Here is a 61,890-nt window from a genome sequence, read left to right as displayed (position 1 = left end):
TCATTTATAAATTTTTAACAACATTTTTCTATATTTATAAATTTTTTATAATTTTGTATACATATATATATATATATGTAAATCATGTATAATAAAAATTTTAAAATTTTTTATAATTTTTTTTTAAGTTTCCACTAATAAACTACGTATAATAAAACGTTTTTTAAAAAAATATATAAATATTTAACAACATTTTTCTTCATTTATAAATTTTTAACAACATTTTTCTATATTTATAAATTTTTTATAATTTTGTATACACATATATATATATATATATATATATATGTAAATCATGTATAATAAAAATTTTGAAATTTTTTATAATTTTTTTTTAAGTTTCCACTAATAAACTATGTTTGATGGGTTAATTTTTTTTTTTTAGGGCCGAGGATGAAGCCCGCCCCGCAGCCCGTCTTCGACGTAGTTCGGTGAGCGGTTCCCGTGCATCGGTATCGTCTCATGACTCGGTTCCCGCATATATTCCCGCTCCAGCTCCCTCTGCCCCTCACGCTGCTGCTCAATAGGATCCGGGGGTCATGCCGGTTCATCTATTGGTTCAACAACCAGGTCGAGAGCATCTCCCGTTTCTCCAACCCAACCCACTACGAGGCCATAGCACTTGGTTAGTATTTTTTTTATTTGTACCGTTATATTTTTTCCTTTAATTAACTTGCTAACTTGTATTTTTTTTAAAGGTTCACCAAGTCGAAAAATGGCATTAGCCGGAGCATCAACCAGATGATGTACTCCATGCTCCGTTTTGGATATCCAAAGTGGAGTGTGATCCCTTCCGACGAACGAGAGTTGTGGTTTCGTCAGTTTGCGGTATAGTAACTCTTCATTTTTTTAAAGTTTTTACATTTTTTACATATATTTACTTATTAAATTGTGTTTGTTTTGTAGCAAGAGTTCAACTGGCACTCCGATCTTACGGAAACAGTCCGTAAGAAATTCAACGAAAAGGCCATGGACTCTTACACAAAGCAGATAAACGCGTGGAAGACAGTTTGGCAGAAGAACAAGAAGCCACGGTTCATCAACGGGACGGTGTGGGAGCAGTTGATAGCTCATTGGGAGAAGGAAGACACTGCAGAGACGTCTTCTAGGAACTCCAGGAACCGGAAGAGCGATCGTGGCGGGAAAGGTATGTATGTGCACAACCTCGGCGCTTGCTCCATGTCTACTAAAGAGGATGAACTTGTAAGTTTTTTATTATTATTTATCTTTATATTTTTTAAATAAATATTTTATATATTTCTTGGCTAATAATGGCGGTTTTTTTAGATCGAAGCAAATGACGGTAATCCCGTTGATCGTCTCCAACTCATTAAGGTGGCTCACACTAACAAGACGACGGGTCAAATTCAGGACCCCGTGATCAAAGGTGTAGTTGATTTGGTGGAAGCTGAGATAGTTTCTCAATCTCAGCCTCTCTCTGATGACGGCGACTCCACGAGAGCTTCAACCAACCTGTCTCTATTGCAAATAAATGAGATGGTTGAAAAGGTAATTTTTTTTATTAATATATATTTTTTATAATGTCGATTACTTACTTGTCCCTATTTACTTACTTTAAATATTTTTGTAGGCGGTTCCTAAAAGGAAAGGAGGCCGTTTAGTTGGGTTGGCCCGTCGTGCTTCTTCGTATCCGGCATCTTCTTCGCAAGCTCCGTATGCCGATCCCATGATTCTCGAGGAGCTACATGACAAAGATGAACGGATTGGGGCATTGGAGGAGCAGAACACCACTATCCTTTCGGAGAATGCCACTATTCGTTCGGAGAATGCCACTATCCTTGCTGAGTTGGCATCCCAGAAGAAGTTCAACACCGAGATTATGCAGAAGCTAGATCGTTTGATGTCTTCGAGTTCATCTTAGTTTATTTCGGCTTTTTAAAACTTTCGGAATGTTTTTTTTTTCTATTTCGGTTTGTATGAATTTTAAACTTTATGAATGTTTTTTTCCTATTTCGGTTTTTATGAATTTAAATTTTATAATATTATTAGTTTTAAATTTCCGATTTTTTAAATTTATTAATATCAAAAAATATATAAAAATGCAAAATTAATTTGTAAAAAAAAATGGGTATATACCGACGGACAATGGTCGTCGGAATATACCGACGGACATATATCCGTCGGAATATACCGACAAACCACATTTCCGTCGGAATATACCGACGACCATTGTCCGTCGGTATATTCCGACGAACGTTGTCCGTCGGTAATATCCGACGAACGTGGTTCGTCGGTATATTCCGACGGATATATGTCCGTCGGTATATTCCGACGACCATTGTCCGTCGGAATAAACCGAGGAACACTCTACGTCGGAATTGTCCGACGAACGTTCTTCGTCGGTACGTTGTTTTCCGATGAACTCTGGTCTCGTGTATCCGCATCGTAATATCGTCGCAAGTTCGTCAGAATGACGTTTCTCGGTATTCGTCAGAAAGTCGTCGGAAGTTCTGACGAAATTCCGACGAATTTTTTTTTCCGACGAAACGATACCGACGGACGGGTTCGTCGGAAATTCGTCGGAATCGGTCTATTCCGACGAATTTCCGACGATTTCGGCCATCAGAATCCCCCTGTTTTCTTGTAGTGACAAAATATAAGCATGGAAAATAAACTTTCATCGAAATAAGATCTAACCCTAGGAAACTGATGTACTTGTATTGTTCAACAAAATACAGAAAAAAACTTACACAACCGGGATTTGGAGAGACCAAAATGCAGAAAAAGATAGATATTAGGGTTTGCAGAAAAAGCATCAATGAAGAGTCTTAGAGCATGATTATAGGGTTTCTTAAGAGGGATTTTTAAGTTATTGTAGGATTTAATTAAATCAAAACAAAATTAAAAGGCTGTTATCGATCCTTAAGAAAGGGTTTTGAGGACCGATTACTAAAGGGTTTTTTTACCCCACGTGTCAGCAAACCAGAGGAAACGCATTTATTTTTCTTTTTTCTTTTCTTTTGTTTTTCTCGTCTTCTCCGATTCTCCGCCAGACCAAGATCGTGTTTGACGCTCCGACGAAGATCGTGTCTGCAATCGCTGTGATTTGTGGTGTGGACTAAGTCGGCTTTGAGCAGGATCTATGGATCGTTTGAGAAGCCGTCGGAGAAGAAGAAGGGGTATGTGCTTCCCAGGGCTGATGGTGAAGATGGTGAAAACTGTCACCGTGAGAAGACTTGGAAGAAGAGGTTTTTCTGTGGGCATCTTACAGAAGCCAAATACTGACCAAAACTGGTATTTGGTAGTTTTTTCATTAGACAAACTCTGCTTCACGTTTTAGCTCTGTGATATTGTGCTTGCTATATACATGTTGTGACTGATTTTGATAAACCAGTGCGAGGCATGATGTATTACCGAAAGGCTTTGGAGCTCCAGGCCTTCCTTGATATGGCAAAGGATGAAGGTGCCTCACGAAACTTTGTTATGATTACTTCTAAAACCTGTGTATACATTTCTGAATCTGCTTCTTGTTCTGTTTAAGAATTAATGAAAGGGTACAAGGCTCTCGAGTTAACTAGCGAAGACGCCTCAAAGAGCGGAAAGTCACTCTGGGCTCAGTGTCAAGTCACTTCTTGTTCTCTCTGAACCACAGAGAGGAAAGCCTGTTTTGTTGGTGTCTCTTCTTGAGAGAGCTGCTGAAGTAGTGAAAAACTCGAATGATGGACTGTGGAGAGCCTCGTTTGATGAGTTTTTCACACTTCTTACCAAATATTGTAGGAGCAAGTATGAGACTATACATGGACAGAACCAGGAGAATGCAGCAGCTGAGGTGTTCGAGGCAGCTATAAAGAGGGAGATGCCTGCTGAGCTTTTGCGTGCGAGCCTGCGTCATACGAGTGAAGACCAGCAGAACTTTTTATTAAACTTTGGTCGTAAAGGTTTTTCTTCACCGCCTGTGAGCGAGTTGAAAACCGGTGCAAGGAGTAGCCAGGTGAACTCTGAGTCTGTCAGGGATTAACTTTAACATGGGAGGTCTGTGGATCAAGCATGGAGAACGTGTGAGTTGCTGGTGTAGGAATCTTTCACAAGCTTCAGGTGATGAATGTTGTTTTCTTTTCTTTTTTAGATTGTACGTTTTAGATCTCTTTAAACTTATGGTTGCGTGTGAAAGGATGGGGAAAGAAACATTGAAAGTGGGAGTTGGTCGGGAGAGCTGTGTTTTTGGTGCTCTGGTGATGGAGACTCCTATCTATGTGTAGGACTCTTTTAGGGTTTTAGGAGTTTGGAATGGAGACTAGTGTTTGTGACTCTGTACAGGCTGATGGTGAGTGGTGATGACGCAAGATGATGATGGGTTATGATGGTTTTGATGCGTGCGGGAGCTAACAGCTTCTTTATTGCAGAGAATGTGGTAAAGGTTTCACTTCTTCTAAAGCTCTTTGTGGTCACATGGCTTGTCACTTTGAGAGAGAGAAGAGGGTGTCATGTTCTCATTTTTTTCAGGTCAAGAAGAGTGCAAAGTCATCAGTCATCAGTCATCAGTCATCAGTCATCAGTCACGGACTTATGTAGTAATCACTTGTGTAGGTCAAGAAGAGTGTAAAGTCATCTTCTGTATATCAGTCACGGGCAATGCTTACGTACTAACTCTTGTAGTCTTGTATTCTTGCAAACTCTTGTAGTCATCAGTCAAGAGTTTTGTGAACTCTTGTAGTCTTGTGAACTCTTGTAGTCTTGTCTATATAAACTTTGTATACCAAACTTTTATTCACAACACAACACTCTTCTTCATTCATCACGCATCTTCTCTCATCACGCATCTTCTCTCAAGTTCCTTCTCAAGTTCTTTCTTGAAAACAAGTTTCATAAACAAGTTTATAAACAAGTTTCCTTCGACTTGTAAACAAGTTTTATAAAAAAATTTCATCTCATGGTTTCTTTTTCTCAAAACACTTTTGAGGGATCACTTGATGAAAATTTTGATCAATATTTTGATCAAACCTTTGAGAATTTTTCCATTCATTACCTTTGAGAATTTTTTCATTCAAGCTCGGATGTTTTTTTCCAATTTATTCTCGATTGTTGTACTAATCTTTGTTTTTATGTTTTTTTTAAAATCTATGTTTTAAATGTTATCTTTTAATATGTTTTATTTAATAAATAAATTTAATTTTAAAAAAGAAGTTTAATAATTTTTTTTTAAGTACCCTTAATTAAGAAACTCCCATTGCACCACTCAAAATGGAAGTTTCTTAACAAAAGTTCTTATGTTACATTTATTACTAAAAAAATCATTAAGAACCCCATTAGGGGTTTTAGGGATAATCATGCTCTTATATATAAAACAATTTTGTAGGCTTAGAGCATGATTTTCGCAAAAACCGTTACAGGTTTAAAAATTTTTTTTTTGTCTGATTTAAAAAAAAAAAATTAAAATCTAGCCAATCGCTGGCCGCCACGTGTCGGTAGGACCCGCGAACAGTACAAAAAACTCTCAACAAGCGATCTTTATTTGGTCGTTTATGTCAACGATTTTTAACATTTTTGCGGGGTTTACACACTAAGAAACTCCTTTATCTAGTGCGATAATCCTGGTCTTATGTCGTTTGAGTTGAACAATAGAGACTCTTAATACTTGTATATTTTATTGGGGCCATAATATATTTGTATCTTCGTACGAGAAAGCCCAACATCGATATGTTGGACTTTTTCATTTCTTAAATTTTTTTTTTAAAAAAATCTGAGAAAGGTCCATATATAATTTTCCTTTGGTAAGACAACATTAATCTATCTTTTCTTTTACAAATATGTACTGGATACTATTATCTCAGTCTATATGTTTAGAAAGTTATCTTAAGACTAACTAATATGTAATAAAATAAAATAAAATTAAAGAGTGTGAGCAATATATTTCCATGTAAGTATATTTAAAAATATTAACATTATAGTCCATATTATAAAAATAGAAAATCAATTTTTTTAAGTCCCCTTGAAATGCTTTAATAGTCACAACTCACAACAGTTCCATCGCAGTAAAATTTTAATTAAACACACTGGGAACCATGTAAAATACATTGTTATCTTCAAACAACAAAATACAATATATGGATAGAACAGTTTGTCCATACCATCATAATCATAGTGATATCATCATTATTTTCTTCACTATCATATCCATCAGCATTTGAAACATCCAAGTGTGCTTTGGAAATACATTAAATGATTGGTTGAGCAAAAAAAATATTGCAAAATCAGTTTTGCTAATGATAAGACTCTGAATAGTATGATTTTGAAAAAGACAACATAACTTGATTTGTCTTTAACCTCTTTGTATAAGCTATTCCTTTTTCTTTCTTTTTATCTGAAAAACTAACACTATAGAGGGTTATCATTTACACGAACAGGAGTAAATACTTATTCAACCATATTAAATACATAAAACACAACATTTTATAATATTTATTGGTCAACATTTTTTTATTACTATGGAATAGATGAATGAAGGGAAAAATCAATGTCCGTTTATTGTGTCTGCGGTGAATACATAAGGATGTAGATTGGTCACATCAGAGAGTACACTTCAAAAATTTCTATTCAAAGGCAAAGAAGTCGATGTTAAATGTCAATAATCTTATGATTGAGTATTTGCTGCTTCATTGTTCTTAGGTGTTCTCTTCCTCTTAGCAGCAGATCCTTGATGTTTGTACCGATTTGGTCGGAAACAAGTGAGAGAGACGAAACTCGTCGGTGGGTTAGTAACAAAGGCGTTTATTTAGATCGAGAAGAGGTTTGTCGTTACAAATGAGGAAACAGACGGTGAAAACAAGCCGATGAAACATAGTTCACCGGGAAAGTACAAGTCGGCGAGAATAAAGTAGAATAAGAACCCTAATTCTAGCCGCTAAGTGTGTGTAGTAAATTTCAGGTCTCTTTCCTGATGTCTCCTCGTCTTCTTATACAGCTGGTCTTCACTTCTCCTTACCCTAGGTCACCTTGTTTGATGCGCTTCAGCCCGTCGGGCCGAGTGATTAGGCCGTCAAGATGAGCCGCTAAGACGATCTACTTTTAGTCGTCTGCTTGAGTCGGCTAAAAGTAGTCCCAAGCCGAGCTGGTGTTTTGTCGTTCAGCTCGTAAAGCTGACCTCATACTCACTTCTGATGGGCCAGACCTGCTATCTGATGGGCCTTGTGGGGGAGATGGAATCCACCTCCTACAGTAAGTCCCCCCAGTTCACTTATGAATGGCGCAGCCATTCTCAGTGAATTTTTGAGTTAGGTTCAAAAGGTAGACGGTCTGGCGCCAGAATCAGTAAATCGCTAGCATGGTTGAGAATGTAGCGGACGTCTTAATTATGATGTTTTGTCATTTGTTACGATGCCTCTGTCCCGCCTTTCTTGAGTATCCTTAAATCGCTGTGCGTCGCCTCTTGGTTTTTAGGCCGACTGGATTGCTATCTGGTCTTAACCTGTCTTCTCGGTTTGGTTTGATTCGGTGCGAATTGAAACCGTTGGTCAAGTTTATACTGGACTCTGGTTTACGCTGAGAAGCGGAACAGTCGTGAGAAAAAGCGTAATGGATGGTTTTTCGAGGCCCATTTAGGCCTTTTTAGGCCTAATGATGATACCTTGGGGAAACACGCCCCCTCCTTTTCTATAATAGCTGACCCTTTCTCCTCCTCTCTACTTCTCTCTATAGATTTTGTCATAGATTAGAAGTTGGTTAGATCAGTTAGGAATTATGCCTCCGAAAGAAAAACTGTCCCGGGAACAGAAGGGGAAGGCTGTTGCCTCCGATTCGAGTTCCGACAAAGATGTAGACGTGATTCTTCGCGACACCATGATGGATACTGCAAGTCTTGATCTGACACCCCTAATCGTAGATGACCGGAAATGAAACGGTCGATGTTCTTCGATGGTCAATCCGAGATTGTCATAATAATTCTGATCGCCTTAGACCAACAACCAAAGAACACCAACACTCCTATCATATATCATTCTAGGCTTTTCAACCCGAAAAAGCAATACATGATAGTTAGTTCGTCCGAACAAGGACTAATATCATATGGAACCCGTATTTTATAAACATTCCTTATATATCATTCAAAAGAATCTTACAAAATCTGTTATAAATAAACCTCGAGGTTTTTGGTCAACAAATCTTATACATAAGAAATATCAAAACGACTTTGCAAGGATAATAAAACTACCGCTGACTAATGCTCTTCCTTCCTGTCTTAGAGTAAGGACTCCAACCTACTGGTTACCTGCATCACAAATGAGTCATGATTAACTGTCATGAGTAACTAGTTTACTCAGTGAGTCTAATCCCGCACCCCAAAATATATCAACAATATCTCGAGCAATCGACACCATTTGTATGCAGTAGAAACATATTCCATAAATAATAATTATATATATAAGGCCTATCCTTCCATCATTGTGAATCTAATCTTATACCTTGCTTCATATTCCCGTCTTTCATATCACTCATATAATCATACACATATATATATATATATATATATATATATATATATATATATATATATATATATATATATATATGCAAGACCCGAGAAACCACAAAGGCTAAACGATTTTAGCGAGTTAGCATCACCATCATCGCCGTCAGATATTACAAACATCTAACGCTGCATGCAGTTATACGGCCTCCAGGGTGCGACCCCATCATCGTGTCTTCATGACCTTGTTCCGTATCGCAGGACCAATTCACAGTAATAATCATTCATACATGAATATTTTGGAAGACATGTTTATAATAAGACTCACATGATTAATACTTCCATACTTAATTATATTATATATTATTACTTGAAAACAAGTACTAAGGTTCGGGAGTAAACCTCTATGAACATTCATGAATATTTAATAAGTGTTTACACTAAGTAAACACCTCACCAATTTAATATTGATCAAGAGACTTGCTTATCAATCAAGCGTAATCCGTAATTTCAATCAAGAAACACTCAGTCATAACTCATCAATCATCTATCTAGACTCACCTTTGAATCCATGAGACTGGCTAAGAAAGACTAGACTCGAGCTCACGCTAATCATACTCCGCTTCTGGATCACTCTGGATATAAAATAACCACAACAATCCGGCTGATCCAACCATTTTCCTTGACCATCTGAACTCAAAACAGAACGGGTTGAACTCAACTCAGTTCATAATATTTCAGTTTCAGTTCCGTTCATATCAGTTTGGTTCAAGACAAGTTCAGCTCTGGTCCTAACAATTCAGTTAAACTCAGACTGCATCAGTACATGACAAGTTCAGACCATAGATTCTCGGCTCTGATCAGTTTAAAACAAGACCAAATCAGTTTGGGTTATTTCAGACAGTTCACATACGTTCAGAAACTGGTTCTATGAGACAGATTCAATCATAAACCAACCAAGACTGAACCATATATGAACTTAGACCACTGATCATGACAGGTTAAACAAGACACAGCACTGAGTTCTCATCAAACTGATCTGAAACAGGAGAATGAACCTTACCAAAGTCAACCAAAGCTTTAGATGGTCTCGGCTGATCCTCTTCTTCAAATTGAATTCATGGCTGACATCAAACAGAGAGTTAAGGCACAGTTAAAACTCCAACAGAACAGCGCACAGCTTTAATCCAAACATAAAGCTTCACTAAAACTGATCTGATCAAACTGATCCGAACAACTGACTGAAGATCTTACCGGTTTAGTACTTCGAGATTGATAAGCTGTGAAGTGATCTCATGAATCTTATGGACCATCTATAAATTTTTCACACACCACAGTCACTGATTCAAGCCACAAGAGAGTTAGGAAGGGTCGCCCATGCTCAGATATCTCTTCACAATTTTTTCATGAATTTTTCTTACAGATTTTTTTTCTAAATTTTCTCTCTTTTTCTCTCAGGTTTTCTATGAAAATTATCTTGTTTTACTGCAGGTTATGGATTTCCAGAGGAGAGAAGATGGTGTTTTATAACATAAGAGGTTGCTTCACCTCACGGTTTCCCCTTTACACAAAACTACAGCTTTGTAAGGGCAGGTGACAACCTGCTTCGGTTCACCAAGCAGCACAAGCAGCTGAACCTTTCCTTCCAAAGAAGCAAGCTCCAAGCAGGTGTGCCTTGCACATGACCGATCATTAAACAAGCAGGTAGAGAAGAAGGTGCATGGCACAGGAATGGTCTAGCAAGCAAGCAAGCACACAACTTGGTGCAACTCACATGACTGATTTAGATTAACAAGCAGCTCTCCTTTCCCTCCTTTAAAGAAAGCTTTCTAGCCACATGGTTGATTTTATTTTTTTATTTTACTAAGGAAGCAAACTATCAGCTTGACTATCATTAGACGGGTCAGAAACCATTTATGAAGCTTGTCGATATTTCCCAACAGTTTTTGACTAAATATTTCTCTTCCTTATGGTTTTGTTCTTCTTTAGGATAAAATCATCCATCTCGGATAAAAATCGACCATAATAATTAACACTCGATCAAAACTATCCAGGGAAGGTATTTTGACGACAAGATAGTCTCGTTGAGACATTAATTCAATGGGTCGATTTTATTTTTAATTCTGGTCCAACCAACTCCAAACTGGTCGAGCGGGATTTCTCGACCAAAATTCTATCCGCTCGTGAGGGTCTTTACATTCTCCCCCCCCCTCAAAAGAATTCATCCCCAAATTCTCATAACATGGCTGTACACACTTTACTGAACACTGGAGATTCTGTAAAGAGTTTTGGATATAAGCTCTGAACTTATCTTCAGCTGCCCATATCAGAACAACTCATGGTCGACTCCCCCCAAATACTTGAACTTACAAAATTTCTCGATTCTCCAATCTTCTGATACGACGCTCACCTATCTACAAAGGACCTTTAGGATAGGCTAGATTGGGTTGTAAGTTTTCTGGTTTCAGTAGATCTATCATATAGGGTCTGATATACACTTATGCAACATCTACTTATAGATTTCCACATTCATATCTGAAAGAAGCTCTTGTCAGCAGAAACCCCTTCAAACTCTGATAAAAACTCAGTACTCTGTACAAATCAATATAACATATTGTCGATTTCTTAATTCCCCCAACAAATCCTTTCTTTTCTGAGCAGTCACTTTCAAGATAACCAAATTCTTTACTCTGCACAACTCTTGTCAACTGCGGTCTGCATACTTTTTCTAACAATCTTGTCTCTGTAGACTATCGCTTCTCAACCTTTTCTATCTGGCTTTCCCCCATAACAACAACATGAAATGTGGAACGTTAGGTGATGTGCCATATGTGAAGGTAACATCTCTAGTCTGGTTAATGTTAACTTGATTAACCGTGCAACAATCAAACAAGAACATGCACGATCAATCACACCAACATGATTCAGACCACGGGTGCTACTCTCAAATACACATACTCACCCATTCCAAGAATGATTTCCCTTGCAGTATTCTATACACTTCTGATCTATCTGAGACCCTCTTCATACTCTTCTAAACAACTTAATATCTCTGATGTTTCCCATGACCAAGTTTGGTTCTATTGCTTTCTGATTTCTTTCTTTTCTCCAGCAATTGAGGATTCAACAGGTTTCTCTATACCAAGCTTGATTCACCAACTGCGTATTCTTGTACGACGACTTCATACTTTATGTATTGGTACATCCTCTAATATCCTTACAACCTTGGCATTCCCATATGCCTTATGGTCATACTGATATATCATGGATTTTGTGGGAACCAAAATTCGCACTACCGATTTACGTTTAAATTAGAAAACTAGGAAAACCCTAATTTCCCAGAGGTCCCGGATCTCTGCGAGAGCCAACAACAAGTGACCAAATAGATGCGGAAATCATGAAAAGATAACAAACGAGTTTAGAGAAAACAGTAGATCTTATTTCGAATCCGCGTAAGAGCGTTGCGATCATTACAAGAGATCATAAAAGCTTTGACCGCAAAGGCTGTCAGCTAGTTACCTAGTTCCAGCGGCCTAAAAGCTCAAACCTAGATAACAAAAGACGAAAAAGATACAGAAAAGGTTTTTGATTGATTTCGGACTGAACCTTGTTAAAGGCTGCCTACGTACCCCTTTCGAGGATCAAGCCGAACGTAGTTCAATTGATAGAGCTGGACAAGAGATCGAACTGCCTGGGCGAGTCCGTCTAGTAATTGAGTGCCAGTCATAGAAACCGAACTTGTCGAAAATAAAGCCTAAAGTTTCTAAGTGCAGAGAATTCTGAGTCTAAAAAGTTGTCCCTGGTGCCTCTCGCCTAGGACTCCTTATATACCTGCTCCTAGGTCGGCTTACGCTTTTCCCCATCTGCCCTTAAGCCGTCATAGCTTAAAAATGGAGATATTCCATTTTTCCCGATCTTCATGATTATCTTCGGAAACTTCACATTTATCCGCGGAAACTTGACATTTATCTTGCCTTACGAACCAAGAATAAACCGTCATACAGCTTATGGGCTTTTGGTTAAGAAATCGTAAGTGGGCTTTGAGCTTCGTCTTAGGTCTCTTTGGGCCGTCTTTGGCTCGAAACGTTTATTACGGTTTCTTCGATAAAAGAAACTTCCCGCGGTTTTTATCGTAAAGTTTGACTGATGACTTCGCGTGACGGGAAACATAGAATAACTTAGCCACGGTCTACGGGAGATAGCATTTAAAGAGTAGACGAGAATGCATGGATTCGTGTCGTATCGACATTTTGGGAGAGCCCGATCGCTACGTAACGACCAAGCCGTGTACGTGCTCGGTCGATACGTAGCGACCGAGTTTGGCTCGAGCTTGGTCGCTACATAGCGACCGAGCCGCGTTCGTGCTTGGTCGCTACATAGCGACCGAGCTTGGCTCGACCTCGGTCGCTACGTAGCGACCGAGCCTTGGCTCGAGCTCGGTCGCTACGTAGCGACCAAGCTTGGCTTGTCCGTAGTCCGATTGCCATACACGAGCTTGCCCGTGGTCGGTTTGGATACGTTTCCGTTCCCTTGGACAATCGGTATTTGGTTCGATTTGAGATTTGAACAAGATTTTACCGCGAGGCTCTTCGTAAAAATTCTTTTTACGAAGTATAACTTTCGTGCAAAATGTTCATGCTGATTTTTACGGATTTTTGGATGTCAACTTCGTCATGACCGTTTTTGACCCCAACAGTTAGCCCCCCAGCCCGTTAGAATCGTGGATCGTTGATGAGATTCTAGCGTGCGATTGGGCGAGTTTGGCAAGATAGGCATGTTGGACGAAGTTCGTATCCGAAGATTCGTACACAAACATTGACGAAGAAAAACTTATGCATATAAAGAAAAGTTTTTTTTATTGGGGCTGCGCCTTATGAAGGATGCCTATGTACCCTTGTCGAAGGGATCAAGCCTTTTGTAGTTCGTATTGGAGTTAAGATGCTTACGATCTGTTTTCCAATGAGACATTTACGGTTTAGTTATGTGTCATGTAGAGATTATCAGGCATGTTGCTGTTCATTGCATTTTATATCGGACCTTTGTCGGCCTTGAAACTACCTTTGTTAGCTGTTTGCTTTGGCCAAGTGTGGCCGTATTTATGCTTTCGGGACTGAAAGCGTGCGGCTTCGAATCCCAGCTACTTTGCGACTTCTTTTGTTTTTAAATAAATAGTGTTTCGCGTTTTAAGAAGATGTTTGTATTCGTTCGATTGTAGAGGGAAGAGTATGAGTTGTCATCTCATATCTAACTCTTTGTAGATCGTTATATTCACTGTTCGTTTTAGATGAGAACGTACGAAAATTTTTCTTTTCGGAATTTCATGAACACTGGAATACAAGCGAAGAGACATATTTTGGGATCTCGTATCTTTTGATATCATGCCTAGAGATGTTAGAGACCAGTGCGCTGGGTTTAGGGCAAGACCTAGGCTTACTTCTGGTTTTAGGGGGTGCGACGACTTATTCGGCTTACGTATCCCGTTACAGTTTAAACCTAATTCCATACCGATTTAAAGTCTGCGATAGGTTCTCGGCTTATACGACTTGTATGGTTGGAACCGAGCATCTCTCCAAGGACAATTTCTAAGTCTCCTGGAAGTGCTGACCAAAATTTTGGATTTCTTTTATAGCGCTATTACCCTTGTGTTGGGTGTATGAGAGCTACCTCTACGAGATGGCTAAGTCTATTTAGGACTGTTAAGAGTTTGTTGTGATCAGCAACAAACTTATTGGTAGATATTACCGTTTTTGAATCTTCGCGAAGGATACGTGTTTTAAGAGGGTGTTAGTGCGTATGATTGTTTGGTCCACCAAGATGGTGTTTTTATCGAGGAAGGTATTTTTGTCGAAAAATGTTTCTTCAAGCGTCTGCGACGTCTCGAAATACTGAAGATTGGTTTCTCTTTCGTATGCCGCGTTTCGTGCTCGAAATGTTCGCGGGCTTGAAGATGTTGCAAGGGTTTAGTCTTAACCCTGCGTTTGAGAAACATTTTGGTTTGCCTATGGATGTTCGCGGCCAAAATTGGTGTTCCTGTTTGGATTTGATTTGCGATCGAGGAGTTAGGACCGAGGGGTCGCGTAAATTTGTCCCCGGAAAGAGGCATCCTCCTATACTGAGCTTTGTGAGGTGTTGGCCTTCCGAGATTTCTTTCGTGTATATTTGAGGATGTTTCGTATAGCTCTAGGAGCTCTGTTTCAAGTTTTCCTTACATGCCGCATTTTACGAGTAAAACACAGCAGGCTTAAAGTGAATCGTAGTATATGGAACTTGGTCGATTTTTGACAATTTTTGGTTGTTAGGACTGAGTTTTGTAATGATGAATTTACCGTATGATTAACGTTTCTGGGTCATACGATAATTGTTTGTGTAATCGTTATTTGGCGTTTCAAGACAAATTGCGGATCACCGTTTAGCCGTCAGGTTATTGGAGCGGTGGTCGCTCAATTGTTTTTTGCATGAATGCTGTGGTTAGCTTTATAGCCAAGGACGTTTTTGGTAAAGGATTAAACCATGGACTTTTCTGTTAACACCAAATCCGTGTTAGTTTACGATTTTTCCTTAAAGGAATGCCGAATTCTGGTTCGGGCTTTACGGGAAGGCGTAGTTAGCTGAGGGCTAAAGGGCGCCTGTCGAGATTGATAGGCCAAGTAAACCGAAGCTTTCATGTTTTAAGATGGCCCATGGGTGTAGAAAACGATCATTGCTTTAGGTTTCTGTTATACGATGAATATTTCGTTTAACGTTTCCTTTAGTCGTATGAAAATTGTTTCCTTTTTATCCGAGGGAGACGAAGCCTAAGAGTCTCGACCCAGAACCTGTGCAGAGTCAGTTTCGAGGTTATCTCCTGCGGGAAGTGAAACGTAGAAGCCAGCGCTCTACGATGATAGTAAATCGGATATGTCAAAGTAGCGATGTTTTCGAAGATTTTACGGGACGCGTTTCTGCTTTGATTTCGACCTTTGGTGAGATTTCCTTGGAATCACTCATGGAGTTTTACCAAGGGTCTTCCAGACTTTGGTTAATCGACGAGTTTTAGTTTGATATTGGTACAGGTTTTCTAAACGCATGATAGCGATAAGAGGTGCTGTATAGTTCTCGAGATTATGCTCGTGATGTTTTAGATATGTTGTTGGCTTTTAGACAAATCTTAGATTGTCGTTTGCCTATTAGGACGATTTTATTGAGGCATCCGATTGGCTAAGTGTTTTCTGCCTATCGCTACTTCCTCCTTTTTTTTTTTGAGGAATAGAATGACCGACAATCCTGGTCGGTTTGTAGACGACGCTAGGATTGCCACTTGGTGGTTTTCAGGTTGACAACTTGGAATACGTCGGTTTGCTAGGAACGAATCGATTTTAAGACGATGTGCGTGTCTCTAGTTCTTTTTTTTTGGGAAGCGAGCTAAGTATGCGTGGCAATCGTTTCTCGTTTTTGCGAGAGTTTAGATCGGTTAGCATGATCTGCCAGAGCAATTAAAGAGCAATAGGAAAAATTGTCTTTGACTTAGTTCACTAGACTATCCACCTAAGTTTTAAGTTCCCTAAAATTCTATGGCAGTCTCAAAAGCGTTTTATTGCGTAGTACCTTCCTACGAAAATTCCGAGTTTGATCTTGAAACAAGTCGGACATACCTTAGTGTTCTAAGATATGCAGTTTTGTCTCTTCTTAGTTTTGCTTGCTTATTTCCCTTTCCTCTTCTCGTGTATGTTCACCATTTTCGATTTTGGAGTTCATCTTTTGAAACTTGACATTTACCTTTCGAACTTGACTGTTATCTTCTCCATAGATACGATGTTAATTTTTATAAAAAGGTTCAACATAATCATATAGTTGAGGTGGCTAAGGTGTTAAGTTAACCGTTGCCGTTTTATACGATTAATTTGAATACATGCGAGAAAACAAGTCTTTGCGGTTTTTTTATCGTAAAGTTTCAATGGTCACTCCAATCAAGACGACACAAGAGACGTTTCGATAGATATTCGAAGGAGAACGCAAAGATGGAGGTAAGGGCGAGTAGGAGCAAGCCAAGGAGTTTAGACGAGTCTTACTTGTTTTGGTCGTAAAATCTCAACGGAAACTCCGGTTGAGACGAAAGGAAAAGCGTTTCACTGAGTATTCAAAAGAGAACACGAAGGAGGACCTTTCTGAGGCCTGACAGGTTGCTATGTAGCGAGTGGAGGTCTGACAGGTCGCTACGTAGCGAGTAGAAGCAAACCAAGAAGAGTTCTACTTGTTTTCGTCGTAAAATCTCAACGAAAACTCCGATTGAGACGAAACGAAAAGCGTTTCGATGAGGATTCAAAAGAGAACACAAAGGAGGACCTTTTTGAGGCCTGACAGGTCGCTATGTAGCGAGTGGAGGTCTGACAGGTCGCTATGTAGCGAGTGGAGAGTTCGGTCGCTACGTAGCGACCGAGTTTGGCTTGACGTAGCGACGGAGCTTGGCTGGAGCTCGGTCGCTGCGTAGCGACCGAGCTGTGTGCGTAGCTTGGCTGGAGCTCGGTCGCTACGTAGCGACCAAGCTGTGTGCGTGCTCGGTCGCTACGTAGCGACAGAGCTTGGCTTGTGCTCGGTCGCTACGTAGCGACCGAGCCGTGTGCGTGCTCGATCGCTACGTAGCGACCGAGCCGTGTGCGTGCTCGATCGCTACGTAGCGACCGAGCCGTGTGCGTGCTCGATCGCTACGTAGCGACCGAGTCGTGTGCGTGCTCGGTCGCTACGTAGCGACCGAGCTTGGCTAGAGCTCGATCGCTACGTAGCGACTGAGCTGTGTAATCGATTTGCTGCACTTCCTTTTTCCGCGATTAACCTAGGGGTTTTCTGCGGTTTTTGGGAGAACAAGTTTTACTTTTCCGAAAAGTTTTCGGAAAACATGTTTTGGTAAAACCCTTACGCATTGAGAATTCTTTAGCTCGGTAATGAGCCAAACTTACGGGGTTTGATAAAATTTATCGTTTCCCTTTATGTTTAGACAGAGAAATCGCGAGCTCGTTTCGTAGCACTTCCTGTGGAGAAAAGTCGCGGTTAAGTTTCGATTTTTTTTTTTTTTAGGCACTGTGGCGTTTGCGTAAGCGTTGGCCATAGGCGCAGTGGCGGCTGGGGTTGTCTTACCAGCGTTGTTGCGAACTGCGATTTTGTCTTTCAAATTTCCAGACATTGTTTTGATCAAGCGTTTTGCGGCTATGAGTTAGAGTAATCCGCACCCCTCCTCCTTCTAGCGCCAAACTGTGGGAACCGAAATTCGCACTGTCGATTTACGTTTAAATTAGGAATCTAGGAAAACCCTAATTTCTCAGAGGTCCCGGATCTCTGCGAGAGCCAACGACAAGTGACCAAATAGATGCAAAAATCATGAAAAGATAACAAACGAGTTTATAGAAAACAGTAGATCTTATTTCGAATCCGCGTAAGAGCGTTGCGATCATTACAAGAGATCATAAAATCTTTGACCGCAAAGGCTGTCAGCGAGTTACCTAGTTCTAGCGGCCTAAAAGCTCAAACATAGTTGAGTCGCAAAGTTGAGTCGCAACTCGATAACAAAAGACGAAAAAGATACAGAAAAGGTTTTTGATTGATTTCAGACTGAACCTTGTTAAAGGCTGCCTACGTACCCCTTTTGAGGATCAAGCCGAACGTAGTTCAATTGATAGAGCTGGACAAGAGATCGAACTTCCTAGGCAAGTCCGTCTAGTAATTGAGTGCCAGTCATAGAAACTGAACTTGGCGAAAATAAAGCCTAAAGTTTCTAAGTGCAGAGAATTCAGAGTCTGAAAAGTTGTTCCTGGTGCCTCTCGCCTAGGACTCCTTATATACTTGCTCCTAGGTCGGTTTACGCTTTTCCCCTTCTGCCCTTAAGCCGTCACAGCTTAAAAATGGAGAAATTCGTTTTTCCTGATCTTTGTGATTATCTGCGGAAACTTCACATTTATCCGCGAAAACTTGACATTTATCTTGCCTTACGAACCAAGCATAAACCGTCATACGGCTTATGGTTAAGAAATCGTAAGTGGGCTTCGAGCTTCGTCTTAGGTCTCTTTTGGCCATCTTTGGCTCGAAACGTTTATTACAGTTTCTTCGATAAAAGCAAACTTCCCGCGGTTTTTATCGTAAAGTTTGACTGATGACTTCGCGTGATGGGAAACATAGAATAACTTAGCCATGGTCTACGGGAGATAGCATTTAAAGAGTAGACGAGAATGCATGGATTCGTGTCGGATACATGTCCGTTCCCTTGGACAATCGGTATTTGGTTTGATTTGAGATTTGAACAAGATTTTACCGCGAGGCTCTTCGTAAAGAATCTTTTTACGAAGTATAACATTCGTGCAAAATGTTCATGCTGATTTTTACGGAGATTTGGATGTTAACTTCGTCATGACCGTTTTTGACCCCAACAGATTTTACCCACTTTTAGCCGTGGTATATAGGTGTTTGTAGATACATTATAGTTGTTTTGGAGTCTTTTAAGTATGTTTTCAGGTTTTGGTGTGATTTGGAGGAAAGTGGTGATTTTGGTGCATTTTGGAGATAAAATGATAAAGACCCGTAGGTGACCATCGACCAGGCTGGCGATCGATGATAGAAAATGATAATCGATCGACACACACTCTTTGTTGTCGATCGACAGCAAAGCGCGCAAAGGCAAGATTGGTTCCAGCCGACTTGAAGCCCAAGTCCCACAAGAATTACCAGATTACCCCTGACGAGTTTTAACCTAATATTTATGTGCTCTGCCATTGTTCTAAGCAACACATGCTTTCTACACTTTCATACTTTCACACAGCAAAATACTTAGAGTATTAGTTTTGGAGAGAAGATCCAAGAACTCCTTCAGAGCTTTGTGAATGGAACTCTAAGTTTTCTTACTCTATTCTATTATGTAGTTTTCTTACTTCTTTGTTATGAATTGCTTAGCTATGTTTGAGTAGTTCTCTTTGTTAGATTTAGGGTTCAGATATTCATGAGGGATTAGCCCAAAATATATAATTTCTAAGTATTAGGATATCCATCAATTAAACTGTTCTTAATGCCTGTGTTCTAGAATAGCTAACTAGCACTTTGCCTATAGATAATAGGGCGCAAGCGGAAGCTTGGTTCTTTGTCTGAATTAGCTTAGATTGTGCTAGGATTTCTAGAAACAAGCGGAAGCTGATTTAGTTAAACCTATTGAACACGTCAAACCTAGTGAACACGTCAAACCCGTGCGTGAAGCTTCCTGGAAGGTTCATCTATTGACAACTCAGTACTTGCATCGATCGACGGGCTGAAAGGTGTATTGATCGACAATACTTAGTTGGTATCGATCAACACTTTCTCAAGACCAACAAGCGACAGCTGAGGTTTTAGATCCGACAATAGATAGTCTAAAAATACGGAAGTTGATCGACTATTCTTACTGTTTTAGTTCTAGAATATCCAATATATGCTTAGTATCTATATCTCTATAATCCTGATTGTCTGAATAGAAACCCTAAGTCTAACGCCTTTCATATATGTCTTAAAACCCCAATCAATCAACCAAACTATTAATTGTTCACCACTGCTATTTACATTTAAACCTGTTTGCCTAGCTTAACCACATAACTTCTAGATCTTTTGTGTGTCTTAGCTCCCCGTGAATTCAATCCCTAAATACTGCAACTCGACCTCTTATTTGAGAGAGTACAAATCACTACTTAGAGTAATTTAAGTGATATCAAGTTTGGCGCCGTTTCCGGGGAGCTTCGATCGCCATTCGATCAAATTTAGTTGGGTTTAGTCTAGATTTTTGTTACTTGCAAAAACTAATAAAAAAATTTTCTTGTCTTTTCAGGTGCAAGCCTAGCAGTACCAGAAGCAACAAGAAACAAACACTGCTCTTTTCAGATCTTGCACACTTAGAACGCTCAAACCGCAAAGGAAAATGCACTGCATCGATCGACAACAACACCCGTTCGTCGACCGATACTCGCATTCCACCGTCGACCGAGACTACTCTTCCGTCGACCGCCCCTACCCAGCCGACATCGATCGACATTCCACATCGGGCATTGATACACTAAATATGAATCTTTGCTACTGTCAAGTTAACAGTTGTGATTATAGTACTTTAGATTCAATCCAGAGGACCAGTCTACACTTTACTCTTATAAGTTCAATGTCAAGCTAAGAAGAAAATGGTTTTCAATTCAATTGGTGACGCGGAAAACAAGTAAACTAGAGTTTGATTCAATTTAACAAGAAGCTAGCCTAGGGTATTTCATTGGGTGTTGAGCGAGAGCCAAACAATTATTCAAGCGCGATGCAGTGCTTTCTAGAACTCGGATCACTCAGCTGGAACACCCCACTGTCGTGGTGGTGATCTCTTTGCTGGTCGATCCCATCATCTAACTGTCGTTGAGATGAGAAACGACTGCAAGCCTTAGAGATCAGGTCCGATCAGTTCACTTACTACCCTAATATCTACTTTCGCTGATTAGGGATACTAAGCTCATTCAATACATGTCAAGCTATCTCCTAAGCGGTTAGCTAGGCGATAAACTTAGGATCTAACATCAAGTGATCAGATTAATGGAAGCCTTAAGAATAGTATGAATGAAGAATAATCAAGAATAGCTTATCTATGTTTAGCTCATATTTCAACACCCTAGAACCCTAGGCGAGCTAGATCACTACTCGATCATGATGCAAGCAATCAAAGACATAGATTCTGAATGAAACATAATAATAAGAGTAGTAAACAAAGGGTTCAGATGGTCTTCTCTATGCGAGAATGGATTCTTCTCCCTTACAAGTTGCAGATCGCAAAAGCTAATAGTTCTCTTGTAAAAAATAGCGTAATTAATAAAATATGATAGATGGTGTCTTTATATGGAGGCGCCAATAGGTAGGAAAGATATTAGGGCAACAGGGCTTTAATTCCCGAAATAGGAGCTTCCTTATTTGTCGGGAACAACCTCGGGATCACTCCGTCTGCTTGTTCCGCTTGAGAATAGTCTCGGGACTGTTCGCCTTGAGTGTTCTTCGCAGGAATGCTCCAAAAGGACAACTTCTCTTCAAGCACCCTCTCTTCACTCTTCTACCACCTCCAGACCTGTAAAAGATCAAAAAGGACTAGACTTACACGGATTAAGGACTCAAATCAATACGAAAACACCTATACAATGATGTGAAAAACACCATATATCAATTCCCCCAGACTTAGATCCTTGTTTGTCCTCGAACAAGGCAAGTATCAAGAATAGGGAGAAAAGTTTGAAAGTGTGGGAACTCGCTTATTCTCAGCAACCATACTCTTACCACAAATCTCTGAACCATACAAGCAATAGATTAGGACCACACACACTTACTGGGAACCCCTGATCGCTGTTCACAGATCGGCACCTTACTCTACATCTTGACCTGAAAAAGCGACACTTTCGAGACCAAACTCCATTTGTTCAATTAGAATTTTCGTGAGCTTCTTGTCATAGGCGCTACTCAGGGTGGACGGTCTAGGTATGGAACATGCTTTTTTTTTTTTTTTTTTTTTTATATGGTGGAGCTAAGAGTGTTTAGGGGTTACCAATTTCTTAGAGGATGCAGGATATCACACAAAATGGCAAGAGAGGATAGATCCATTGATGTCCACAGCCTCTACTCGTTTTTGCTATATCTGGTGCGACTGTTCTGATGACGGAACATGCAACTGATTGTTCTGCTTTCCACTTTCCTCTACACACTCTTCAATACTTGGTACCAACTTCTTGCTCGACCTTTCCAGTGGCTCCATGTTTCTTTTCTTTCTTCCCCTTCTCCATCACATTAATCTCGTTTTTTTTTTTTTTTTTTTTTTTTTTTGAATGTTGATATGGTGATGTGACGAAGAAGGAGGTAATACATGATCGTTCTGAGTGCCACTGGTGGTTCTGATTTCGCAACCATTCTGGTTCTCCACCCCTGCTCTTGCACAGTTCATTGGTTATAGAGCGGTTGCTCCCTTAATCTGCTTGTTCTCTTTTCTAACATAATTTCTGCAGCAGTAACGAGTAGGAGGCTGTGTTGATCCTTTCCTCTCCGACCTTTTTGCACATATCTGCACATATGGCACTGAAAAACAAATGCATGAAGGTGGAATAAAGGCTAAGGTACAAGGTGGGAACTAGCTAAAGATGAGCTAGCTACTCAGGAACAACAAGATGGATATAAAGGATAAGAAGTCCTGAGTATAGGTCTCGTTTCCCTGATCTAGTGCCCATAACAAGAAGAATTAAAGTCCAGATTAGGTTCAGATATAGTGGAGTTGAGTCTACCCAGTGTAACCTGATCGGTGGAGAACTTCCGGAGAGTCAAATGAGATAAGTCAGGGTGTTCCAGGTCCATGTGTGGGTCTTTTATCACTGCTAAGGTCACTGAATAAGAAGGTTAAAGTACGAGGTGGTTAAGAAATCATCACAAAATAAGGTCCTGATTACCACAATAAGTTTGACTGGACTGACTCAATCCTAGGGACTGACTCAATTAAAACATGGAAATCGTACAGAGTTTCTCCCCCAGACATACTTCACACCATCCCTGGCTGTGAAAATAAATCCTAAGGATTGACTCAATAAAAACACACCAAACATAAACAAATAGCAAGGAAATAAATAGTTTTGATGGATAAAACAAGGGAATTGGAATCGTCCGTTTGGACTCAGTCTGAATCACCACTGCTGGAGTGGCCGGTTGTTCTCCTGTTCCTCGGAAGTCTCTCTTCTCCAGTTGAAGTGCCCGCTGGTTCTTTGCCTGGGCGCCTTGTTCCCTGCGTCGTCTGCTCATCCTGACTTCCGATGCAGCCTCCAGTGAGTGCTCTGAGGATCCTCTTCATGAGGCTGTTTTTTTTCTTCTGAGAGTCCACCATCCAACGTCGGTAGGCGTGATCATCAGTAACATCCGTGAGGTCCTCCAGGTCATAAGCACCCTCATCAGGTGGAGCCATATCCTCCACATCATCCCTGGTCGCATTCGGTTCTGGAACTGGCTTACGTGGGTCGTCGCACAAGTGTTCTGCGTCTGGCAGGAACACTATGTTTTCCAAGGTTGTGAAGTCTGTTAACCCAGGAAGAGGGAGCTTGCAGTAGAGAGAGTTCCCGTCCTTGTCTGCGAACTTGTATGTGCTCTCGTCGCGCAGGATGTGGCATGTTATCAAGTAAGCGGTATCGATGTGCTCAAGCTCATGAACAACCGTGTAGGAATCCAGGTTGATGTCGAAGTGTTTGAACAAGGGCGTGAGAATACTGCCGCAGCGGTCTTTCTTTTCTTCTGTTCGGAGCAAGGAATCCTTGCGCTCAGTGAGCATCGAGATGAGAAGGAATCCAGGGTTAGTCTTCACAGCCTGAATCGGTATGACTCTGTCTCTACGGATTTCATCCTCGAGCCCTGTGTATAGAACCTGCAGCTCGCCGTTTGTGACCTTGGAGGTGAGTTCCTTTGCGAAGAGTATGTTCGAGACGATCTTGGCAATGATACGCAGAGTGGGGTTTCGGATTTGTGATTGATAAGCCTTGCGAGATGTGAACTTCCCTGTCGCAATGAGATCCCAAAAGGCGTTTGCTGGCGCGAACTTTTTCTCAACTGCGACCTCTCTTGGCGTGTCTGCGATCTCGAGTAGTTCGTTTAGATCGTGGAGAGAGATGGAGCAGAACTTGCCGTCAGCCATGAAGGAGAAGGAGCAGTTCTCGTACGTTGGCGCGGTTGGGTTCTGGTAACTGATCTGAGCTGTTGCGAGCACTTGCCGAACCAAATCTGGATAGAGAACTTGTGCTTGGTAGCAGAGAGGAGCGAGGCCCATAACGTCGAGCGTGTCGAAGACGTCAGACTCGAGGCCGAGAACAGCTAAGGTCTCCTCGTGAGCAAATCGTGTGGGCAAGATTTCTGCTGCGAGAAGCCTGTTGTACCTCGCTGCGGATTCCTTGTCCCACCCCTCACAATTGTAGTCAAGGAGTAGTGGGTCATTGATGTTAATCGGTTGACCCTCAGCTTTGTTCAGCCATGGATAGGTGGATGGAACATTCGCGGAACGAGAAGGCGTGGCTGCTCCGCGAGAGGCTTTGAGTGCTTTCGGAATCCTTGTTTTTGGAGGCATCTGCAAAACGAAATCAATTTCCAAATTAGCACTGCTCAATGGTTGTTCTAGAAACGACGTGACATTCCAATCTCAAAAATTTAGCCCAAGTCCATCAATTTCCGAACAACCTTCGAGTTTTAGGATTAACACCTAGCCCTATCACAACCGCAACTATTCAAGAAACTCTAACAATGAAATTGTTTATCCCTGATAATCAAACAAAATTTCGAGCCTAGTAGCATGTGTGAAATCGATAGCTACAATCTAAGATCAAATCTTGAAACAAAAGGGATGAGAGAATCCAATGGGACACTTTCAATTCGCGGATTGGATGCGCAAAGGGGAAGAGTGTCTGAGCAGTTACCTTGAGTTGATTGACGATTCCTGCAAAACCCAACCGATCTCTAGAGGATCCAAGAGATTAGAACAAAATCGATGAAGAAAAATAGGAGATGAAATTTTCGATTTAGGGTTCTTTGAGGTTGTTTTGCGGCGTTAGAGATAATGGGGGGGGGGGGGGGGGTAAAGTTAGTGGGCCTTTAACAGGCCATTTTTCCTTTTCTCTTTTTTTTTTTTTTTTTGTTCGAGCACTTACCTGGGAACAATCAGTGGAACAAGCGCTAGAGTGTTCTCCTGAGAAGTGCTCGATTTTTCTTCTTGCAAGTTAGTTTTTTTTTTTTTTTTTTTTTTAGAAAGTAAAAGAAATATTTACACTCACCAGTGGGTTGCCTCCCACCAAGCGCTTCTTTTCAGTCACTAGCTTGACTTTTGTGAGCCGATTAGGCTTGAAGGGGATCGCTTAAGGGTATTTCTACACCTTCAGCGATTGTTGTGTCAGCAAGGTAAGGCTTGAGTCGCTGACCATTAACAACAAATTCTCCTCCTCTTGTGTCCAGCAACACTACAGCTCCATAGGGGCGAACCTCCTTGATGGTGAAAGGTCCTGACCATCTGGATTTTAGCTTTCCAGGGAACAGCTTTATCCTTGAGTTGAAGAGTAAGACCTGATCATTCGGAGCAAAGCTCCTGCTGATGATCCGCTTGTCATGGAATGCTTTGGTTTTTTCTTTGTAGATTTTGGAGCTCTCATAGGCCAGATGCCTAATCTCCTCCAACTCATGGATTTGAATTGTTCGCCTCTCCTTGGCAGGTTTGATATCGAAGTTAAGCAGCTTGACTGCCCAAGCTGCCTTATACTCTAGCTCCACAGGTAGGTGACATGCCTTGCCATAGACCAGATGATAGGGAGTGGTCCCTAATGGGGTTTTATAGGCTGTTCTGTAGGCCCAGAGAGCGTCGTCAAGTTTGATGGACCAATCCTTACGCGTGGTATTGACTGTTTTCTGTAGAATGTTCTTGATCTCTCTGTTGGAAATTTCCACTTGGCCACTCGTTTGGGGATGGTAGGCGGTTGCAACCTTGTGTTTCACGCCGTTCTTGCTCAGTAATCCTTGGAACACTCTGTTGATGAAGTGAGTTCCACCATCGCTGATAACCACTCTAGGTACTCCAAATCTTGGAAAGATGATGGAGGTGAACATCTTGGTTACAACTCGTGCGTCGTTGGTCGGACTAGCAATCGCTTCTACCCACTTGGAGACATAGTCGACTGCAACCAGGATGTACTCGTTCTTGTGAGAAGGTGGGAAAGGTCCCATAAAATCTATTCCCCAGCAGTCGAACACCTCAACTTCCAATATGTAATTCTGAGGCATCTCATTCCTTTTGCTGATACTGCCCATTCGCTGGCATGCATTGCATCTGGATATGAAGGTGTGAGCATCTCTGAACATTGTTGGCCACCAGAATCCCGCTTGGATTTGGAGACTGTTTTGAATGTGGCGAAGTGTCCAGCGTAGGAAGATCCGTGGCAGTGGTGTAGGATACCTGGAATTTCAGCCTCTGGAACGCATCGTCTGAAGATCCCATCCTTGCATTGTCGGTATAGGTAAGGCTCATCCCAAAAGTAGTGCCTTGCCTCTCTTAAGAATTTTCTCTTCTCGTTCCCTGTGAACTTCTGAGGCTCTTTTTCAGCGGCTAGGAAATTTGCAATCTCAGCAAACCACGGTAGATCAGGATGTTGCTTCTGGATTACTGCGACAAACTGCTCTGGTTGTGGAGAACAAGCCGTTTCCATGCGCATTGGTTGTTCCGAATAGCAAAGACCAATCGCACTTACGTGTTCCACTGGTTGCTCTTCGTCAATCACAGTATCATCGTTTATTTTCATTCTGGAAAGGTGGTCCGCTACTCCATTTTCTACCCCCTTCTTGTCTCTTATTTCCAGGTCAAATTCTTGAAGGAGGAGAATCCATCTCAGGAGCCGCGGTTTGGCATCTTTTTTCGTGAGCAGGTACTTGAGAGCTGCATGATCCGTGTGGACTATCACCTTAGACCCAACTAGATATGATCGAAACTTCTCAAAAGCATAGACGATGGCCAGGAGTTCCTTCTCCGTTGTAGCATACCTACATTGAGCTTCATCCAATGTCTTACTCGCGTAGTAGATCACATGGAGCTTCTTATCCTTCCGCTGGCCGAGCACTGCTCCTACTGCAAAGTCACTCGCGTCTGTCATGATCTCGAAAGGGAGGTCCCAGTCTGGGGGTTGGACAACCGGTGCACTGACTAGAGCTCCCTTGATCGTGTGAAATGAAGCTAAGCACTCGCTGTCGAAGTCAAACTTTGTTTCCTTGCAGAGCAGTCTAGTGAGTGGTCTTGCGATTCTCGAGAAGTCCTGGATGAATCTTCTGTAAAAACCAGCATGTCCCAAAAAGCTTTTTATTCCCCTCACTGAAGTTGGTGGCTGCAGACTCATCATGATATCGATCTTTGCCTTGTCCACTTCGATGCCCTTTTCTGAAATCTTATGTCCTAGAACAATCCCATCTCTGACCATGAAATGACATTTTTCCCAATTAAGCACGAGATGCTTCTCCTCGCATCGCTTCAGAACCCTACACAAGTTTGACAAACAGACACTAAAGGAGCTTCCATAGACGCTGAAATCGTCCATGAAAACCTCCATTATGTCTTCAATTAGATCAGTGAAAATCGACATCATGCAGCGTTGAAAGGTCGCTGGAGCATTGCACAGCCCGAAAGGCATCCTCCTGTAGGCATATGTTCCGTAAGGACATGTGAACGTCGTCTTTTCCTGATCGTCTGGGTGGATGGGAATCTGAAAAAAACCTGAATAACCATCTAAAAAGCAATAGTAAGGGTGGTTAGCCAATCTTTCAAGCATTTGATCAATGAAGGGAAGTGGAAAGTGATCCTTGCGGGTCGCAGCATTCAATTTACGGAAATCGATGCACATGCGATGACCAGTTACTGTTCTAGTAGGGATTAATTCATTCTTTTCATTGGTTATAACAGTGATCCCTCCTTTCTTAGGCACTACATGAACAGGACTAACCCACTTACTATCAGAGATCGCATAGATTACACCAGCTTCTAGAAGTTTCATTATCTCCTTCTTAACAACATCTTTCAGATTTGGGTTTAACCTCCTCTGATGTTCTACAGAAGTCATTGATTCATCTTCTAGGTGTATTCTATGCATGCACAGATCAGGTGAAATGCCAGGTATATCAGCTAGAGAATATCCTAATGCCTTTCGATATTTCCTAAGTTCGCATAGGAGAAGAGCAGTTTCAGCATTGTTCAGGTCAGCATTCACGATTACTGGGTATGTAGAATTTGGTCCAAGAAATGCGTACCTGAGCCCCTTAGGGAGTGTTTTGAGCTCGACTTTTGGAGCTTCGGATTCACTCCACGGGTCATTGTTCCGACTTGGTGGAACAAGCGAGCTCGATGAGTCTGAAGCATTGTTCTCCCCCAGACTGAGATATGCCACTAATCTTTCCATGGTTCTGGCGGAGTCCAACATCTTAGCGTACCCATCAGCGTCGATGTTCTGGACATTCTGTTCTGCTTCAGCTCTAGTCAAGGCTAGTTCCAGCGGATCATCTGTAAGGATCTCCTCAATCATCTGATCACTTGGTTCCAGCGGATCACCCTCCTCTTGGACAGTGAAGGTTTGTCCATCCAGCATAGGTTTCTTGAGCATCTGATTCATCTCGAACCTCATCACAATGTCTCCTAGGTGGAGGTCGATTTTTCCTTGTCGCACATCTATGATAGCTCCGACAGTGCATAGGAATGGTCTGCCTAGGATCAGAGGATCCTTTGACTCTTCCTCGAGTTCCAGAACAACGAAATCGGCAGGGACAAGCGTGTTCCCAACAAGAACTTGGATATCCTCGATAATTCCGACCGGAGATTTCACTGATCGATCAGCAAACACTAGGGACATCCTGGTAGGTTTGAAATCCGTGAATCCAAGGCGCTTAGCCACAGAGTATGGCATGAGGTTGATGCTTGATCCCAGATCGACTAGCGAACATGAGAAGACTGTTCTCCCTATTTGGATGGATAGGACAAATTTTCCAGGGTCACCCAGTTTCTTGATCCTTTTGTTCTGGAGAACAGCGCTGCACTCTTTTGAGACCACCATGAACTCACTGTCATCGGTTATCTTTCCAGAAATAAGTCCTTTCACAAAGCTACTCATGGATGGCATCATCTGGATTGCACTCATGAGAGGGAGTCTGACTGTTATGTCTTCCAGCATCTTCCTACATTTCATCTCCTCCTTGTCCTTGCGTGTGGCCTTAGCAGGAACAGGGTACGGAACCTTAGGCACATAGTCACGGGTGGGTACAGGTTCTGCAGCTGGGCGAACAACCACAGTAGGCTGCTCTGTAGTGGTCGGAGTATGTTTAGCAGGAAGCCCTGCTTCTTCCTCGTCTGTTGGTGCGGTTACTGGTGGTTGTTCTGACTCTTTCTGCTTCCCCTTTTCAGCTGTTGTGAATCTCTTGGGCGCCAGATCAGTTAACTGCTTCCCACTCCTAAGCGCGACTGCATTGCACTCCTTGGGATTTTTATCTGTTTTTCCAGGAAGAGTGCCTTGCTGTCTTTTCACACTCTCAGCAGTCTGAGCAATCTGAATATCCATCTGCCTCATATGGCTCGAGACATTATCATATTTGGCACTCAGGTCATTGAACATGTGATTCATTCGGGTATTGATGTCGTTTGTGACCTGATTCAGTGCTTTTCCCTGGATCTGCTGTCCTTGGAGCAGCTGGCTCATCATATTGGCAAGACTCTTCATCTCGTCTGTGGAGCAGTTTGAGCAGGCTGTGCAGGCTGCTGGTTAGTCGGTTGTTTCTGGTTGTGGAACTGAGTATTCTGAGCTGGGCTGAGGACAAATGTTCTTCCTTGATTTCCATACCCCCGTTGGTAGCCACTGTTCTGAACCTGATTGCCTTGAGCATTTTCTGCGTTACCATCGGGTTTAGGGTTGTTGAACAGGTGGGGGTTGTTCCTCACGTTAGGGTTCGGGTGGTAGTTCTTGAACTGCCATCCTTGTCCATTCACATAGCTAACCTCATGATGGTCCTCAGTCGCCTGGTCTGCTTCTGATGTAGTGTATGTGGTTCCTTTATCCTGAGGGGATTCTTCCATGATGAAGACATGGTTCTGATTAATCTTTATCAGTTGATCGACCTTGGCAGAGAGCTCATCTATTTTGCTATTGTCGATGCTGTTCACCTTTTGGGTGCGGTCAGTCTCTCGGTTGCTGTCAGCTGAGCTTGAGGCCATGTTCTCAATCAGCGCGAAAGCGCCTTGAGTGGATTGGGTCATGAAATTTCCATTACTGGCTGAGTTTAAAGCATTCCTGTACTCCCAACCTACTCCATCGTAGAACACTCCGAGTAGATAGTCTTCTTCAAAACCGTGATGTGGGCACTCCCTGCGGTAGACGTTGAATCGCTCCCAAGCGTCGCAGAACGGCTCATCTACCAGCTGTTTAAAGGTGGCGATCTTCTGTCTCAGAGCTGCTGTCTTTGACTTCGTGTAGAAATGGCTCAAGAAAGCGGATCTGACTTGTTCCCATGTGGTGAGCGATCCAGTGGGTAGGGAATCTAGCCAGCGAGCAGCCTTCCCATCGAGAGAGAAAGGGAACAGGGTACACTTGATGTAATCTGGTGGTACTCCATTCGCCTTAGTGAACCCACACATCTTCTCAAAGTTTTCAATGTGGTCCATCGGAATTTCTGCAGGAAGTCCATTGAAGATCTTCCTCTGCACCAGACCTATCAAGGCGGGCTTGATCTCAAAGTCTTGTCTAGCGCAAGGTGGAGGGTTGATCGCGGATCGCGTAGCAGGTAAATTACGCAAGAGATTCCTTTGGCCAATCTGATCAGCTTCCTCCGGTGCATTACGTTGGTTTGCAGCGTTCGCTTGGATAGTTTGCTGCATCTGCTGCATCTGTTGTTGCATGAGTCCAAACACAGCAGTAAGATCATCCTGATGATCGCCCATGTTGGTGCTTGTAGGTCTAGGCAGTTGACGGTTCTGACGTTCTAATCTCGCTAGTTCTTCGTTGGTGAGCTGATGCAATGGTCCTTGTGCGTTGCTCTGAGTATGTCTACTGGTCATGCACCTGGATCATTAGCTGTGACAAAGAAAAAGAGGCGAGTTAGATATCTTAGACTTAAATTGAAACCGAAAAGTAGAGGTAAAACAATCTGGTCCCCGGCAACGGCGCCAAAACTTGATACACTAAATATGAATCTTTGCTACTGCCAAGTTAACAGTTGTGATTATAGTACTTTAGATTCAATCCAGAGGACCAGTCTACACTTTACTCTTATAAGTTTAATGTCAAGCTAAGAAGAAAATGGTTTTCAATTCAATTGGTGACGCGGAAAACAAGTAAACTAGAGTTTGATTCAATTTAACAAGAAGCTAGCCTAGGGTATTTCATTGGGTGTTGAGCGAGAGCCAAACAATTATTCAAGCGCGATGCAGTGCTTTCTGGAACTCGGATCACTCAGCTGGAACACCCCACTGTCGTGGTGGTGATCTCTTTGCTGGTCGATCCCATCATCTAACTGTCGTTGAGATGAGAAACGACTGCAAGCCTTAGAGATCAGGTCCGATCAGTTCACTTACTACCCTAATATCTACTTTCGCTGATTAGGGATACTAAGCTCATTCAATACATGTCAAGCTATCTCCTAAGCGGTTAGCTAGGCGATAAACTTAGGATCTAACATCAAGTGATCAGATTAATGGAAGCCTTAAGAATAGTATGAATGAAGAATAATCAAGAATAGCTTATCTATGTTTAGCTCATATTTCAACACCCTAGAACCCTAGGCGAGCTAGATCACTACTCGATCATGATGCAAGCAATCAAAGACATAGATTCTGAATGAAACTGCATAATAATAAGAGTAGTAAAGAAAGGGTTCAGATGGTCTTCTCTATGCGAGAATGGATTCTTCTCCCTTACAAGTTGCAGATCGCAAAAGCTAATAGTTCTCTTGTAAAAAATAGCGTAATTAATAAAATATGATAGATGGTGTCTTTATATGGAGGCGCCAATAGGTAGGAAAGATATTACGGCAACCGGGCTTTAATTCCCGAAATAGAAGCTTCCTTATTTGTCGGGAACAACCTCGGGATCACTCCGTCTGCTTGTTCCACTTGAGAATAGTCTCGGGACTGTTCGCCTTGAGTGTTCTTCGCAGGAATGCTCCAAAATGACAGCTTCTCTTCAAGCACCCTCTCTTCACTCTTCTACCACCTCCAGACCTGTAAAAGATCAAAAAGGACTAGACTGACACGAATTAAGGACTCGAATCAATACGAAAACACCTATACAATGATTTGAAAAACACCATATATCAGGCATTGATCGATACTGAGCCGCGAGACATGGTTGTGACTATTGTTCTAATTCAGGACGCGACAGGAAATCTGCATGACCAGGAGGGGCATCTGCGTAATGTAGCAGGTCAGAAGATAGATGATCAAGGGGCTGTAATCCCTGATACTGATGCTGATATTGCAGCTGCTCAAGCTGTAGACGAGGCTGATAGACCAAGGACATTAGCTGATTACAACATGCCAGATCAGTACTACGAGAACAGATCTGCCGTCCGTCCTCCAGCCATTCAGAGGCAAGACGTTGAGTTGAAGCCTCAGTATTTCACACTCGTGGGACATACACGCTACTATGGGTTATCACAGGAGCATCCTATGGACCATCTGAAGAGGTTCGAGGATCTAGTTTCTGCTATTAAAGCCAATGGATTCCCGAGGACTATATCTTTTGCAAGCTCTTCAAGTACTTACTTGCTGGAGAGGCTTCGCACTGACTTAAGCAGTTACAGCTAGGATCTCTTACATCCTGGGCCGACATCAAGAACGTATTCCTGCGAAATTTCTTTGATGAGGCACGCCCTGAAGACTTGAGGAGCAAGATTGCTACATTCACACATGAGCCCACAGAGTCATTCAGAAGCTCCTGGATCAGATTCAAGTCATATAAGAGAGACTGTCCACACCATGGATTCAATGAAGTGCAGCTGCTCAACACTTTCTTCAGAGGAATCACGCTGGCATATCAGATGGCTCTAGACTCAACTAGTGATGGAAACTTCAACACTAGGAATCCATAAGAGGCTATGAGACTTATTGAGAACTTGCCTTCCAGTAACAACACCAAGAACACTGATTTTGAGAGGAGAAAATCGGCCACTACCCTAGGAAAGGAGCTGTTGGACGATGTTAAGGCTAAGCTGGATAGTGTTCACAAGCTTCTCAAGAAGCAAGTTAGCTTTGCGGAGGATGTAGAGGCTGTAGATGTTGATAGTGACATAGATGGAGAGGAGGATGTAAACTTCGTCAGTGGTTCAGGCTTTCAGAATCAGAGGTCTGGAAATCAGAGTGGATACATAAAATCGCAAGTGGGCTTTCACATAAAATCAGAGTGGATACATAAACTTGACATTTATCTTCTCCTGCATAAAAGGGATAAACCGTCATAACGATTTGGGTTCGATTTCACATAAGATCGGAAGTGGGCTTTTTGCCGCGATCTGACCCCTTTCGGGCCGTTCTCGGACTTAAGCTTTTTTTACGATTTTATAGAAAGAGCATTTTTGAAACGACGTCGATTTCAAAGAACATCCAAACTTCTCGTATATCGTAGGCAGTTCGAGGTGTTTAGTTTACAGTTTACCGTTGCCGTTTTTATACGAGAAATCCAAATTTTCTTCGGGAGAACGAGTTCTTTGCGGTTTCCAAGCTGTAAAGTTCCGTTGATGACTCTGATTGAGACGAAACAAGAGTTAGTTCGATCCGATCACAGAAGAGGGAGCTACGAGAATAGGATGAAGGCAGCCTGTTCGGTCCAACTCACCAAATGGGCGAGTTTTACGGCTGCGGTCGGTCCAACTCGCCAAATGGACAAGTTGGACGGCTTGCTCGGTCCAATTCTCCCATTTGGTGGGTTGGACGTTGGTGTTTTGTTGTCCGGAATCCGTTGTCCGAGGCCTCGAGCGACCTTCCTTGAAGACTTATCTTGTGAATCCTTTTCGGACTTGTTACGAAACTTGATTTAGTTCTTCCGCTTCTCCATTCTTTTGAGAATTATCTTTTTTTTTTTCGAAGAAGACGTTTCTCGGGAAGTTTCTGACTTTGATTTCGTCATAACCGATTTTGTCCCCAACAGTTAGCCCCCCAGTTCGTCAGAGTCATGGTGATCTTGCGAGCGGTTTGGACGTGCATGGTGAGTTAGACGAAATCCAATGTCAAAAAATTTGAAGGTGAATAGTGAATTCTCTATTCTCTCCCTTTGATAGAAAACGTCTTTTTGATCATGACTTCAAGGAGAAAGGCTTCCTCCAAATCTCTTGGCGATCGCTCTGTCCCTGGTTGATATCACTCAAATTACCCTAAAGAGTGAATTTACTCTCTCAAATAAGAGGTTCAACTGCAGTACTTAGGGATCCAATCCACAAGGAGCTAGGGAACCTAATAAATCTAATGGAATTTGTTAAGTAGGATGTTTTAATGATTAAAATGTAAATTTGCAGTTTTGTTGAGCAAGTAATTGCTCGATTGATTGGTTGAGGTTTTGGTGCTTAAAAGGAAATAACTAGAATTAGGGTTTTTATTCAGGAAACTTGGAACTATAATCCTACATATGCCTATTGAGTTGCATGCATGATAATGTAGAGCTCAACTATTAAGCAACAAGTCAATCAGCTCTCGCGTTTCTGGACTAGTCTATTAACTAGATCTAATGACCCAAACAAATGTGTTCGATCAATAGCAAGTGTCGATCGATTATCCTATAGGGATATCGATCGATACACCTTTCACTTCGTCGATCGATTATCCAATATGTATATAGATCCATGGGCTTCTAGTTAAGCTTTATGCGCGGGTTGAATGATGCTCACTAAGCTCACTAGATGAGCTCTCACCTTACTCTAGCAAGAAACTTAGCTCAATTAGAATGGTTTCAGGATGAGAATGAAGCTATCGCTTTTATCTAACAATCGTAGGGCAAGTTCTAGGTAGCTAATATAGAATCAGACATTAATGACAATCCTAATGATTATTATCACAACTCAGGGATCTATAGTTTGGGCTAATCCCTCATAACCTATTTAAACCCTAAAATCTAACAATGGAACTACTCACACATGGCCAAGCAATTCATGACAGCAATTAGGTAAGAAAACTTCATTAGAATAGTAAATAGATATCAATGGAGTTCCAATCACAAATATAACTTTGGATTTTCTCTCCAAGCTATCAAAATCCTAAAAACCTTTTGCTGATAATAGTAAAACTAGAAACACAAGAAATCACCCCCTTTGCCTCTAACATGGTGGCAAAGCTTATATAATTAGGTTAAAACTCGTCATGGGTAATCTTGTAAATTGGTGAAAAATTGGGCTTCAAGTCGGCTGTGACCAAACAGGCTTTCTGCGCGCTTCGCTGTCGATCGATGTTCCGATGTGAACATCGATCGATGTTTGTTCCTCAATATCGACCGATGGTCGAGCTCGATGGTCATCTCGGGTCGTTGCTCCAAATATCTCCAAAATGCTCCAAAATCATCACTTATCTCCAAATCACTCCTGATCTTATAAATATAATAAATAGACTCTATAACATAATAATTAGTAGTAAAAACACCTATAAACCATAGGTGAAAGTGGGTCGAATCCATGGTCTATCAACTCCCTCAGACTTACCCTTTTGCTTGTCCTCAAGCAAAATAAACATGCAGTCTCTCGATTTCTAGATTATCTATTACTAGATCCAAGACCTTCAACTCTCGATGTCGAATCTTAGAAAGCGTCGACCGATGTCTCTATAGCAGCATCGACCGATACGCCTTTCGTCGTGTCAATCGATATATCATTAGGAGAATCGATCGACACGCTTCTAGTAAGCGTTTAGCGCGGGTTGATTAAATGTTCACTAAGGTTTCTAGATCAACTCTCGTTTGTTTCTATCAATCCTAGCTAAGAGAAAACAAGTCAGATAAAAAACCAAGCTTTCGCTCCTTAGTGAACAGTCCTTCATCTCCTCGACAGCTTCCTCTCGCGAGGCAGACTGACCACTCTTAGTAAAACGGGCATAACTTCTGCTACAGGATGCTGATTGACCTCAAAACGGTGGCATTGGAAAGCTAAACTCAAAGCTCTATCTTGTGTCAAAAGATGGGCTCAATCTAACGGTGGGAAGGTCTCCATCAATAGCTAGACATTTGACGTGTTTGTGAATCTCTGCACTCAAAAGGCTCCAAAATCACCATATTTCTCCAGAACGTACCTGAACCTGTAAATACTCTAAAAAGACTCCAAAACATAATAATTATATCTTAAAACAGTTATATACCATGGATGAAAGTGGGTAAAATCCATGGTATATCAACTTCCCTAGACTTACCAGTTTGCTTGTCCTCAAGCAAAACACACAGACAGTCTCTCTGAAAGAGGTTTGAAAACAGCAGGGACTCACATGATTTAAAACTTAGAATCATCACCTCTGCATTATTGCAATCCACATCTAAGAAGTCTTAATCACAAAAGCACATTATACCATATCCTAGCTTAGCAACCAAATTCACCTAGCCAACAACTTAGCAAATCCTGTCTGACATTCCCCTCTACCAACCTCATTTCTTAACATAAATAAAAGTGCAGGCTTTACCTTGGGAGTATCGATCACATGATGCAAGGATTTTCAAACAAGTATCTGGACCTGCATGTAAACAATAGTTCCTTTCCTCTCTCTCTACTAATTTCTCCCCTAGTCAAAGTCTGCTTTATTGCAAGATCATTGACCAAGGTTGGACAGGCTTCCATGAATCAGGCCTTAATGGTGGTTGCCACCAAGTCCCGTTCACTTCTTTTTGACCTATATCCAAGAATTCATGTGAATCGAACCTTGATGATTGCCGCCACCAAGTCCCGTTCGAATTCTTTTTTGTTGGAATCCTTACGAAGCAAGCCTTAATGGTTGTAGCCACCAAGTCCTGTTCGGATTCCACCTAACTAACACCTACTATATATATATATTTTTTATTTATATATATATATTTTTTATTTTTCTTTCTTTCTTTTTCGTTTTTTTTTTTTGAAAAATAAATATCTCTACCTATAAATCTAGGGTCGAAATAGAGAGAGAAAATGTGATAAATCTACACAAGGCTTTACCTTCCAGACTTGTTTGAAGAATCCGATCCCATGTATACCAAGCCCCAAGACAAACAGTTGTGTCAGGTTTAGTGTTGGAGGTCAGCTTTGGTTCCTTCAAACAATCTCAGCAAGTGTGAATAGTTGACATGTTGATCCACTTTAGTATCTTTAGTACTATCTGCAATCAGTAAGTCTAGAATGGTGCTAAAGAGTGGTTAGATAACAAGCAAAAATCTAAAAAGTTCATCATCCCCTTCTTGACTCAATAAAACTCTTTTGAAAACATTTTGATAAGACTCATGAACACACTAATATCAGTAAACATCCCCCCCAGACTTAAATTACACTGTCCCTGGTGTATATCTAGTCGGAGTTATGGTGATAACATAAACATAAGTACACAATTTAGCGAGTAAGAACGATAACCTGACCGGGTTAAGTGTTGATCGATGGAAAGGAGTTACCATCGGTCGCTGCAGGTGTTGTACTGTCGATCGATATCGACATGCTCTCATCAGTCGATTTTATAATCGTCTACTCTGATATTTTTTTTTTTTTTTTACCTGCAATAAATAAAAATTTTAATCAGTAACAATCTAAACTAAACTAAAAGAAATTACCTAATAGTGGGTTGCCTTCCACTCAGCGCTTTGTTATAATCATTTAGCTTGACTTTGGAGATCTGATTTAGTCCGGATGAGAATGAGAACGTGCTCCAAAACAAGTCTCAATGTCTGCTCTCTGAAGCTTTATCATTCTTGTGTGAAAGCCTCTTCCATAGACTCTTCTCATTTGTCTATCATCTCAGCAATAAGGAGCGCTCGAAGCTTTGCAAATGGTTGTGAGAAGCATCTGCAGCACACTCTGGATTTCCTGACACCATCTGAGAAGCAAGGGATCAATGATACCTGAGGACCGTCCTTGATCCTTTTTCTCTTCTTCCAATTCCTCCTCTTCTTTCCCCCAGACTTGTTTGATCGCGTGGTGGTATCTCCATCCCTAAGATTTCCACGCACATCGAACTCCTTCTGCTCTGATATGCGTCCAGTGTCGATTGATGGTGAAGTGGTAATGTCGACCGATGCCGGTTTGTTGGTGTCGTTCGATGGTATCCGGTCGGTGTCGACCGATGTTGCTTCTTCTGGGCCCTTATCGACTTCATCTCTAAATCGCAACCCTCTCTGAGAAGCTTTTGCATGTAGCCCATTGTAAGGACTTAACTGCATACTTCTATTTGGTGGGATCGGAAATTCAACTACAACCACAGCGCATGGAACCAAAATCTTCACATGATCATGTATCCTCTTCACTCTTTTGTGAAAGCCAACAGCTTCTTCTGTGCATATAAGTGGTCTCAAATGTTTGGAGTCAACATTGTGTGAGGCTTCAGACTCGTGCATTCTTTCTTCAATTGGTTCCATCTCAACTATGAAACCGTGAGGTCCGTCCAACAATGGGTGTCGATCGATGCTCTCTGGTGGCCCACTGCTGCTGGGTGTAGGTCGATGCTATCTGGTAGATGGCGAACGATGATAGAGGGTGGGTGTTCGTCGATGGTGCAGGGTGGGTGTCGATCGATCTCATCAGGTTGGTGTCTACCGATGCTAGCCTTTGGTGAAGTTTCCAGATCTCCCCTCGAAGTATTCTGATCGTCATCAAGCTTTTTCTTCGAATTCTGATCCATATCTTCAAGCCATTCCTCCAGCTCCAAGAATTCTTCTAACTCCAACTCCAAGAACTCTTCTAGGTCCAAGAAATCTTCCATGGTGATATCTTTTTCTATATCGTCGATCGACATTGAGGTTGTACCATTGGTAGACGTTGAGGTCAAATAGTCGATCGACGTTGAGGTCGTGCCGTCGGTCGACGTTGAGGTCGTGCCGTCGGTCGACGTTGAGGTCTTGCCATCGGTCGATGTTGAGGTCGTGCCATAGGTAGACGTTGAAGTCCTGCTGTCGGTAGACGTTGAGGTCGTACCGTCGGTAGACGTGGAGGTCGTGTCACTAATGTCAGCTTCTTCTCTTCGCGCAAACTCATCTGTCCATTGAACCTCAATGTCTGACTTTTCAATCTGAGCGTTCATGGTTTCAGATTCCTCATTCGGCTCAGTGTAGACTATAACCAACATCTGACTGAAACTAGACATCAATTCCTTCTCTTGGCCTTTAATCATCTTGTCCAACATATCATCAAACTCCTTCTTTCGAGTTGCTGTAGCTTCATAGAGAAATTTGTTGAGGAAGGCGGTCTTAATGTCCTCCCAGAAGGTTAAAGATCTTGGCTGCAGCTGACTGAACTAGCTAAATGCATCTCCAGATAGAGAATAGGGGAAGATCTTCCAGATAATGTGGTCTACAGATACTTCATTCTGCTCGCTTGCAGAGGCTAGCTCCTCAAGTTCTTTGATAAGGTCTCTGGGATCTTCATGAGGAAGACCTCGGAAAGGGTCCACACTTCCCCAATTATACCATTCGCGGTTCAGATCGAAGTCGTTTGTCTCAGCAACATCACTCACATCAGGGATTACAGCACCCTCTGCCTTAATCAATTGTCCTGTGCTGTTGCGAGTGCGACCTTCTTCGTCTCATAACATCCCATTCTCGTCAACTTTAAGTATGAGCACTTCGACCTTCTCTGCCTCCAAACAAGTGGTGTCGGACGGTGGATGAACAGTGTCAGCCGACGGCGGATGAACAGTATCGATCGACGGTTAATAAACAGTGTCGATCGACGTTGGATGAATAGTGTCGGCCGACGGCAGATGGACAGTGTCGGTCGACGGCGGATGGACAGTGTCGATCGACGTCGGGTGAACAGTGTGGAAAGACGTCGGGTGAACAGTGTCGATCGACGTCGGGTGAACAGTGTCGATCGACGTCGGGTGAACAGTGTTGATCGACATTTGGATTTCTACGCTGCCAATCGGTGCTTGGAGGGTGTCGACTGCCCTCTTAGACTAATGGATCACGCGTTCCAAATCCAGTGCCTCTACTAGTAAGAGCCCTATCCCCTTGTTGCTTCTGGTACTCATATGGATGTACCTGAAACACAAGAAAAAATTTTATCAGTTCTTTTTGAACAGTAGTAAAACCTAGACTAAATCTAACTTAACTAGATAAGATCTAATGGTGATCAAAGCTCCCCGGTAACGGCGCCAAATTTGATATCACTCAAATTTCCCTAAGGAGTGATTTATACTCTCTCAAATAAGAGATCGAGTTATAGTACTTAGGGATCGAATCCCCAGGGAGCTAGGGCAGACAAAAGATCTAATAGTTATATGATTGAGCTAGGCTAATAGATTTAAAGCAGTAAATAAAGATAGCAAAGCAGTAAATAAAGCAGTAAAAGTTGAACACGACAATTGTTCAGCTTGGCAGAGAGTTGTTTGATGGAAGGATGGTTTGCTAGATCTAGGGTTTCTGTTCAGGAAATCAGGATTATAATGATATAGAGACTAAAGCATGATATTATAGAACTCAACGATTATAATAACCTATCATCTCTCGATTTCTAGATTATCTATTACTAGATCCAAGACCTTCAACTCTCGATGTCAAATCTTAGAAAGCGTCGACCGATGTCTCTATAGGAGCATCGACCGATACGCCTTTCGTCATGTCGATCGATATCTCATTAGGAGAATCGATCAACACGCTTCTAGTAAGCGTTTAGCGCGGGTTGATTAAAGGTTCACTAAGGTTTCTAGATCAACTCTTGTTTGTTTCTATCAATCCTAGCTCAGAGAAGACAAGTTAGATAAAAAACCAAGCTTTCGCTTGTGCTTAATAAATCTATGATCAAGTTCAGGTTAATTACTCAAGAACAAGCAATAAGAACAGACTCAATGATGAATATAACAACTTAGCAATTCTTTATTTGGGGCTAATCCCACATAACCTATTTGAACCCTAAACCTAACAGGTGGATCTATTCAGACATGAAGTTGTCACAGAAAATCATAGATGAATAGATATAAAAATATAATAGAATAGATAATAAAATCCAAAAGTAGTTCCAGGAGGACTCTGAAGGAGCTCCCCCTTTCTCTCCGAACCTTGAACAAGAATAAAAAAAGCTTAGCCGTCAACAATGGCTTAAAAAACACATAAATAGGGTTTTAGATCGTCCAAGGATATTCTGGTAATTTGTGGTTGCTTCTGGGCTTCAGTCGGTCATAAAATATGCTCATCCCATATTCTGGCATCACTGTCGACCGACACCAATGCTGTTTCATCGATCAACAGTCCTTCATCTCCTCGACAGCTTCCTCGACAGCTTCCTCTCACGAGGCAGACTGACCACTCTTCAGTAAAACGAGCATAATGTCTGCTACATGATGCTGATTGACCTCAAACCGGTGGCATTGGAAAGCTAACGAAAAGCTCTATCTTGTGTCAAACGATGGGCTCAATCTAACGGTAGAAAGGTCTCCATCAATAGATAGACATTTGACGCGTATGTGCACCTCTGCACTTAAAAGGCTCCAAAATCACCATATTTCTCCAGAACGTACCTGAACCTGTAAATACTCTAAAAAGACTCCAAAACATAATAATTATATCTTAAAACACTTATATACCATGGATGAAAGTGGGTAAAATCCATGGTATATCAGTTGCCACCATGTCATGTTCACTTTTTTTTGACCTATATCCTAGGATTATTTGTGAAGCAAGCCTTAATTGTTGTAGCCACCAAGTCCTGTTCTAATCCTTTACCTATAGAATACTTATGAAGCAAGCCTTAATGGTTGTAGCCATCGAGTCCTGTTCGAATCCTTTACCTATAGAATTCATATGAAGCAAGCCTTAATGGTTGTAGCCACCAAGTCCTGTTCGAATCCCTTCCTAATAAATCTCTAATAGATATGTGTGTATATATATATATATATATGTAATATTAATTTTTTTTAATATCTATATTTCGAAAATAGAGAGAGAGGGTGATAAATCTATATACACAAGGCTTTACCTTCTAGACTTGTTTGAAGAATCCGATCCCACGTATACCAAGCCCCAAGACAAGCAGTTATGTCAAGTTTAGTGTTGGAGGTCAGCTTTGGTTCCTTCAAACAGTCTCAGCAAGTGGAACATAGTTGACAGGTTGATCCACTTTAGTATTTTTATTACTATCTGCAATCAGTAAGTTCTAGAATGGTGCTAAAGAGTGGTTAGATAACAACCAAAAATCTAATAAGTTCATTATCCCCTTCTTGACTCAATAAAAACTTTATGTTTGAAAATAATTTTAAAATTCATGAATAAAATAATATCAGTAAACCTCCCCCCAGACTTAAACTACACTATCCCCAGTGTAAACTCAGTCGGAGTTATGGTGATAATTAAATCATAAGTACGTAATGTAACAAGTTAGAATGATATACCAGACCGGAATGTATGTCGACCGATGTAAGGATGTTGATATCGGTTGCGGCAGGTGATGCTATGTCGATCGATGTCGACAGTGTCTCGTCGGTCGATACTCACGGCAATCGTCTACTCAGATCTTTTTTTTTTATGACCTGCAATAATTAAAAACCAACATAAATAGTAGACTAATAAAAACCAAATAAATATTACCTAATAGTGGGTTGCCTCCCACTCAGCGCTTTGTTATAGTCATTTAGCTAGACTTTGGAGGTGATTTGGGCTAGTGATGTTGAAAGCTGGCCTTTGTTGGGAAACAAGTCTTCATCTCTTCTTTGCGCTTGTTGAACCATGTACCAGTGAAGTCTCGCATTGCTTCATCTCCTCTGCGCCATTTGTCCTTCATTATTGTAGTTGCATCTTCTATCTTCTGCAATCTATCTCCAAGACTCTCAAGATTGAACTGATGTCTCATAACTGTGGCATATGTGTCAGCTGAGATCTCCTCTCCATGGTTGTGTGTGTTAAAAATGTATGATGTCACCTTTTGTACTAGCCTCCCTCGGTTTGTAGCGCCGTCGACCGATGTATGTCTGTGAGTGTCGGTCGATTTATTGTTGCGTCTGTCGATCGATGCTGATGCTTCTGTTCGATGGGCAATGTAACTCTGAATCTCCACTAATTCCCCTTGAATAGCTTCAATCTTGGAAGTCAAAGCACTAATGCTAAGATCCATTGGGAAATAGATGTCATCACATCTCCAATCAAGCCTCTCTTCTGTAGTTTCCAGACCTCTGTAGATCCCTTCTACCAACTGATCTATCTCTTCCCTGGTGTGAAAATCTGGTTGAGACTTCATCGTATGTGAGTGTGGTGGATTGTCGTCGATTGATGCTGGTAAGCAGTTGTCGATCGATGCATGTAAGCGATTGTCGATCGATGCCTGTCGATTTCTGTCGATCGATGTAGAGCGAGACACGTCGGTCGCACGCTGAATTCTGGCTATGTCTTGCCTCATCTCTTCCATGCAAGTAGTTAGCCAACTGATACTATCATTCAATGGATAGTAGACTCCATAAAGCTTCATCTGGAAGTCTTCTTTGTTCTTCTCTTGTTCTCTGCAGATTCCATAGAACATCTCAATGATCTCATCCTTGGTGTAGATTTCTTGTACTAGCTTGGTTTGTGTGAATGAGCTAGCATGTTCTGGAAGACATATGTAGCTGTGGTCATCTCTCGAAGCTCTTTCCAGAAGTCTTCTGATATCTTTGTTATGAACACGAATGGTGTGTCCATCTACATCTCTGGCGTATCCCTGATCATCTATGTAGATTCCATACTCATCCTTCTCTTCCCAGTAGAATTTCCTAGTACCGAAAAGATCAAAGGCTCTTATGCCAAATTCAGGACGTCTGTCGACCGATGTTGGGACGTCAACGTCGATGGATGGTCGAGTAGGGTGTTGAGACTTCTGTTCGAAGCGTTTATCTATGCCACCAGCTGTGTCATAGAACTCCTTTGTAAACTTCTGCTGGTGTTCTGGAATGGTGCGTTTTTGCATGAAAAGGTTGTCTGCTCCATTAGCCGTGTGAACGATGTCTGCAATATCCTCTCAGGATACGTGCAGTGTACGTCCATCTATTTCTTTTGCGTAGCCATCTGGGTCCCTGAAAATACCAAATTCGCCTGGAGTTAGATACTGGTTATCAAATTTATTTTTTTCGCTTACAGTGATTTTTGGTTTTGGACGGATGTCGATCGATGTTGTATGGTTGCTGTCGATCGATGTTGAAGGATTGATGTCGATTGATGGAGGAATAGCTCTATCGATCGGATGGCGGAAATGTGTTCTTTCCCAAGCAGCTTCTGCTCGTTTCTGATATGTTTCATCGCGTCTTTGCATGTTGAGAAGTTCCTCATATGTGAATCCCTCATGCAGTTCATCAGCTTCTTGATCACGGTATGCTATCTCTAGTGCGTATCTCTCGTGATGGCGATCATCTGTCCAGCTTCCAATTGAGTAATCTCCATCTCGGGTAGCGTCGACGTTAGTGTCGATCAATGGGTAGTAGGCGATGTCGATCGATGCTCAAAGGTGGTTTGGTTGATGAAGTTGAGTGTCGACCGGTGTTGAACCGTTCCTATCGATCGATGGCGACTTCTTTTTCCAAGAGGAATGATGGAGAAGTCTATCTTCCTCGTCAAGAGTCGCTCTTTGCTCTATGGCTCGTTCTTCCTCATAATCTTCATCGTACTCCTCCGTATGCATGTTGTGTGCTGCCGTAGTGGGATTGTAGTAATCGTTTTCCAATTCTCCTTGATTACTGTCGACCGATTCAACTTCTGCTTTGTCGGTCGATTTTTGCTGGGCACTGTCGATCGATGTTGCACTGTGAGTTTCGATCAACGGTGAGTATTCTGTCTCGTACTCAGCTCCACAGTGGCATGCTGCAATGATTCCTAGATCATTGATTCTTCTAGGGTCGTCTGTGGCTTCTTGACTGCAATAGGGTTGTAGTGGACATGAGGATCTATGAGTGTTAGGCACAACTGGTTGGTTTGCAAGTTGCACACTGCTCCCACTGTTGACAAGAAGACTCTCCCAAGTAATAGAGAAGAGTTCCAGTTCAGCTTGATGTCAAAGACATGGAAATCTACTGGAACTAGGGCATTCACAATCTGCACCTCTAGGTCTCTCACAATTCCTCCTGAGTTTCTCTGAGAACAATCCACAAAAGTGAATAATTCCTTGGAAGGCTCCACCTGTAGACCTAGATGGTCTGCCATAACTCTTGGTAGGATGCTGACTGATGCTCCTGTGGTGCACAAGGCATGTGGGAATTCAATACCCTTCACCGTGCAGGGTATTGCAAATTGCCCAGGATCACTCTTCTTCTTCAATGTAACCCTCTTCCTCATCCGTTCTCTAGCTTCACAGAACATTCTCCTAATGTCTTCTTCTGTCTCTCTGGTTTCTCTGAAGAACATCCACAATCTGTGGGTAAAATAAGCCTCATCGAATGGCTTATCTAGAGGTATCCTGAAGACTCTTTTTCAGAAACTTTCCTTTTCCTTTTCATTAGGCTCCCTCTTCAGATGTTTCTCCATTTTTTCCTATTTTTTCCTTAGGAACCCTATCAACCTCCATAGAATCTGTTTCATCTTCTGAAGGTGTCCTGACGGCCTCTGGTGGGTTTTCTGAAGGTTTGGGTTTGAGCCTGAGTGCATTTAGACGTGCAACATCTATCTTCGGCATCTGCACTCGGTATGTAATAGGTGCTCGTCTATCGATGGGCGGTGGCGGTTGTCGATCGATGGCTGCCCCCTGGTGTCGATCGATGATGGGGTCAGAATGTCGATCGATTTTTACGTAGACATGACTGGGCGGATGTGGGTGTTTTGCTGCGAACTCCTCGTGAGTCATGATCCTCACAGCATTGCAAGATGCGGTTGACTCCGTAGGTGTTGTTGATCGATGTCCAAGAGAGGATGTCGATCGGTTTTCGATGACTTCTGTCAACCGATGTTCGTGGCTTGGCGTCGATTGACACCAATGCGATCCGCCAAAACTCATCAGACTCTGTACTTCGAAATCTCCTTCTTGCAGCTTCTCTTCTTTCACCACTTGCCAGAAATCATCCCCAATGATGGCATTCACGTGGTGCTTCATCACATCATCTTCTACCCCTCTAGTCAAGGCTCCCTACCTCTTAACAGCTTCTCCTGTCTGAACAACCTGCATCTCCAGCTTCTTAACATGAGTGTTCAAAGTCTCAAACTTTGTGTTCAGGTTGGTGTAGACAGAATAAATCTTCCCATGGAAGTCCACTGTCATGCGCTGTTGTCCCTCGAGAACTCTATCAAGCATCTCCTCAATCTTGCTCTCTTGAGTTGGCGGTGGTGGCTTCTGGTAGTAGGAGCTTCCATAACCCCTATTGTTGCTGTAAGGTTTCTGGTGCTGCGAACTCTGGTTGAAATTGCCCCTATTTCCATATGAGTTTCTGTTTCCACCTTGGTTTCCAGAACCTTGGAATCCAGTTCCACTGATGAAGTTCACATCTACTTCCTCTGCTTTACTCTCTGTGTCTACAGCCTCGACATCTTCAATCAAGCAGACCTGCTGCTTGAGAAGCTTGTGAACACTGTCCAGCTTTGCCTTCACCTCATCCATCTGGTCATTCCCAAGGATGGTGGCAGATCTCTTCCTCTCAAAATCAGTGTTCTTGGTGTTGCTGCTAGATTCTAGGTTTTCAATGACCTTCACTGCCTCCTCTGGATTCCTGGTGTTGAAGTTCCCATTGCTGGAAGCATCAAGAGCCATCTGGTACTGCACTGCGATGCCTCTAAGCAGTTGTACTTCATTGAATCCATGGTGTGGACAGTCTCTCTGGTAAGACTTGAATCTGATCTAGGAGCTTCTGAATGATTCTGCAGGCTCCTAAGTGAATGTAGTAATCTTGCTCCTCAAGTCTTCAGCACGTGCTTCATCAAAGAAGTTGCATAAGAATGCATTCTTGGTGTCGCTCCAGGATGTTAGGGATCCTGGTGGTAGCTGCTTAAGCCAATGCGAAGCATCTCCAGCAAGTGAATACTTGAAGAGCTTGCATAGGAGGTAGTCTTCAGAGACTCCCTCGACTTTAATAGCAAATATGAGATCCTCGAACCTCTCCAGATGGTCCATAGGATGCTCGTGAGATAACCCATAGTAGGGTGTCTGTCCCACGAGTGTGTAGTACTGTGGCTTCAACTCGAAATCCCTCTGAATTGTTGGAGGTCAAATGGCTGATCTGTTGGTGTAGAACTGATCTGGACGGTTGTAGTCAACCAATGTTCTAGGTCGAGCGGCCTCATGTACAGGTAGAGTAGTTCCTGTAGCTTCAGACTCAGGGATTGCAGCCCCCTGAGCGTGTTGGGGTCGAAAACGGTTACGACGATGTTAACGTCCAAATCCCCGAAGAAGAAAACGTAGAAACCTTCTTCGAAAAATACTTCTCCGAAATAGATTTTTCTTTACGAAAAGCTTAGCGGAGGAAACGCGAGTCATCGGACAAGAGCTCGAGAAGGGGTCGCTACGCAGCGACCGAACACGTGCTCCGCTCGGTCGCTACGTAGCGACCGAGTTCGATCCGAAACTCGGTCGCTATGTAGCGACCGAGCTCGAGCAGGAGCTCGGTCGCTACGTAGTGACCTAGCTCGAGCAAATCTCGGTCGCTACGTAGCGACCGAGCGTTCATCCGCTTGATCGCTACGTAGCAACCGAGCTCTTCCGAAACGTCGATACGACATTAGTCCATGCATTCTCGTCTACCCTTCGATGCTATCTCCCGAAGACCATAGCGAACCCATTTCACGTTCCCCGCCATTCTAAGTTATCGATCAAACTTTACCGTAAAACCCGTGGAAAGTTTGTTCTTTATCGAAAGAAGCCGTAATAAACGCTTCGAGTCGGAAGACGGCCCAAAGGGACCTAAGACACGACTCGAGGCCCAACTTACGATTTCTTAACCAACAGCCCGTAAGCCGCATGATGGTTTACGCTTGGTTCGCAAGGAAAGATAAATGTCAAGTTTCCGCGGATAAATATGAAATTTTGAAGATAATTACGAAGATCGGAAAAAATGGAATATCTCCATTTTTATGCTATGACGGCTTAAGGGCAGAAGGGGAAAAGCGTAAACCAACCTTGGAGCCAGTATATAAGGAGTCCTAGGCGAGAGACATGGGGAGGACTTTTTCATAGAAAACTTAGCACTTAGAGCGATTTTAGGCAATTTTCCGTTTTTGTTATTCGAGCTGCGACTCAATTAGGTTTTTGCCGTCTTAGGGTTTTAGAACTAGGAATCTCGCCGACAGCTCTCGTAGCCCAGGCACTTACCTTGTTGTAAAGGCTCAAACGCAGATTCAGAATAAGAACTATCTTGCTCTCTTTTTCGATTTCTTATTTTATTACTGTTCTCGTTTCGTGTTCTGATTGCTTGGCGTGTGGTATTAGCAGATATCCGGGACCTCTGGGAAATTAGGGTTCTCCTACTTTCGTAATTTAAATGGAAATCGACAGTGCGAATTTCGGTTCCCACAGTTTGGCGCTAGAAGGAGGGGGGGGGTACGGATTAATCTAACTCTCAACCACATCATGCTCAACTAGACATGTCAACTGACGACACGGATAACGTGCAGACTCCTCTTAACGGAGGCAGTGGCACCGATCTCCACACTCCCGCAGCGGACATATCCGCAACCAACGCACCAGCCAACGCCGTGGCGCTCGGGAGTTTAAAACGATGTTCACCGCCTACGAAAAAAGGTCGGAAGAACAGGATAAGCTCGTGAGCACCTTGACCAAACAAGTTGAAACTTTAACGGCAAGGACTCGAGCAATCCGCCCCCGCGGAACCACTAAGGTCCGCGGGAAAAGACTCGACTTCGCAACCCCACTCAACAAGCCTGGAGCCGCGCAGGAACGACCTTCGAGTCAAAACCCTAGCGAGAAATCTCCCATCGAAAAGGGAAACTCTGAAAGTCCTTCGCCTCCCGCGAAGGCTTCGGAGGACAACGGAGTCGACCAAGTCAACCTGGACCCTAGCAATGTCTCCAATGATACTGATGAGGACGTCGACAGACACCCAAGGACGACCAGAAGCCGATTCACTCGGGAAAGCTCTCCGTTCGACAAACCAATGACAGAAGAGGACGAAATCCTCTATTGGAACGAACAAGAAGAGCTGGCTGAAAAGGAGACCGAGCTCACTTGCAGTAAACACCGACAAGCACGGAAATCTGCTGGCGAGACGTCGGATATACGCGATCTTCGCGACTATATCACCAAGACTGCGGCAGAAGTAAGAGCCGTAAAATCCCAAATCCATCACGCTACCAGCGCGGCCCCCGAGATCGACAGGCTGCTGTAAGGGGCTCGGAAGACCCCTTTCACCACTCGCATCTCAGATACAAGGGTATCCGATCCAGGAAAAATCAAAGTACCGAAGTATGATGGTACGACCGATCCGAGAGCGCACCTTCAGGCTTTCCACATTACGATGGGAAGAGCGAGGCTGAAGGACGGCGAAAGAGACGCCGGCTACTGCCGCCTGTTCGTGGAGAATCTAGAAGGAGCAGACCTCGAATGGTTCGCGCACCTTAAGCGAAACTCTATTGGAAGTTTCCGACAGCTCGCATCGGAATTTCTCAAGCAATACTCTATGTTCATAGATAGAGAAACTTCCGATGTCGATCTCTGGAGTCTGTCCCAGAGGGAAGACGAACCCCTCCGCGAGTTCATCAGCCGATTCAAGTTGGTAATGTCTAGGGTCAGCGGGATAAGCGACAAGATGGCCATCAATGCGCCTAGAAAGGCGCTCTGGTACAAGTCGAAATTAAGAAAATGGATATCCCTCCAAAAACCGCGGACGATCCAAGACGCCCTCCACAAGGCAACAGACTACATCATGATCGAGGAAGAAACGAAAATCTTATCGCAAAAACATAAGTCGGCAAGATCATCCTCGAAAGATGTAGACCCAAAAACGAGGAAGAAGAACCCTCGTAACGACAAGTATATCCATCACGAGGGGGATGAACTCCAAGGAGCGCACAATTACGCGATCGGCTCAGACCAGGGCCGAACCACGGGTAATACATGGACTCGCAATCAAGGATATGATGAAAACAAAATCTGCGAGTTCCACCAGTCCCGAGGACACTCCACGACTAACTACAAAGTCTTGGGAGCAAGGCTGGCCGCGAAGCTACTAGCCGGAGAACTCTCGGAAGTGACCAGCGTGAAAGATCTCATCCTCGAGACCGATCGCCCCCCGAAGCCGGACAGAAATCTTCCCGCGGAGAGATCTCCTCAAAGAAACCAGTCTGGGGATAAACGCGGCAGGACGACAAAGGGAATGATAACAATCGTCGTAGGGTCAACATGATCATCGGAGGATCGCAATTCTGCAACGATACGGTTTCGGCCATCAAGGCTTACCAGCGGAAGGCGGAGTCAAGCGCAAACTGGCCTACGTGGTCTCCTACCCGAGATGATCAGAACTGCTCAATCACCTTCACAAAGGAGGAAGCCGGCGGGATCGATCAACCTCACTGCGATCCGCTCGTCATAGACCTAGTCATACGAGATTTGGAAGTCGGAAGAGTACTCATTGACACGGGAAGCACGGTCAATGTAATCTTCCGCGACACTCTCAATCGGATGAGCATCAAACTCGGAGAAGTAACTCCAACTCCGAAACCGCTCACAGGCTTTTCAGGTGAAGTATCGATGACCCTCAGATCGATTCAGCTACCAGTCATGGCCAAGGAGATCACAAAAATCGTCGAGTTCGCGGTAGTCGATCATCCTACCATCTACAACGTGATCATGGGAACCCCATGTCTCAACGCTATGCAAGCCGTTCCATCGACGTACCACCTGGGTGTCAAATTCACGACCCCAAACGGAGTCGCAGCTATCTGGGGATGTCAGAAACAGTCGCGACTGTGCTTCCTCGCGGAACACAAGTTAAGACAGATGACGACTTCTGCAACGGCAAATCACAAACGCATGAAGATTGACAAATCTTCGACCGACAACGTTTCAAGAAACGACGATTTAACATCGTCCTCTGACGCAGACGCTTCGGGTGTCGAAACTCAACATGAGTCTGAAGCCGACACTACAACTCAACAGGAACATCCGGAAGAGAACACTGACCTAGCCACGATCATCACGATCGAGGCGGTCAGCACGGCAACAACCGCCGAGTGAAAACGCTCGCGGCATAAAACAGAACTACGAGATGGCTTGATCCTCGAAAGAGGTACGTAGGCAGCTCGTCGAAAGACGAGTTCAGCTATCCCCCTCTCTAAAAAAGGGGGGGGGGGAGTGGGTGCGTATACTCGAATACTCCCACATAGGAAAAGATGCGTTATTGTAATCGAAGTCTATAGAGATTTCGAAAATTTTTACGATCAATATGCGTCGCTCCTTTTTAAGACACTTGCAAAAGTCTCAGAACACACCTTGAAAATCTACAAACGTTAATACTCTTGCCAGCGGCCTCGTACGGCCCAAAATCGCAAAACAATCTCACTTCAGCACCAAAAATATACGTATAGTCTTCGAAATAACTGCGAGACGTCGCCAAGTTAAAAATCGAGATGATACAAACAAATTGTCCGAATGCGACCACTACAAATCTTACACTCCGTTCTTCGATTGGCCCCGACGAACACTTCAGCCGTCTTAAACAAACGCAACTTGATCACTCTTTTGATCTTTGAACGTCCAACACAAGGACGAAAGTGCGCTACAAAAAAAATCTGAAATTTTGGTCTAGCACTTCCGGTTGGCTTAAAAATTGTCTCTGGAAAGATGCTCGATTCGTACCATACAAGTCGTATAAGCCGAGAACCTATCGCGGACTTTAAATCGGTACGAATCAGGTAGAAATCGCAACAAGAAAACCGATAGCCGGCTAGTCACCGCACAAACCTTAAAACCGAGAGTAAACCTAGGTCTTACCCTAAACCCATCGCATTGGTCTCAAACATCTCAAAGACATGATATCTAAACGATATGAGATCCTAAAACATGTCTCTTCGTTCATATCTCAACGTTCCCGAAAGATCATAAATAATTTTTACGAAAACTCACGTCTCGAACAAACTAACATATTGAACGCCTCAACGAAGTTAAATATGAGACGACAAATCATGTTTACTTCAAAACCCACTCTAAACAAAGTAACTCAAACAAACATCCATTATATAAACCGCATAGCGGTAGGGGTTCAAAGCCACCAACGGCCAGTCCCGACAAAAACGGCCAAAATAGGCCCATACAAAGTTCGAAGGCCACACTCGGCCAGACATATATGAACAAAGGCCACACTCGGCCGTTAAATACTAGATAAAGGGAAAAACTCCTTCCCGTCAAAACACTCACAGATCAAAGTTAAAATTCCCGGAAAAGGAAGCTCTGAATGCATCCGCGGGATAGTTCACTTCCTCATCGTCACCGGCAAAATCAGTCGTGGTTTCTACGGTATCAGGAGAAACCAGGATGGGATCCCAGAATCCCTGAATCTTCCCATCGATCGGAGGAATGATCGTCTCAGCGTGAGCATGATCCTTCATGCCACCCTTCATTAACTCCATCTCCCTCTCGAAAACGTAGTCATCCGCCTGCGTCTTCCAAAGGCTCCCGACGGAGCTGCGACACTCGCGGAAGTCGCCCAGCGAGTTGAAAGCGTTCTTAAGATTCCCGTACTCAACCTGGAATTGAGAAGCGCGAGTCTTCATTACCTTGGCGATTTCCCTCTTGCCCTTCCGTTCCGCCCTACAAACAGCCCTGGCATGATCACAAGCAAGTTGAGCATCTCGTGCCAACATCTCGTCTCGCATGCGAGCAAGATCCTTTTCCGCCTTCTCCGCTTTAAAGCGGTAGATCATGGCCTCTCTATGGCTCGCCTCAATGGCCGATCCAAGCAAGTTCAAGCCCTATAAAACCGATTGACACGTTATAAAAAAATAATAAAAAAATAAATTCTTAAAGTTTATACCCCGTTAATGATGCGGGATCCTTCCGCGACGACTTTCGGCCTCCCCGACTCGCTCGTGGCCGGAGGAGCATCGAAGCCCGACGGAAGACCAGCGAAGAAATCATCAAAGTCCGGAATAGGGACCTCGCTCGTACCGCTTCCATCGCCGAAAGCAAGGTCCGGATTCCATCCTGGAAGCATGCAATTGTCCACCAAAAACTCCAGGTCACCGAGATCAATATCTTTCCCCTTCGAAGAGTTCAGCCCTGTCGCAGTCGTGGGAGCGGCGTTGGGATCTTGGTCTTCAGGTTCGGAATCACTCCTTGTTTCTCCGCCCAAAGCAGGACTAGGATGCACAAACCTCAGCGCCTTCCGAACTCTCTTCGGCGTAAAGGAAGTCCAGAAAAAGGGACCATTCCTTAGCAGATCCCTCACCGCAATAATGTCCTCAGGAAACGGAGCAAGAGGGTTGATAAAGGGACGATCGTTCGGCAAACTCCAAAACAGTGGGATACAACTCTCCTCAACGGAAGCAGCGTCTGCACGAATGAAGAAGAAAAACTTCTTCCACGAGTTGAAGTTAGAAGTAAACCCCTTTACCACTGACATGAAGTTCCGAGGAACCAGCCTGTACGTGTCCGTATCCCTGATGATCTGTAACCGAAGAAGCGCTTCGAAGTGGTCGACGGTGAGGGAGAGACCATGTTCGTAGCTCAGGATCAGGATTCCTATGAGGTGCTGGATGCCAAGAGGATTCAGTTGGCTTATCGCCACCCCGAAACGACCCAACACACGGACAATAATCTCGGGGATCGGGAACCACAAACGGCAGCGCACTACGAATACTTCGTAACAAGGAAAGTAGCCCTCCGGGGGAATACTAGCGCATTCTCCTTGACGAGGAACCCTGAATTCCACCGCGTCCAAAATATGGTAGAACGACTGTATGACCTCGAGGAATTCACTAGTACTCCAACTTGGTGCACCTGCCTCCACCGGGCGATGGTTCATGACCGGGAACTATTTTTCTTTGGGAGGCGTGATCGAACCGTAACACGCCACCCACCATGCCTCATTCTCGGCTGGGTCTACCGAATGAGGAACGAATTCCATCTTCGGCACTCGAAGCTCTTCAGAAACGTTCGCAGGCAAGGACCCTTTCTTCGAGAGAAAGAGAAAGAACTTTTCAAGAAAACCTCTCTATGAGAATGAGTAAGTGTAAAGATTGTGAAGAAATTACCTCCCTTCTTATAGGCATGAGAAATTACTATTTACTTGCGGATTTTTGGACACGAACTTTGCCCAAATACACCAATCTCGTCCGAACTCACCATACCGCGCATTGGGATCTCACTAGAAATCCACCCTCCCAACGAGCTGGGGGGCTAACTGTTGGGGTCGAATACGGTTACGACGAAGTTAACGGCCAAATCCCCGAAGAAGAAAACGTAGAAACCTTCTTCGACAAATACTTTTTCGAAATAGATTTTTCTTTACGAAAAGCTTTGCGGAGGAAACGCGAGTCATCGGACAAGAGCTCGAAAAGGGGTCGCTACGCAGCGACCGAACACGTGCTCCGCTCGGTCGCTACGTAGCGACCGAGTTCGAGCCGGAGCTCGGTTGCTACGTAGCGACCGAGATTCGACATTAGTCCATGCATTCTCGTCTACCCTTCGATGCTATCTCCCGAAGACCGTAGCGAACCCATTTCACGTTCCCCGCCAATCTAAGTTATCGATCAAACTTTACCGTAAAAACCGCGGAAAGTTTGTTCTTTATCGAAAGAAGCCGTAATAAATGCTTCGAGTCAGAAGACGGCCCAAAGGGACCTAAGACACGACTCGAGGCCCAACTTATGATTTCTTAACCAACAGCCCGTAAGCCGCATGATGGTTTACGCTTGGTTCGCAAGGAAAGATAAATGTCAAGTTTCCGCGGATAAATACGAAATTTTGAAGATAATTACGAAGATCGGAAAAAATTGAATATCTCCATTTTTATGCTATGACGGCTTAAGGGCAGAAGGGGAAAAGCGTAAACCGAACTTGGAGCCAGTATATAAGGAGTCCTAGGCGAGAAGCATGGGGAGGACTTTTTCACATAAAACTTAGCACTTAGAGCGATTTTAGGCAATTTTCCGTTTTTGTTATTCGAGCTGCGACTCAATTTGGTTTTTGCCGTCTTAGGGTTTTAGAACTAGGAATCTCGCCGACATCTCTCGTAGCCCAGACACTTACCTTGTTGTAAAGGCTCAAATGCATATTCAGAATAAGAACTATCTTGCTCTCTTTTCCGATTTCTTATTTTATTATTGTTCTCATTTCGTGTTCTGATTGCTTGGCTTGTGGTATTAGCAGATATCCGGGACCTCTGGGAAATTAGGGTTCTCCTACTTTCCTAATTTAAATGAAAATTGACAGTGCGAATTTCGGTTCCCACAGAGCGTCTATCCTCTGACCTGTTACATTACGCAGATGACCTTCCTGGTCATACAGGTCTCCTCTCTCATCAAGTACAAGAATCAAAGTCGCAACCATGTCTCGCGGCTCAGTATCGATCGATGTTCAGACTGAAGTATCGATCGATGTCGGATGGAAGATGTCGGTCGACGGGAGATGAGTGTCTTCGGTCAACGATGGTGGGCAAGTATCGGTCAATGGGACTAGTGCCTGGGTCGACGGTGGTTGACGAAAATCGAGCGATGAACAAGCGTTGTTGTCGATCGATGAGGAGCGTGCTTCTTTGCGGATTGAATGCTCCAAACTTGCAGGATCTGGTGAGAATAGCAGTTGAGTTTCCTTGTTGCTTCTGGTACTTCTGGTCATGTACCTGAAAATCCAAGAAAAAATTTATGTCAGAAACTTAACAAAATTAAATCTAATAGGCGATCAAAGCTCCCCGGCAACGGCGCCAAATTTGATATCACTCAAATTACCCTAAAGAGTGAATTTACTCTCTCAAATAAGAGGTTTAATTGCAGTACTTAGGGATCGAATCCACAAGGAGCTAGGGAACCTATTAAATCTAATGGAATTTGTTAAGTAGGATGTTTTAATGATTAAAATGTAAATTTGCAGTTTTGTTGAGCAAGTAATTGCTCGATTGATTGGTTGAAGATTTGGTGCTTAAAAGGAAATAGTTAGACTTAGGGTTTTTATTCAGGAAACTTGAAATTATAATCCTACAGATGTCTAATGAGTTGCATGCATGATAATGTAGAGCTCAACTACTAAGCAACAAGTCAATCAGCTCTCGCGTTTGTGGACTTGTCTATTAACCAGATCAAATGACCCAAACAAATGTGTTCAATCAATAGCAAGTGTCGATCGATTATCCTATAAGGATATAGATCGATACACGTTTCACTCCGTCGATCGATTATCCAATATGTATGTCGATCAACGCGCTTCTAGTTAAGCTTTATGCGCTGGTTGAATGATGCTCACTATGCTCACTAGATTAGCTCTCGCCTTACTCTAGCAAGAAACTTAGCTCAATTAGAATGGTTTCAGGATGAGAATGAAGCTATCACTTTTATCTAACAATCCTAGGGAAAGTTCTAGGTAGCTAATCTAGAATCAGGCATTAATGACAATCCTAATGATTATTATCAAAACTCAGGGATCTATAGTTGGGGTTAATCCCTCATAACCTATTTAAACCCTAAAATCTAACAATGGAACTACTCACACATGGCCAAGCAATTCATGACAGCAATTAGGTAAGAAAACTTCATTAGAATAGTAAATAGATATCAATGGAGTTCCAATCACAAATATAACTTTGGATCTTCTCCCCAATCTATCAAAATCCTAAAAATAGTAAAGCTAGAAACACAAGAAAGCACCCCCTTTGCCTTAAAAATGGTGGCAAAGCTTATATAATTAGGTTAAAACTCGTCAGGGGTAATCTTGTAAATTGGTGAAGACTTGGGCTACAAGTCGGCAGTGACCAAACGGGCTTTCTGCGCGCTTCGCTGTCGATCGATGTTCTGATGTGAACATCGATTGATATTTGTTCCTCAATATCGACCGATGGTCGAGCTCGATGGTCATCTCGGGTGCTTGCTCCAAATATCTCCAAAATGCTCCAAAATCATCACTTATCTCCAAATCACTCCTGATCTTATAAATATAATAAATAGACTCTATAACATAATAATTAGTAGTAAAAACACCTATAAACCATGGGTGAAAGTGGGTCCAATCCATGGTCTATCAATGGTGGCTCCAGTACGCGACATGGAAACGTTGCACCAAAGGTGGAGTTTTCGGATCACTCAATTGATCCCGAGGAGCGCGACTCTTATTGGACAGCCAAGGGCGAACCAAAGCATCATCCACCCGGGATATGGTGTCCTGCTTTGTTCTGTGCTAACCCCGCGGAGGGTTTTCCGAGCTCGAGCTGTCCAAACGGGCTTGATGCCATTCGGAGCTTCTGCAAAGTTCCGGAGTCGGTAGAGTTTCGTTTCCCGGTAGTAGGAGAAGTCGCTGAATCCCCACCTGACGGTTACTTAACATGTTTTAAAGTGTACTTAATGCAATGCCACTTGTGGTTTCCTCTCCCGGAGATTATCGTGCAGCTCTTTAGTCGTTTCGGGTTAGGGTTCGGTTAGATCAAGCCGGTTGGTTTACAGCACATTATTGGGATTTTGGTGCTAAGTTACGAACGGGGGATCCCCCTTGATGTTGATCATCTCAAATCCTTGTTGATGTTCAAGGGACATACGGAGACAATACAACTAGGTCCTCGGCCGAACAAGGCGATCATAGTCAACTTCGTGTTGTACTACCTTGTTTGGACGCAGTTTTTCATCTTTGTCCGAATCGACAATGCATCTGTGGAAGAGAGCTGGTTTTAGTTTCGATTTGTTACACGCTAGTTTTAGTTTCAACGACATTGGATCTTACAAATCCGTTTCTCATTTTTGCAGAGACCAATCCCTTTCCCCCAGTTCCGGATGGCTTGGCCACGATTATACCCCGAAACGGGTTCGTCGTGCTGTCGCTCTTCACCGTTCCCGATTTCAGCCTGATTTGCCAATCGAAGAAGAAGAGGATGAGCCAAGCATGGACGGGTTCGTTCCGTGTGAGTCCCCAGTAGAGAGGGAGAGGGAGAGGTCGAGGAACCGTAAGGACAAACACATAGTGGTTGATGATGACGAAGCCGGTGGGGGGATGCTTTCCCGAAACTCTCGTCGGAGATTATTTTGATGGTGAGCCGTTTGACCTTGAAGAGTTGCTTGGTTCTAACCCTCCAGAGGCCCAAGGTGGATCCTTCAAAGGGCCAGAGTATTACCAAGGCGTCGAGGCTAGTCAATGGGGTAAGCTTTGTATACTAATTTTTTTATGGCAAGATTTTCTTAACTTTGGGATTTTTCGCAGGGCCTTCTCGTGATGAACCGAGCCCTTGATGCGAGCATCCAAGAGGTTCGCATGGCCCAATTCAGGGCCAAAAAGGCTGACAAAGAAATTGCTCTTTTGAGGGATGAGCTGGAGCGTTCTCGTCGGGATGAGGGAGGATTGGTTGCGACGGAGATTCTTCGTGCCCATAGGAGAGGAAGGAGAGAGATGGTCGAGATTATGAAGACTCGTCGTGACCAGTTCTCTTACGAGTTCGGAGAGCTTAAGGAGGGCTATAAAGCTTACGAGAATTATCGTGAGTGTCGCGGCACTGTGGGTGGACTGTTCTTTACGCAGGCTGTTGATTATTCGTATGACGTCGAGAATGCGAGGCAGACTCGGCGTACGAATGAGAGAGCCGGAGATTTCTTGATTCCTCGGATCGAAGAGAATATTTGGAAGCAATGGGAGCCGATTCCTGTTTCTCCTGATACGGTGGTGGCTGAGACAGGAGTTCCCGACGAGACGGGCGAAGTGAACCAGTCGGTGGTTCCCCTTACTGTCGATGATTACTTGGTGGGGGAATCGATGACCGGGTACTTTGATATTGATGGTTGATTGGCGAGGCCTTCTATGGTTTATCGGGAAAGTGTTCCCTTGTAAAATATTTCTATCGTTGGTTTGTTTCTGGCCGAGTGTGGCCGTGTTTTATGTAGTGGGACTGGCCGTATGTGGCTTCGAATCCCTGCCGTTTACCGGCCGTTGTGTAGTTCGTACTCTTTATATAAAAAGGTTTCAAGAATGTTTTTGTTAAGTGTTGGGAGAAGGATTCGAGTTGTCATCTCACTCCTTATCCTTTTTTGTGGATCGTCCAATTCGTTGCTCGTTCGAGATGGTTGAGAAATTCTCAATGTTTCGAGGGCGTTTAGATGTGGATGAAGAGACATGCTTTCAGGATCTCGTATCTTTTCGATATCATGCCTTGAAACGTCAGAGACCAGTGTGCTGGGTTTAGGGTAATCCCTAGGTCTAATCACGGCTTTAGGGGGTGCGATGACTACTTCGACTTACGTTTCCCGTATCATTTTCGACCTGATTCCATCCCGCTTTAAAGTCCGCAATATGTTCTCGGCTTACACGACTTGTATGGTAGGAATCGAGCGTCTCTTCGAGGACAATTTTTAAGTCTCCTGAAAGTGCTGACAAAAATTTCGGATTTCTTTTATAGCGCGCTATTTTATCGACAAGCGTTTGTAATTTTTTAGTCGTGAACTGGGAGCGTATTCTCGAAGATATAGGTGACGTCTCACTTATTTTTTTGAGAACACACTTCATGTTAGTAACGTATATGAGATTGTGTTTTGGTCGAGAGTCGGAATCGACGGTACGACCAAGATATGGTTTCGAAGGATTTTTTTAGTGGTCGGTGGAATCTGTTAATTATGGCGACGCTTTTATGACGATTTTCTTCTTTGTTGGATAAGCTAGTGTGGAGTTGATCCGTTTTGAGGTGTGACGATTTTTCGAGAGTTTTTGTTTTCGTTCAATAATCGTTTGGCTCGTATACGGATGTTTTTCGAAAGCATAACAAGATATTTAACGAAGTCTTTATTGCCGAAAAAGTTTCAAAAATTTTGAGTACAAGGCAAATATTTTTAAAATACGGGAATATACGATTATTCGTATATGTACCCACTCCCCCCCCCCTTTTGGAGAGGGGGGATAGCTGAACTCGTCCTTGGACGAGTTGCCTACATACCTCTTTCGGGGATCAAGCCATCTCGTAGTTCTACTTGTTTGTGCGAGTGTGTTTACTCGGCTACTGCATCGGTCGCGTTAGTTGCAGGATCGACGTCTTTTACCGGGTTTGTTTCCTCCGGTAGGGTATAAGCGTTTGGCTCTGAAACTTATTGTTCTTTGGCCGTTGCTTGAGTCGACGATTCTAGATCGTCTTTTTTTCAAAGCGTTTCCAGTCGATGTCTGAGTTAGCTTTGCCCGTTTGGGCTTCACCATTGCGGTGGTCTTGATTTTCCGTAGCTTGTTTTCGACCAGGAAGCAGCGTCTTGATTGTGTCTAGGTTCCCCAGATCGTGGAAATTCCGTTATGAGTTGGGAATTTAACCAGGGCGTGCTCATGATGACGTTGAAGATGGCCGGGTGATCGACGACCGCGAAGTCGACGATTTTCGTGACTTCTTTCGCTGCAACATGCAGTTTGATCGATCCGAGAGTCATAGATGTCGTGCCCTTGAAACCAGTTAGCGGCTTGGGCGATGGTACGACTTCTCCTAGCTCGACGTTCGTCCTCTTGAGAGTATCGCAAAAGGTGACATTGACTGTGCTGCCTGCCTCGATGAGAACCCTTGCGACCTCGAGATCTCTTATCACTAGTTCAATTACGAGTGGATCGCAGTGGGGCTGGTCGATCCCGCCAGCCTCTTCTTCGTCGAAAGTGATCGCCCCTTTCGGGAAGTCACTAGGCGCGGACCAGGTTAGCTAATTCGCGCTTGTCTCGGTCTTACTCTGATAAGCTTTGATAGTAGATACGGTATCACCACAGTACGGCGATCCTCCGATGATCATATTGACTCTGCGGCGGCTACTGTCGTTGCCCTTCTCGTCATGCCTTCTTCCGCGCTTTTCACCCGATTGGTTCCCTTGGAAAAAGTTTTCCATTTGAGGAGCCTTATCGTTTCTTAGGAGGCAGTCCGAGTTGTGGACGAGTTCTTTTATGCTGGATACTTCGGCGAGATCTCCTGCAAGCAGTTTTGCGGCCAACCTTGCGCCGATGACTTTGCAGTTAACGGTTAAGTGGCCGCGAGCCTGATGGAAGCCGCAGAAGACATTCTCGTCGTAGTTTGGATTTTGGGTCCATGTGTTACCCGTCGTCCGACTCTGCTCCGGTCCAGAGTTGATGGCATAGTTGTGTGCTCCCTGGGTTTCTTCCTCCCCGTGATAGACGTTCTTGTCGTTTCGAGGGTTTTTCTTTTTTGATTTCTGATCCGACCCAGGATCCTTTCACGATGTCTTCGCCGGCTTTTGCTTTGGCGACAAGACCTTCGTCTCTTCCTCGATGGATCGTACATGGATTGTCAAAGGTTATCCACTTCCTGAGCTTCGACTTGTACCAGAGCGTCTTTCGGAGCACATCTATGGCCACTTTGTCGCTAATTCCACTGACTCTAGCCATCACGGTTTTGAACCATTTTAGGAAGTCGCGGAGAGACTCGTCTTCTCCCTGGGATAAACTCTAGAGGTCGACATCGGAAGTTTCTTGATCTATGAACATAGGGTACTGTTTGAAAAACTCCGAGGCGAGTTGTCGGAAACTCCCGATAGATTTTCGCTTCAGACGAGAGAACCACTCAAGCACTTCTCTGCGGAGGTTCTCGACAAAGAGGCGGAATTCGCCGGCATCTCTTTCGCTGTCTCTAAACTTGGCTCTTCCCATCGTGATGTAAGTGTGCTTTAGGATCAGTTGTACCATCGTAAGGAGGCACTTTGACTTTTCCGGGATCCGAAACCCTAGTTTCGGTGATGCAGGTAGTGAAGGCCATTTTTCGAGCCTCCTCGAGGAGC

General features: G+C 43.2%; 2 protein-coding genes, 2 long non-coding RNA genes and 1 other non-coding gene across 8 annotated transcripts; 2 read left to right on the top strand and 3 right to left on the bottom strand.

Annotated features, from left to right (window-relative positions):
* Positions 1-2,711: 2,711 nt before the first annotated feature.
* LOC125585315 lies at positions 2,712-3,419 on the bottom strand. Its single transcript, XR_007322229.1, has 2 exons — positions 3,353-3,419; positions 2,712-3,252 (listed from the first exon to the last, which is right to left on the bottom strand). It is a non-coding gene; the product is annotated as an uncharacterized LOC125585315 (long non-coding RNA).
* Positions 3,014-4,756, top strand: LOC111205237. 4 transcript variants are annotated; one of them, XR_002657699.2, is made up of 4 exons: positions 3,014-3,255; positions 3,356-3,424; positions 3,503-4,372; positions 4,465-4,756. It is a non-coding gene; the product is annotated as an uncharacterized LOC111205237 (long non-coding RNA). The 4 variants fall into 4 exon arrangements; XR_002657700.2 differs by having other exon boundaries at positions 3,503-4,378; XR_002657698.2 differs by having other exon boundaries at positions 3,503-4,756.
* A 21,390-nt stretch (positions 4,757-26,146) lies between these two features.
* On the bottom strand, positions 26,147-29,667 carry LOC125585915. Its single transcript, XM_048755635.1, has one exon. It carries the CDS (start codon positions 29,665-29,667, stop codon positions 26,152-26,154), a length of 3,516 nt encoding a protein of 1,171 aa, XP_048611592.1. The 3' UTR covers positions 26,147-26,151.
* On the bottom strand, positions 29,664-30,998 carry LOC125585914. Its single transcript, XM_048755634.1, has one exon. The coding sequence runs from the start codon at positions 30,996-30,998 to the stop codon at positions 29,664-29,666; it is 1,335 nt and encodes a 444-aa protein (XP_048611591.1).
* LOC125586735 lies at positions 30,289-30,395 on the top strand. The gene has a single exon (XR_007323270.1). It is a non-coding gene; the product is annotated as a small nucleolar RNA R71 (small nucleolar RNA).
* Positions 30,999-61,890: the final 30,892 nt, after the last annotated feature.

The sequence above is a fragment of the Brassica napus genome, chromosome C4, assembly GCF_020379485.1.
Source record: "Brassica napus cultivar Da-Ae chromosome C4, Da-Ae, whole genome shotgun sequence".
NCBI classification, from domain to species: domain Eukaryota; kingdom Viridiplantae; phylum Streptophyta; class Magnoliopsida; order Brassicales; family Brassicaceae; genus Brassica; species Brassica napus.
The sequence above is the reverse complement of the archived record's forward strand: the minus strand, read 5'-3'. Positions and strand labels throughout refer to the sequence as shown.

Excerpts from the sequence above, each read along its gene's own strand:
- LOC125585914 (XM_048755634.1), bottom strand. The coding sequence starts at position 30,998 with ATGACCAGTAGACATACTCAGAGCAACGCACAAGGACCATTGCATCAG.
- LOC125585915 (XM_048755635.1), bottom strand. The coding sequence starts at position 29,667 with ATGAAGAGTCTTGCCAATATGATGAGCCAGCTGCTCCAAGGACAGCAG.